The following is a 72,089-nucleotide window of genomic DNA, read 5'->3' as shown; positions in this document are numbered from 1 at the left end:
GTCTCTGAATTAGTTGTGTTTAATCTCAGATGTGGTGGGATAGCTTCCTGCAAAACGTCATCATCTTCTTTCTCAGACTGAGTCCATTCTAGGTGTGCATCGCCAAAAGGTACAAACCGGGGGACTCTCTCTCCTTCACAATCACCTATACCTTCGCTGACCCACTGATCAAAAGGCAAAGGCAAGGGCACCTTTTTGCAGTGCACACTATGGATCCAGTTTTTCTGTCTGACCACCTTCACAGCTGTGCGTGTTGTCAACAACACCTGACGTTGCTCTCTCCAGTGAGGTTCCAAGTTCTTTGACCTCTGAAAATTTTTAGTACAAACCCAGTCACCGGGTTGTATGGTGTGACCAGGATCCGTAGAAGCCTGAGGCAAAGCGTCTCGTACCTTTTGATGGAGAACACGCAATTTAGTGGTGAGGTCATGCAAATAGTCAATCAACATTGGGTATTCTATGTCAGAGTACTTCTTGGGTCTAGGGACACCCCAGACATTAGCCGGGCGTCCGAACACAATCTCATATGTGCTAAGTCCCACACGAGAATGAACAGCTGTTCGAGTTGACAAGAGGGCCAAAGGTAAAGCATCGGGCCAGGCAAGACCTGTGCTAGCTTGTATCTTCGCAAGTTTAAGCTTGAGAGTGCCATTATAGCACTCTACCAAACCCGCTGACTGAGGAGGGTTTACCGCTTGAAATTTCTGCTTAATACCAAGACCAGCACATACTTTCTGCATAATTTGACCCACAAATTCACTTCCGTTGTCACTCCAGACAATTCAAGGTAAACCAAACCTCGGGAAGTATTCTTTCAAAAGGACCTTGGCTGTAGACAAGGCAGTATTATCCTTTAGGGGGTAGGCCTCTATCCATCTAGAAAAGGCGCACACCACCACAAGGACAAACTTCAAGTTATTGGATCTCTCCATGTTAATGTAGTCTATTTGCAATACCTCAAAAGGATACATTGGGGGAGCAGCAAAATGGCCTGCTGGGGTTGGTGTCCCTCTTCCTGGGTTGTGCATCAAACAAACAATGCAATGTTTAACAAGATTGTCTGCACATTTAGGAATCCCTGCATTCTGCTGTACCGGAGTCTAAAGCTTGCATATTCCTTTCGCACTGATGTGGGCTGGATCATGCAAAATAGTTACTAGTGGAAGTACATAGGCGTCTGGTAACAGCCAAAGTTAGTGTTTCGACAATTCTATCCAACACCCGGTCACATCCAACATTCCCGTACTATCTCTCCACTTACTCAATTCTTTTTCTGTAGCCTCTTCCTGAATCATTTTCACAATTTCTATTGTGTCCTCACACATTCCTTCTTGACTGACCCATCTGGCAGGTCCAGCAACATACATATGACTCGTCACATCTCTCGCTGTCTCTTTCGCTATCTGATCCGCAAAAGCGTTTCCTTCACCCACATCATCAGTGATCCTCTTATGCGCACTACACTTCACAATTGCTATCTGAGTGGGTAAAGCAAGTGATTCCAAAAGGTCATTCACTAACTGACCATGCTCTATTTTAGTACCATGTGAGGTAATGAATCCTTTTTCCCTCCAAAGGCGGCCAAAACTGTGGGCCACCCCAAATGCAAATTGGCTGTCGGTGAACACATTCACTCTCTTCCCTTTAGCCACTACACAAGCTTTAGTCAGAGCTATCAATTCAGCTGCTTGGGCTGAATTCTGCCTAATGCGTGCTGTCTCCACAATTGTATGCAAAGTGGTAACAGCATAGGCTGCAGTCGTTTCACCATTGGGGAGCTTAAAACGCGAACCATCCACCCATAGGATCCCATCCGGGTCCAGGAGCGGCGTATCCTTCAAATCGATTCTACCTTTCGTTTCTTCCTCTGTACGGAGAAAACAATCATGTTGCTCTTGAATGCCTTTCTCTACTGGGATCGGTAACAGTGTGGCTGGATTTAGGGTATTACATCGTTTGATGTGCACGTGACTAGCCAAGAGCGACAGCTCATACCCCGATAAGCGGGCGCTCGTAAGGTGCTGAGTTTTTGTCCTGTTTAGGAGAGTATCCACTGCATCTGGCACCATGACAATAAGCGTATTGCCTAGCACCAATCCAGCAGATTGGTGAATAGAAACTGCTGCTGCTGCTGTAGCTTCCAGACAACTAGGTAATGCTTTAGCCACGGGATCTAATGTAGCCGGAAAATAAGCACATGGACGTTGCTTGTCCCCAAATTGCTGTGTCAAGACTGACAATGCACAACCTTCTCTCTCGTGCACATAAAGTATGAAAGGTTTACTGTAATCCGGAGTACCCAACACAGGAGCAGAACATAAGGAAGTGCGCAAATCAGTAAAACTTTTCTGGCATTCCTCTGTCCAAGGGAGAGGTTGGGGTGTATCTTTAAGGGTAAGTGCTAAGAAAGGTTTTGCTAACAAAGAAAAATTTGGAATCCACTGTCTGCAATAGGAGGTAATGCCCAAAAAGGCACGCACCTCTCTCTGTGTGCATGGTACAGACATTTGTGCAATTGCTTGGATTCTTTCTGGGGTCAATCGCCGTCCCTCCTTCGACAAGAGATGACCTAAGTAGGTAACCTCCTGGCGACAATATTGTAATTTAGAGGGCGAAACCTTATGATGAAGGTCAGACAAGTGATGCAACACTGAAACAGTAACTTGTTTACAAACGTCCTCAGAATCAGCAGCAACCAACAGATCATCTACGTACTGAATAAGGGTGGTACCTGGAGGCAAAGTGAAAGCATCAAGCTGAGTTTTCAAAGTCTGACTATAAATGGAGGGACTTTCACAATAGCCTTGAGGTGCGCGCTTGAACCGGAAACTTCGGCCTCCCATAGAGAAACCAAAAATATCCCTACTTTCCTCAGCAATGGGAAAGCTAAAAAAAGCATTCTTAAGGTCAATGACCGAAAACCAGGCAGCCGAAGCAGGTATCATTGTCAATAAAGCAGTGATATCTGGGACGACAGGAAACTGGGGTACAACAATCTTGTTGACCTCCCGGAGATCGATCACAAAACGATAAACAGGTGGCTGGGAAGAGTCAGTACGTTTAAGAACAGGCAAGACAGGACTATTACATACATTTCCTCTAGTCTCTTCAACCACACATTTCTCAACCAGATCATAAATGATAGCCATCAGTGCTCTCTCACCATCACTCGAAATCTTATACTGAGGAATGCGAGGTAACTTAACATTAGACTTGAGGGTGACAACATAGGGTGGAATCTGCAAGAGGCCAACATCATTGGGGCCCGTAGCCCAAAGAGTGGCAGGCAGGGAGCGTAATTTAGAAGGTAGTTGGTCTCTAGACAAATATGTTGGGGAAATCAAACTTTTATCTAAAGTAAGGTGTACACCAGAAGGAGAACAATGCAGTGTTGCATACAGTCTTTTCAACAAATTCAAACTCAACATATTTTCACCACAACCAGTCGTCAAAATAAGCGGAGCCTCTAAATCATAAGGACCTATCAAAATGGGCAGAGGACAAGAAACTGGGTTACGAACTGGGGCGCCAGAAAATCCTACAGAAACATTTGTTAAGCCAGACAAAGGTGCCCCAGGGAGTTTAGAGTGGATGATAGAACTCTTTGTTGCACCAGTATCCAAGAGAAATGGCTCTGACACACCAAGCGCAACGACTTCAAAATAAGGCCCATTTTGGTCCACAGGAACTGATATGACTCCCTCACTTTGTCCATGGCTGTCCTATCTGGAGAAACCATGATTCTCATCTTCCATATAATAATCGTCATTATAATAATGGGCAGACTGAGTATTTTGCTGATCAAAATAATTAATGGAATTTTTAGGCAGAAAGGAAGGTTGATCCTGGGACATTGTACTTCGCCCCCTCCCCCTAGGTGTTGACTAGAAGCCACCTCGGCCTCGCGGCCCAGGCGTACCACCAGTACGCTGCAATAAAACCGGGCAAGTATTCTTAAAGTGACCTTCCTCTTTGCAATAGGCGCAGTGATTCGGACCCAGTGGAGGCCGTGGGACAAAGGCCTCAGGTTTCTGAAACAACTTCTGAAATTGGGGAGTCGGCTAAAACTGACGCTGAGCAGGGCGAGGGGGATAAGCCTGTTGCAAAAGAACTTTCATCTTTAATTCTTTGGTCTTATTAGCAAGTTTAACCTTCTCCTCCTTATCCCTATTTTCATAATACTGAGCAGTAGCCAATATCTGGGCTGAAGAGGAAACAGCCCATGAACTTTCGGAATCTTTTAATTTATTAGAGAGTTCGGGAAGCAAATTAAATACAAATTTATCTACGAACAATCGATGTCCCCCCTCTGTGCTCATATCTGTGCTCATATCCTGACCACTGTGATCAAGGAACGTTTCCTCAAAATGAGTAAAGAAGTCGTAGACACTCTCAACTTTCTTCTGCTTACAGGCAGCTAACTTATCCCAATTAACTCGCAGAGCGGGCATCATAGTTTTCATTAAGGTAATTATTCTACCAGGAAGTTGTGCAATTAAATCATCAGGTTTAGCACCACCCACCTGGAGTCTATCAGCAGCCAGTATAGCATTCCAATCACCTCCTAATTCTTGGACGTGGTCCTCTTTCCGAATCCTGGCCACAGTGGTTGTGGGACAACATTTCCCATCAACATATCTATGTCAGCCAAATTCATAATGCAAGCATCAACAGTCTGAGATAATTCTTTGTAGTAACCAGCAGGGTTTTTACGGGGGCCAGGTAAAGACTGTTTAAGGGCCAGCACCTCAGATCTCTTCCAAGGTACATGTACCCATATACGTTGGAAGTGAGCTGGTATAGGCTGATTACCATCCTGGGCTGGAACCGCTTCTCTCCACACTGGGGGAACCTCTCGCATAGGGTAGTGTTTCAGAAGGATCAGGTTCAGACAAAGACCGGGAAGTGTCTGTATATCATCCTCAACCTCAGGACCCACAATAATTCCCTTATCAAAATCATTCCTAATATCCAGCAAACCCTTGGGAGCTAAACCCAATCCCGCAGCCTCCCATTCCTGACCTAAAATGCCACACATGGTGTCAAGAACAAATCTTTGTATAGGGGCATCCCACTGCTCAAAAGTATCCATAATATCTCGTACAGTATACTCGGGACTATTGGTAATCCACTTGCGGGCAAGAAGATCTAACACATCTCGTTCTTGGGAACCTGGGAGTAAACTACGGGTCTACCTACGGGGAAGAACAGGAGTCAGACTTACAGAGCCAAAAAGAGGAGAAAAGAGACCAGAAACAGTCTCAACCATCCACTGACGGACAGAAGGGGAAGTTGGCAGAAAAACAGGAGATAAGGTATGAGGCGGAGCAGGAGAAGAGGCAACAGGTAGAACGGAGGTCGAGGGCAGAGAAGGCTGAGGCAAAGAAGCCGGAGGCAAGGGAGCCGAAGGCAGAGGAGCTGGAGGCAGAGAAGCTGGCGGTAGTGGTAGTGCCACAAAGGGCTGTAGTGGAGGTGCAGGAGCTGGTGTTAGAATAACAGGTTGCTGGACGGGTAAACAAAGAGGGGGTGCATTAGCACCTTGTACCTAGGGTGGGGGCGATCTTACCACGTGGGACATTAAAGGATCCTTCTCAAGATCAGCATCAGTATGTGGGGGAGAAGTTGGCAGCACCGGGTAACATTTATCAATTGCCATGCGATGTTGTCTATCTGAGACCTCGATTGCATAATCTATTTCATCATCCTTAAACTGCTGGGCAGCCTGTATAACAGTCATGCCTCTTTCTTTCCTATCTCTTTTTGCCTGTTTAATTTCTGTCTGTCTGGCTTTCTTGTGCCAAAGGCGAAAAGAGTCAAGCATAGCCGGCGGGGCTTTTCTTTTAAGCAAAGTAGCTTCTAAATTATCTAGAATGTCAGGCTCAAAACTACCATTATGTGGCCACTGTAAAACACCATCTTTCTTTGTATAGCGAACCCACACTTCATTAAAGGTGATGAGGCCCACACCATGTTTAGAATAGAGCTCATAAGGAGGAGTTCCAGCCGGAGGAATTGGACAAGAGTCCTCCAGTCGGGAGTCCCTATTGCAACCAAAACAACACAATTTCCTAAACTTACTGAAACCAGGCATCGTTATTTCACTGGCTCCTGTACAAACAACAAGGGTCTAATCAAAACAGCACAAACGTACTCACCCCTTGGCTTCGGTTATTGCAATAATCGAATCAAAGAACCCAAAAACAAAGAAGTGGGCGCTACCCACGAATACTTAACAAAATGTCTTCTCACGCCAACAGAGGTCCGTCTAACGTCTCGCAATACCAGTCATCACCAAAACGGGCCAAGGCAGGACGGCAGTCAGGGCAACAGTCACCAGCAGCCGTTGGAAAGGAGAAGCCACACTTCAAAAGACCCTCGGTCCACTTTTCGACATACAGGGGTCGCTGGTGTGGGGGCGCCTCCTCTGGAATTTTCCTGCGGGGCTCCTCACGATCCTTGGGCTCAACCGCTACCTCTGAAGCCGCCCCACGCTGGGCGCCAATTGAAGAACAGGGCCTTTGGGCCTGGTGGCGCAGGGCATGCCTGAAATCTTCGAGTTCACCTGACTTGTTGCACAGAGACACGGAATACTCTGTTGGCGTAAAAAAAAGACCAAGTTTTATTAGCTGCAGCTTTACTCCTTGGCTCACAAACTTTTATATCCAAATACATCTGTACAAACATACACCCAATGCACAAAGTTTTATCCAATCAGAAGAGTTTGAAAACAAGGTGTTGTGCAACCAGAATGCTCTATGCTTACATGTTTGTGTGTTATCCAGCCTCCAGAGTTAATCAATACTGGTACCCATAGTTCAGTGTTGCAATGGCAGGACATGTCTGTATGCTTCAAAAGAAAGGTTGTAAAATAGGAAAACACAAGGAAAGAATGGCGAAGGCCAAAAGATAAGATACGGCAAGAGAAGAATACTAAAGGCTAACAGATAGTTGATATAGAGATTAGGTAGTCCAGACAAGGATTAGTTAGGCTGGCTGGTGTCTGAGATGGGATTCAAGACAAGGACGGAGGGGGTTTTTGACACATTGCAGTCCAAGGGGCAGAGACACTTCGTGAATCGAGCAGCCTGTGTAAAGGCAACACAAAATGGTGACAAATGTAAAATGGAGTCGAAATTAAAGAACCTCAATCCTGATTATCCCCTTTTTGCGGCTCCAGCACGATAAATCTATTTGTAGTGAGGATTGGCGGATACGTGGACGTTCTAGAGCTGTTGGATTCTACTGTAGTCACTATATGGGAGGTTACCCTAGGTATCTCCCACGGCTGGCTCACCTCCATCCTAGAGCACCCAACAGTCCTGAAATCACGTTCCTGAGCAGGGATTGAGGCTGGCTCAGCGAGAACTTCATAATAGGATTTTAGTAAAGGTGTAATCTTCAATCTCGGTACAGAAACCTTTTCCCCTCTACCCCTGCCCCTGCTCCCAGGACCCTTAACTACTGTAGGGACCACAACTCTTTCCCCCTTCTCCCGCCTCCTTTTCTCTTTTTTCTTTTTGACCCTCGGGTAACCTAGATACGCTGATGTTACCCATACTATTTGTGGTGGGGGTGGGCTCCTGGATTGTTAACTCTGGGAAAGAGATAGATTGTGCCCCCCTTGTGCAAAGCGTATACCTGCACACTTTTCCTGCAGAGGGGTAAATCTTGTTGGCTGGTTTCTGCCCCTCTCCATAGAATATTGGCCCTCTTCCCCACCTAACTCCACCACTCGTTGGGTGCCTCCCAGGTGTTTCAGGGAGGCCACTGGAGGTGGATAGAACAAAGTACCATTAAGTAGGGCCGGCAAATACAACAACCCCCCGTGGCTCCAGCCGGCTCCAAGATCGTCTTACCACCATCTGTTCTGCTGAGACCCTTGGACCTGTCCTTGCTGCACCTCCTTCTGACGAAAAGGTCTCCTGTTTAGAGCTAAAATCTCGAGCCTGCCTCCGCACGCCCTCTCCACCGTCTCTAGTGCTGTCTCTGCCTCTCTCAACCAGGGCATGGAAGTTTGCAGCATGGTAGTGGCACCACTCCCGAGCCACGCCCTCCCACAGCGGGGCTTAGAGTGCACCAGATCGCTCCGGCAGAACTGGAACCTGGAGAGTAGAGCAGGACAACAAGCCAAAACACACAACCAGAACAATAGGGAAGATATTACTGGAGGAGGTGGTAATGGGAAGCAGAGAGGGAGCGAGAGGCCTAGCGAAGCCCCATTACTTGAGTTTACCGGGCCAGGGGGACTTCTGACCCGCGGCTGCTTAACTGGCAGCTGCCATGTTCCAATATATCTTTATTTGTAATTTTTTGCACTAAATAAACAAAGGGGAAAGTAACATCAAACTTAGGTGAAAATTTGTTGTGACAACATAACATTTTAAATTGAAAAGAAACATTGAAATTCACCAGATATAGTTATCTCTACTAACTATAATTGCTGCCCTAAAGTAATTATAAATGGGTATTACTCTGGCCGCATCACAGTTCATTGTTATTTTACACACCATGCCATCGCATCTTGGACCTAGCCTTTTGCAAATCTGTCTTGACCCCGCTCCAATTGGAACTGTCTAGCTCAAACTGCTAGGCCAGGTTCTCCTGAAAACTGAAGAGAGGCAACCCAAGACCAGTTTTGCCCTTATTAGGGGTCATCAGTTGGTTATAGCTTAGATCTGGAAAAAATAAAAACTGTGCACAGGATCCACTTCTGGGCATACCCTCCCCACCTAAGTAGTCACATGTATACGTACAAAACATGATGGATCAGGATGCTTGAATTATTTCCAGCCGCTGGGACTTACTAGGGTTGCATCCCAGTCCATCTTTTTTTTCACACACCATGCAACCGCAGCTTGGACCCAGACATATGTAAGTCGGTCTTGACACCTCTTAAATAGGAACAGTCTAGGAATAACTGCCTGGTCACGTCCATCATAATCCGATAGACCAGTTTGATCCTGATTAGCTATCAGCTATCCATTATAACTGGGGTGGGGTAGCATGCTATTTCTATTGCTTACTCGTTCCCCCTTCAGTTTTCAAGAGGGGACCCCGAGAAGCTTCCTTATCTATCTCCAACAACTAAATTTGTGCGACTTTGCAAGGCAGCCTGCTTCGTTTTGACCATTCTGTAGTAAATGAAAAAAAAGGAAAAGATTAAGGGGAGATGGGGAGGGCATGACTATGATAACTAAGGAGAATGTAACAGTGCACAAACAACCGGAGCCATTCAAAACAGTAAAACAATTGAAGTGGCAGGAGGAGGAGGAGGCAAATCTTGAAGCTGACCAAGATGGCTGCTCCCTGTTAGAGCTCCATGCAGGCGCCGGCACAGAACCTCTGGCTGGACCGCTTGGAGCGCCTCTCCGCACTGACACCAGTGTGGTGGCCTGACACTGCAACACCCTCTCTTGTGGTCTGAAGGGGGTTCTGAGGGGATCAGCCCGTGGATGACTGAGTCAGCCAAGCAGACCAAAGCCTTTTCCCTCACTGGAGAGCTTGACCAATGATGGGGAAGATGGAGAAGTGTGGCTCACTGGTTAAAGCAGGCAGACCCTGAAGCAGAGGTCAGACCCGGGACCAGGGTTCAATTCCCGACGCGGCAGGGTCTTGAGCTCAAATGTCCATGGACTCGATAATTCTCGCTTCGGTGCCTGACCTAATCATGGGTTCACACTCTGCAACTCTGGGCATTAAGCTTGCTTAATCTCCACAACGTTCAGACGAACCCACGGGAATACAATTTTGCCGCCGAAGTTACTTCAGAATATAGGATCGAACATTTCTACGACTGGACTGCATAGCCAGTTTTCTTGGACCAACAGAAGTTGTTCAATTGAATCTTCTTTCAAGAATTTTAATGTGGCCCGCCTATATCAACTGAAGCGGTCCTCCAGTAATTATAAAGGGAGTCCTATACAGCATTCGAATAAACATCGTCCTGATGATGGTCTTATTGATGAATACAGCAAAGACCGAAACGTCGACATCTTGTCATCATCTCCTTTAATGTTGTCTTTAGACACCAACCTACAACCACGTTTTATTGTATAATTTGGGTTGTCTGTTTGATTGAGCCGGAGTTGATGTATAATGTTATAAACTATAGCAAAAAACATTGTCTATCTTTGTTCATGACTATTTATGCTTTAATTGATTTGTGTACATACATCCCCCAAAACTTTTTTCAAGTAAAGAATTAATTTGAAATATAACCTTTTTTGCTCTGTTTTTCTTCTGACCTTCCAGAAATTCATATTGTGTCAAATAAGATTGATATCCCTTGGATACTACGGAGTGTGATATTATGATACCACTCAATAATTCATAGAAAAGATCTTTAAAATAAGTCCCTTGTAGCACCCTGTGTCTTGAACTATATGTTGCCCAAGCCTACAAGGGTTGATTGGGTTTCCCTTGACAAAAATACTAATCTCCACAACGGCCCCCCCGCGGCGGGATGCCTGGCTTTCACCTTGGGGATGCCATGTAGGGGCTATCTCACAGGGAAAAGCCAGGACAGGTTCCCAAGGCAAGCGCGGAGATACCCCTTCGGGGGTCGATTCAGGTGCTATATAAGAAACATAATAATAATAATAATATTAATGGGAACTGCCTTGCTCCACAGCCCCGATTGACAGGGAGACGAGCAGCCAGCGCCCTCTATGGGACTCAGTCCCCCACTGCCATTCATGTGGTAACATGACTAGCGCTTTTATGACTACAGGAGCCTCTAGATGGCCCCCTGGTGCACCTCTTGCTGCTGAGAAGATTGCTCAGGGAGTGCAGAGCCCTGACTGCTAGAGCCACAGCTGTCAAACAGACTGCAGCCTTCTTCCTCTGCTCTGCCTGCAGCCGCCGCTGTCAGACAGACTGGAGCCTACTTCCTTTGTTCTGCCTGCATCTGAGAGGTTGCCTGATGGCTGGTGGAGCTGCCCAAGGAGTGAGGCTCTCTGCCTGCCACAGCTGTAGCAGTTGGCCAGACTGCTCCCTCCTTCTTCTTGCCTCATTCCCCCAGGGAAAGCCAGACTGCACATGAAGCCGACATATTACTTGTGGGTGGTGTCTGCCCACCCTTCCTGTGCTATTCATGTGATGCTAGTGATGGGCTCCCCTGTAACGACCATTCACTACATCACCTCACATCAGGACGACCCCATTGGGGTGATAGAGCTAGGAGACCTTCAGCATCAGGAACCATTGCTGCCTCAGGGAGCTTGGGCCCGCTGGGACCCCCATCTATTCAACTGCAACTACATCCCACCTCAGGATTATGTAATTGGTAGACGCTGTTCCTCCCTGTCCATATGCCTGGACACTGAAATCTAAAACCCAGGAGGCTAATGCAGGGATAGGCTACTGGCTACATCAGGAGGCATTCAGCACAAATGGTCATCCACAACAACCTTCCTCTTCTGCGCCTATGATGGCCTATGGACTCTGATGATTCCTACCATGTGTCAGCATTTTCAGGGGGCATCTCCTTGGCAGTGGGTGTTATGGCCTGACCCCACTGGCCCTTGCCTGCCCCACATATCGACATGAAGATGGCCAGCCTGCCAGTGTTAACACTTTGAACTGGTGCACCCCTGATGGCCATCAACAACCCCCCCCCCCCCAAACGTATCTGGAGCCAATATGAAAGTCGTTTTGAAGAAAATCTTGGCCATTGGCTTCACTTTCTCCACCATAGCTGCAAAGATGATGGACCTGACATCTGATGTGAAATCCATCAGGCAGGGAGTGTCCTCTCTTCACACACACCTGCCCAAAGTAGATTGTCAGCTGGAGTAGATGGAGAGCCATTGCGACTTCTTGCCGAACTGGAAGTGGGAGTTCGAATTTCTGCATCTCAAGATGATGGACCTGGAGGACATGGAATGGAGAGATAATATCAGTATTTATTGTGTATGGGTTAGGCTGAGAAGTCTGATATTATGGGCTAACTCGTGGCTCTGTTGCTGGAACTTCTACATCTTAAACTGCATGAACACCTGAAGCTCCAGCTCTCCGTTGACTTCTCACAGCTACCAATATATAACGCAAGTGGTTCTTGACCCTCTGTTACCAGATGAGGTACAAAGACATTAAATATGGCCTCATGGAGCCCATATAGATGGTGGTGACAAGAAATGGGTCCACAGGAGACTTCACTGCTCAGCGGAAACTCAAACTGTTTTTGGACTCTTTGGGAGAGTCTCCTATGGACACAACAGCATGCGTTGCTTCAGCATCTGTTTCCCGGGAGGATCGCCTACTACTTGGAAACCAAGGTACCAACCCAAACACATATGTATGAAGGGACTGCTGCGGAGGGAGTCAGACTGAGAGGGCCTTCCTCAGATTGTGGAAGAGTTGCACAAGGATAGAGAAAGGGACAAATCCAGATCACCCCTGAAAAAGGGGGCAGATAACATTGATATCGGAGGAGAGACCTTATTATATCCTTTGTATTAAACAGTGCTTTAATGCTTTGGTATCCCCCATTCCTCCCTCTCACTCCTCTTCTGAGTCTGAAGTTGTCCTTACTGTTCCACTAGCTCCCCCCACTTAGAACATTATAACCCTTTCCCCCATTTCAGGAAAGGAGGGAAATTCAGGCCCCCCTCCCCTGGATAACCTATCCCAGGCCCTATGACCAGGATTTGACCTAGAGGGTCTGCCATGAGTTGTGCGGCATGATCTGGGAATCCTTCCTCCTGCCTGTATGTCCACCTTGAGACCACTCTTGCCTAGTCTTAGGCCCCTCCTTGACGGTGGTTTCCTACAATATCAGATATAGGCCTCACCCATATTCACTCTCAATCAATCAATCAATCAAGACATTTATAGAGCGCACTACTTACCCGTAGGGTCTCAAGGCGCTTAGGGGGGGGGTGTCGTTACTGCTCGAACAGCCAGGTCCTGAGCTTCTTCCTGAAGGAGAGGTGGTCTTGGGTCAGGCGCAGGTCGGTCGGGAGGGAGTTCCAGGTCTGGGCGGCCAGGTAGGAGAAGGACCTTCCTCCTGTTGTCGCTCTGCGGATGCGTGGGACGGCGGCGAGGGCGTGGCTGGCTGAACGGAGGTGGCGTTTGGGAGCGTAGAAGTTGATTCGGTTGTTGAGGTAGCTCGGGCCTTGATCGTGTAGGGCTTTGTGGGTGAGGAGATGGAAGGTGATTCTTTTGTTGACGGGGAGCCAGTGCAGGTCTCTCAGGTGTCCGAAGATGTGGCTGTTTCGTGGGATGTCGAGGATGAGTCTGGCTGAGGCGTTCTAGATCCGCTGAAGTCTCTTCTGGAGCTTGGCGGTGGTTCCGGCGTAGAGGGCGTTGCCGTAGTCCAGTCGGCTGGTGACGAGGGCCTGGGTGACGGTCTTCCTGGTCTCCGTGGGGATCCACCAGAAGATCTTCCGTAGCATGCGCAGGATGTTGAAGCACGCCGAGGAGACGGCGTTGACTTGTCTGGTCATGGAGAGGGAGGAGTCCAGGATGAAGCCCAGGTTGCGTGCGTGGTTCGTCGGTTTGGGTGCGGTGCCCAGGGCGGGGGGCCACCAGGAGTCGTCCCAGGCGGTGGGCGTGGAGCCCAGGATGAGGACCTCCGTCTTGTCTGAGTTCAGTTTCAGGCGGCTGGTCGTCATCCACTCGGCTACCTCCTTCATCCCTTCGTGCAGGTTGGCTCTGGCGGCGGCGGGGTCGTTGGTCAGGGAGAGGATCAGCTGGGTGTCGTCGGCGTAGGAGATTATGTTGAGGTTGTGTTGGCGTGCGATGGCCGCGAGGGGGCTCATGTAGACGTTGAAGAGGGTAGGGCTCAGCGAGGATCCTTGAGGGACGCCGCAGATGACTTTGGTGGCCTCTGACTTGTACGGCGGTAGGCGGACTCTCTGTGTTCTTCCGTCGAGGAAGGAGACGATCCATTCCAGTGCCTTCTCCTGGATTCCGACGTTGCTGAGGCGTTGCACTAGGGTGCGGTGGCAGACAGTGTCGAAGGCCGCGGAGAGGTCTAGGAGGATGAGGGCCGCTGTTTCTCCGTTGTCCATCAGGGCTCGGATGTCGTCGGTGGCGGCGATGAGGGCGGTCTCGGTGCTGTGGTTGGCTCGGAAGCCGGACTGCGAGGGGTCGAGGGATCCGTTCGTCTCGAGGAAGGCGGCCAGCTGCTTGTTGACGGTCTTCTCGATGACTTTGGCTGGAAACGGGAGTAGCGAGATAGGGCGGTAGTTCTTGAGTTCGGTGGGGTCTGCTGTAGGTTTCTTGAGAAAAGCGCTGAGTTCGGCGTGCTTCCAGCTCTCAGGGAAGGTGGCGGTGTCGAAGGAGGTATTGACAATGTCCCGCAGGTGGGGTGCGATGACAGCATCGGCCTTGTTGAAGACGTGGTGAGGGCAGGGGTCGGTCGGAGATCCGGAGTGGACGGAGTTCATCATGCGGACGGTGTCTTCGGTGCTGATCGGAGTCCAGGCTCGGAGGGTGGTGGTGGGCGGTGTTGCTGTGGTCCTGGCGTGCGTCGGTTGGGTGCTGAAGCTGTTGTGTATGTCCGCGATCTTGTTGTGGAAGTAGGAGGCGAGGGATAATCTTGGATAATCTTTTCTTGCTGGCTGGACGTGAGTGCTATGTGGGTGCCGCTGGTGCAGGTCCAAGTCCAGCTCCTAAGTTTAGACCCTAGTGCCTTTGGGTTTCACTAGGCTAGTTCTCCCCCTCTCAGTTAGATCCCTCACCACAGCCATTTCCTTCCAAAGCCCGTTCCCCTGTTCTCCCTGGTCCACCTTTTCCTGGGTATGGCCAGTCAACACTCCTACAGACTCCTTTGCAACCTCCTCTTGCCCTCTTCCTCGTCGACCCTTCACAACCTGTGTCCATCCACATCTCTGCAGACTACGCATTCCCACTAATATTTCAATTTGACTCACACACCTTTCACCCTGCTCTCTATGAACTTCATGTCCCGCTACATCAAACAAAAGAAAATACTTCATTACTTATGCACCAAACAGGTAGACACGACTAAGTATGGGCGTAAAATCCATTCCGCTCGCGCATTTTGCGGATTTTCGACAAATTCGCAATCCGCGACATTCGCGAATTTCCCGCAAAATCCGCGAGCGGAACTGATTGGGTCAAAAGTTGAAGCTGACTTTTGTAACTATTTTAGAATGGCGCCGGCAAGCTGCCAGCAAGTTGCCAAAGCCATTCTAAAATAGTTACAAAAGTCAGCTTCAACAGGAAGCACTAATAGATAAAGTAAAGCAGGTGCTCGAGTTGAAGCTCAAATTCAGTTACACAATCATTAATCAACCCAAACTTGGGGTGATTAATGATTGTGTAACTTAATTTGACCTTCAACTCGAGCACCTGCTTTACTTTATCTATTAGTGCTTCCTGTTGAAGCTGACTTTGTAGCTATTTTAGAATGGCGCTGGCAGCTTGCCGGCGCCATTCTAAGTGGGGCTGAGGGCAGAAGGGCACAAAGTGGGACAGAGGGCAGAAGGGGACAAAAAACTAGTGGGGCAGAGGGCAGAAGGGCACAGAAACGATTGGGGTAGAGGGCAGAACGGGACAAAAACGAGTGGGGCAGAGGGCAGAAGAGCACAAAAACAAGTGGGACAGGGGGCAGAAACGAGTGGGGCAGAGGGCAGAAGACCACAAAAACGAGTTGGGCAGAGGGCAGAAGAGCACAAAAACGAGTGGGGCAGAGGGCAAAAGGGCACAAACACAAGTGGGGCAGAGGGCAGAAAGGCACAGAAACGAGTGGTACAGAGGGCAGAAGGGCATAAAAAATGAAAGGGTGGCAGTGATGAACCAGCGGCCGCATTACGGGCTCGCCCAAAAAAAATACCCGCGAACACGCAAAGCGCCCTGCGAACATGCCAAAACGCCCCGCGAACATGCAAAGCGCCTCGCGAACACGCAAAAACAAAAAAATCCACAAATTCGTGAATTTTGCGGATCGCGAATTCGCAAATCCGCAAATTTGCGAATCGCAAATTCGCAGAATTCGCCCATGCTTAGACACGACCCTGTTACAGAAGACTCATCTTTCCCAGGGTGAATCAGCTAAGCTCAAACAGGCAGACTCTTCTGTCGCAAACATAGCAACCGCTCTGATCCCAGCCTCTTGGAGATGGAAGTGCAAACCCACATGGCACAATATACATTTTCCCTCTCCCAGCCCCCTCTTGAGTGAATATAACTCGCCAAAATTCATTTGAATTCATATTTCACTAGGGATGCCAAGAAAGCCCTAGTCAAACTACAATGGCAATGACACAAACACAGGAAAAGAACTAGTAGACTCCTAGCAGCCCAGTTGAACCAAAGGGAATCATGGCTGGCCACATGCACAATACAAGATCAGATGTGGCTGCTGCTTGTGCACCCCTGTGACTTTCCATTCTTCTTTTCCTCCTACTATTCTTTCCTCTATGCCGTGGAATATGGGGCTCCACCCAAAGAGATAACTGACTTTCTGACCCCATTGCATCTACCGGTCCTCTTGGACGAGAGGCAGGTGCTCTTATTGGGAAATGTAAACTGAGGACGAAGTGGCCAAGGTCAGGGCAGTCCTCCCAGCATGTAAATCTCCAGGAAAAGATGGGTTCCTAGGTGAGTGGGGAAGGATTATTAATCCTCCACCTAACACGGGCATACCAGGAGGCTGAAGTGACTAGTGACCATTTCTAACAAGGTCACTACCACTCTCCTTCCAAAGATGGGAAAAGACCCTCTGGAATGTGCTAGTTACCACCCACTATCCTTACTTAATGTGGGTTTATTGATCATGGCCAAGGTGCTGGCTATGCACCTAGGTAAAGTGATACCTCTTCCTAATTCATGAATCCCAAATGGGTTTTGTTCCGGACCATAGCTCTTGAGATCATTTTCAGGTGTTGATGCACCTTCTGTGGCAGACGAAAGATGACTCATCTAACCTTGCATTTTCTGTGGGCAGCTAGAAGGCATTTGATTGAGTGGATTGGTGTTACCTTCTCCACATTATGTCCCACACAGGCCTTGGAGATTACTCTATTTGCAAGGTGCACCTTCTGTACAATTCCCTGGTGGCAAAGGTTTCCTGCAGTGGGTTTTTATTGGGCCTGTTTGCAATCAAGCGGAGTACCTGCCATGGTTGCCTTCTGTCCCTCTTCTTGTTCCTTCTTTCCCTGGAGCCCCTCACAGCAGCATTCAACCAAATGCCAGCGGTATTGGGCATCCCAACTGCGGTTAGGGAGGGTAAGGCCCTAGTCAATGTGGATGACATCCTGCCCCTCTCATCCCATTCTTGTGCCTTGATAGAAGCCACAATGTCCGGCATTGATGACTTATCCCGGCTCTTGGGCTATAAGATTAATTGGTCAAAGAGCAAGGCACTCCTTCTGTCCTGCTCCACCACCGAAGGTTGTATCCAATGCTACCACATGTGGTGGGTCTCAGCTATTTGGGCATCAAGGTCAACATGGGACTCCTCCATACGGTGGAAGATGACTTTTCCCTGTGCTAGAGACCCTGAATGGGATTTCCAGAGGTGGTCTCTCCTCAACCTCTCTCTATGGGAAGAGTGCAGCCATTAAGTTGATGGTGGCTCCTCCGTTTAACTACCTTTCCAGTATGCTACCCTTGCCGGTCTGAAGTACCTTTCTAGCATGCATAAATGGGGATGTCCATGCCTTCATCTGGAGTGAGTGCAGACCCCAGCTCTGGGTGACTCACCTGTGGGCAGGTATGACAGCTGAGAGCCTGCAAATGTCTGACATAAAATTCTATTATCATCCATGTCAGCTCTCTCAACTAGTGGCCCATCTCCCCCCACCCAAGATGCCCCAATATAGGCCCAACTGGAATACTATTTACTCTGTGACGTGCTCCCTTCTCTGCTTTCCTACCTTCCCCCTTTCTGTCAATCGATGGCCTCTAATCCTATCCTGATGGCAACAGTAACGGCCTGGAAGGTGGTGCACAGGCTTGTGGTTATATCCTCACTGCCACCAGTTCTTTTTCCCGGATCGGAGCAGACCGATGTAGAGATACCAGAACAGACTGCCAGGACGAAGGAGCAGGGAGGCCGATTGCTAATTAAAAGCCACGAACTCTGATATCCACAAAAGGGACAGAGAATCAGAACGCACAAGGAACTGTAACAAGCAGAAACACTTCTTTGGGTCATTGAAGAAACCCAAATACGAAAAATACGGTGGCTCCTCCTGGTAGTCAAAGACAAAGCATGTCAAGTGTAAATGAAAGGTGAAATATCAAAACAGAAACTGTCTTTTAGCCTATAAGTAAGACGGCAACAAGACTCTGAACAGAAAACGTTGTCCGGTGGGGAATTTATTCCACTGGTTTTAAGAATCTGTCCTGAAGAAGGTACTAATTCAAGAAACCGAAACGCCGCGTCGACCTGTGATTCTTTGTTTTTAACTGTGTTGATCCAAATGTATTTAATGATGTTCTTTTGAAAATTTTTATACTATGCAATAATGAAATTTTAACAATGTATATATACAATAAATGTTTGACAGAGTAACTCATGGTGTGGTTAAATTTTTAATTTTAATTTTATTTTGATCTTCTGCTGTGTTGGCATTGTGTCATGTTTATGCTTTTTTGTGCAAAAATCAAATATTGTGTTCATGGTGGGAAGTACTAAATAACTACAGTTCGAACAAGGGTGTATAATAGTTATCTCCTTAGGAATTTGGCATCTTTAGGGATATAAGCAAGTAATTGGTCTTACCATACACTGATAGAAGTAGAGTATAAATCATTGTAACTTTACCTCTCCCGCCATATTAATGGCATGCCTCATAAATGTCTTTCTTCTAGAATGAAATGTTCACCCTAGAACTTAAGAACCAGGTGTGAAATTCAGTCGAAGCCTGTTCTCTCGTGCGGACATCCCTGTTTTTTAAGATACTATATCCTCACTGCTACACCACAGGTGCCAATATGACACAACATGGCTCTCTGCTTTGGCGGAATGTTATTATTTAGGGAGTTTTGGCACGCAAGGGGGCTGCAGCAAGTGGACCAAATGTATGATGGTAGCCTGCTCAAGTATTTCCCAGTGCTACGAACAGAATTCCAGCTTCAAAATTCAGATCATTGGTGCTAGGGGCAGCTGCCCCATGACCTATGAGCGGTGCTTGGACTTCCACCAGTGGAGCCCCCCTACTTCTCCTCTTCTTCAATATCTACTTGTCCTGGGATTGTACAGGCGAATTGGTTTCTGGCATCTATGGCATGCTCATTAACACCTTGCATGCTTCGAATGTTCTGCGCCAGTGCGGAACGTTCAATAAACGGGTGGGGCTGCATCGGCCAAGGGTCGTTCGCAGCATCAGCCAGGTAGTGCTCCCATCGGCCGTTGGCCGACGGGAGCACGGAACGGGTTAAATCTTCTCACTCTGGACCCTCAAGTAATGTGACCAGACTGGTGTAGCAACTAACAGTGGGCAAAAAGTTTTCCCTGAAGAGTGGGCACATCTCTTGGCTGGACATGACAGAGCCCTTAGAGAATCCTGACTTACGATTTCTTACTACACAATTTTCCATGTCTGGTTGCCCTGGAGGCTCAAGCGGGCAAAGCACCTGCCCCATAACTGCTGCTGGAACTGTGCTGCAGACCACTGTGATGTATTCCTCCACATTCTTAGTTTATGTCGATGTTTCTGAACTATAGGATGGATGGGTAGTCCCTGTTTGATCACCACAGTCCCTTCCCACTCCCCTGCACCCCACAGCTCACCATCCTACATGACATTTTCAACATTAGGCTAGTCAAATTAGTTCCAAAAATGGGCTAACCTAGAACTAATTGCAATACAATTTCTGTGAGTGGATTCTTATTGAATATTTTCTGTAGAAAACGATGGTGAAATGTCTACCACTCTATCATGACGCGGTAATCGAATATGGTGGATTTTTCAAAATGGCTGTCCATTATTTGAGATATAGGGTATAACTGTTTATATGCCCATGTGTGGTATCATTTTATATGTTTTTAGGGACGGGAAAGTAGAAAATAACATCAAAAATTTCAATAACAATCCACTCACAGAAATTGTATTGCAATTAGTTCTAGGTTCCGCAACAAATTGACTAGTCTACATTCCAGACTTGAGAATCCCTGAAGGTGGATAGCTGTCTCCCTTGCTGTGGCCAGACTGTGCATCCTCTGGCATTGAAGGCAAACTGCTGTGCTTACCTTCAATGAATAGAGGGTTGAATTTCACACAGTGGCTAGTCACTGTGGCACAACATATAAACCAAACAACAAATTGGACTCCAAGGCAGTTTAGGGCTCCTTTCTAATGACTGATGAGACTATGCCCATGTGTGTGGATCTGTCCTGTGCTCCAGATCCTCTCCTTGCCCCTCTCTACACTTCTGCCATCCTGCTCTTTTGTTGTCCGTACCATGGCCTTGCTATTACTATCACTATTGCATGCCGACCAAGCTATGATATTGCTGCCCTGCACTGGAACCCCATCCCTGGGGCCCTAATGTGGGCGCCCCAGTGCCCACCCTGGGCACTAACAACAAGCAACATCCTGGGTGCAGCAGGAGCCAGTCTTACTCCTGCTTAGTGGGAGCAATTATTATTCACTGATCCCACTAGGAAGGAGCAATCTGAGTTACTCTGCTGTCAAGAGTGCAGACAGAGAAACAATGTTCTGCTCCCACCCAGCAATAGCATTTTTGCCACTCCTTCAGGGTGGGTGCAGACATGTCATCCCTGCTAGCACTCTTGCAGACAGAGAAACAGTGTTTGGAGGGTGGGCTCCCTCGGACATATTGAGTGAGCCGGGCCTGGGCCTTTTTAGGCTCAGGGAGGGGGGCACACTGCCTCCCCTTTGGAAAGAGAATCCCTGGGGATGGGTTCCCAGGACCTTTCGAGACTTAGAGTGGGGGGATCATTCCCCACTCCCCTGATTTTAAAATATTGGTCCCAACTGATGAGATCCTCAGGGTCTGAAGAGGCTCACAGAGGGAGTGAACGTTTTTTTAAATATAGCAGTAGCTAGAGGTATGAACATTGATGTGATGAAAGCCCATTGCAGTGCCAGTATAACCTCAACCTCATACTCACATGAACATAAATCATGCAATTAAATAATTAAATAAATAATAATAGACTTTCTTGTTTTTCTGTATAAAACTGCCTCTTTGCAAGCTTTCGATCTTTAATGAGGACAAACCGATCCCTTTTAATTAACTATAAATTGAATTTCTATCATGAGCAAATTTCACCAAAGATGAGACCTTCTTTAAGCCTGTCTAAGGACAGCTTCAGTTGTTTGTCATTAAAAAGTAAATATAATCAGATTTTGAATAAGATCCCATCAACTGTTGCATGGTTTGGATAATTTCCCTTAAGTCATTGCTAGATGAAAATGTCATTCAGCCCATGGAAGTATTTCCTCTTTACAGGCCTCCATCAATTCCAATGGTGAGCAATAAAACAATTAAGCCTAAGTAGTGTTTCCATTGGAATTCATAAATATCACAAGAACTATGCATTTCAATGGACTATGCATTGACAACTTTCATAAATTTGTTCCTGCTCTAATGGGTGCCAAAGTGGACTACCATCAATGTCTTTTAACCCAGAAAAGCATCCCTAGTAACTCCCGCAGGTGGTGGACATTTATTTATTTTATTTATTTAAGAATTTTTATGTAGAGCTAGCCTAACCTGAAGGTATCGAAGCGCTTCACAACAAGTACAGAGCAGTGCAAAGGAAAGCCAACATAATACAGTCAGCAAGACATTCAGGGTACGAGTCATAGTAGAGAGGGTGCTGACGAGTTCCAAAAACAAGGTCTTGACAAACCGCATCGGAGAGGAGAGCAGTGGCGTTTTAAATACTCTGAGCTGTTCCTATCTGTTCGATAGGGAGCGGCCGAGGAAAAGGATTTGAAGCTGGCTTTTAAATTTAGGGAAGAAAGGAATAGTTCTGATGTGGGGGGAGGATAGAGTTCCATATTTTGGGAGCATTTCCGGCAAGGGACCTGACTGCAGTTTTTTGTTTTCGTGATTTTAGCGGGATAAAAAGTAGGGTGTTAGAGCTTCTTAGAGTCCTGTTCTGACCCGCTTTTCTGAGTTTGGACGCCAGATATTCGGGTTTGCCTGTGTGAAGGGCTTTGTGTGTGAGGCAGGCTGTTCTAGAGTTCGCCCGCATTTCTATTGGTAGCCACTTTTAGTGCCGGAGAGATCTGATCAAATTTCTTTATTCCAGTGACCATTCTGGTGGCCACGTTGAGGGTTGTTTTCAGAGGATCAAGGTGAGTTTTGGCGATTCCCGAGAGGATTGCATTTCCATAGTCCAGCGTGACAACACCAATGCTTGGGTGGCTTGTTTGAGATCTTTAGATGGAATGAAAGGTTTAATTTTGTTTAGTAGTTTCAAGTTAAGGAAGGTACTCTTTGCCGAGATCTTGATGTGTTTGGTCAAGTCAAGTTTGGAGTCTAGTGTGATGCCTAATGATTTAACGGAGTCAGCCAAGGTGAGGTTGAGCGCATCAATATCTTTTAACCATTCGATCATTTGTGGGTTCTCTTCTTTGTTCGAGATGAGGAGTAGTTTGGTTTTGTCCGCATTAAGCTTTAAATGGTTGCTTGTCAGCCAACGTTGGACATCCTTTAGTGTTTCATTTAGTCTATGGATGTCTTTAGAAGAGGAGATTTCTAAGTGGAGTTGTGTATCATCAGCGTAGAGGTGAAAGGGCATGTTAGCTTTTCTGAGTAGGGTGGTGAGGGGTTCCATGTATATGTTGAAGAGTTGGGGGGAGAGCACTGAACCTTGGGGTACTCTCCTCTTGACTGGGTGGAGGTCGGATTCAAAGCTTCTGATTTTGATTCTATGGGAGCTGTTGTGCAAGAATGAGGAGAACCAGTTGAGGACCACGTCGTCGAGTCCGGCCCTTTCTTCCAGAGTTTGAGGAGAAGATTGTGATCAACCGTGTCAAATGCCGCCGATAGGTCTAGGAGAATGAGGAGGCAACAATGGTCTGAGTCCAGTGATTTGTGTAAGTCATCAATTACGTTGAGGATTGCAGTTTCTGTGCTGCACCCTTTCCTGAATCCCGATTGATGTGAGTCGAGTAGGCTGGTATTGTCCAAGTGCCGAGTTATACATCTTTCTAGGATTTTGGAGAGAAGAGGAAGGTTAGAGACAGGTCTGAAGTTATTTAAGTCATTTCGGTCCAGGCCTGGTTTTTTTAGTAGTAGGGTGACTTGTCCCACTTTCAGAGAGTCTGGAACTACTGCAGTTTTTAGGGAGCTGTTGATAATCCTGCACCACAGTGGGGCAAGGGAGAGTTTCAGTTTTTTGGTGAGTTGAGCCGGAAGGGGGTCAAGAGTGTGAGGTGAAGGCTTAGAGGTGGCGATAAGTTTGACTATCTCTTCTTCTAGAATGGGCTGACAGAGTGACCAGGGTTTAGTAGTCGGGGGTGGTGCTACCAAGCACCCTACCGTGTCTGCTGTGGGGAGGGGGGAGCAGTTGGTGACCAGAGAGGGCTCGATCTTGGAGATCTTTTCATCAAACAAGTTGGCGAAGTTGTCGCATCGTTCTTTGGAGGTCTGCTCCAGGGAAGTATCTTGTTTGGAGGTTTGCTGTCTAATAATACTGAAGAGTTCCTTAGGTCTGTTTTTTTGCGCTCTCCAGAGCACAGCGGAAGAATATGGATTTTTTGTTCTTGATGCGATTTTTGTATTTCTTCTGGATAGATCTGAGTTTGTCGCGATGCAAGGTAGTGGGCAAGCTTCTCCAGCATCTTTCTGCGGCTCCTAGTTGTCTCCTTTCTTCATTAGTGTCAGAGTCGAACCAGGATCTGGACGGAATGGGCCGCTTTTTTCTTAGTTTCAAGGGTGCTAGTTGGTCAAGAAGGGATCCCGTATTCGTGTTATAGAGCGAGGTGAGGTCATTTGTGGAGAGATTTTTGTCACTGGGTATGAGCAACTTGAATCTATCCTCCATGATGTCCTGGGGGATCTGGTTGAGTCAGGACCCATTCAAGAGAGTCAGCACAAAGCCAGGCATCAAAGTCTGCTGAAAGTGATTATGGCTCATGCACTGCTCTTCCCACCAAAAGGGGATAAATGTGTGCAGCATGACTCTGTCTGCTTATGTCGGTTAGCCCAGCAACCCACTTTCACACATGCTTGGCAATTGGAGGTTGAGCCCTGGAAAATTAGGTCACAGTTGGTCTGTACACAACCTGCTGTCTAGTACAGAGGTAATGAGTCAATTGTACCAAAATGTTGGGACAGATATGTACCCAAAGGCCAGTTGCAGGTATCAGACAGTCATGAAGTGGAGTAATAATATAAGGTGCTCAAATGCATTTTGCAACATGCAGGTTTTACGCTAACACACTCTATAGAGCACCATGAAAATGTCTCTCATTGTCTCCCGTGACCGCTTAGCTAAATTAATGGCTTGAGGCAGAGGATCTTCATTTCGTGGTGGTTTCTGTGTACAAAGCTACCACTCTGGTACCTATCCCAACATCCAGAGGTATTCAAGAATCTCAACTTGATGTGTTGATCCACATAGTTCAATTTATGCTGAAGCCACCATGTGGACAAAGGTTTCACCCTGTATCAGTTTGTTTCGGCATTTTTATATTTTTTTCTTTTCAGAGCCTCTGGATGTGTCCGCAGTGTAGAAAACTGATACAAATGCTCTTACAGGCTGCATGACAGTATCTGATATTGAAAGTAAGACTTGGGAACAATACTTAGAAGAAGCCGTAAATATACAGAATTTTCAGGCTACAGTCATTAGAGCTAAACAAGGAGACAAAGGAGGAAAGGCGGCGTAGGTGAAGACAAGAGTTGCCCCCTGTGTCATCAGAGGGTTGAACCTCTCCAACACGTTATATGCATCTGTCCCGTTCTGGTAAGTCAGTAAAGAAGTTTATTAAGACGATACTTTAACGGCTAAGGAATCAGGTCCTACAGGAATGCAGTGATGGAGTCATTGGACCCAAGAAACCCAATGCTGAACATCAGATTAATGCTGTTTCTGGCTATATTGAAAACCATGACAGGAGCATAGGTTTGGTTATGGGATGAGCTGGGTGTTGTTTCACTTTTAAAGTGATCTGATGAGCTATTATCGGGGTCTTTAACATGTTTGGAATGGGCTGCTAGGAGAGAAAAAGTCATAAGCTTTCCCTATCCCGTCAAGCCACATAAATATTTGGCAAACACACAGTTACACTTGGTTCGCCTCCCCAATCTGCCTACTGGTACTCCAACCACATCATATCTTTCACAATGGCACTTTATTGATAAATTGACAACCTGTTGTATTATTTGCACGTAATGATCGGCTGCTTCGGAAATTTTCATGATCTGCTTCCATTCCCTTCAAGCAACGTAAACATTGGTTTAATACTTAGTTATTCTATGTTCTCCCTCCCAATTTGCACATCGGCTCTTTAACCACATTTTATTTTAATCATTGGTATTTTATTTGAATATACATGCTCATTAAGCTAGACATAAAAAAAGTTGGTTTACGATAGATACATATTTTTAGATTGTAGGTAGGTCTTGTGGCTCATGTGACTTTCTGGGCCATTTGAAACTGTGCATATTGGTATTCTGATTAGAATTATGATGGGCCGCAAATAATGAAATTGTTTTTCAATCAAGATATGAAATGGTTTACTGCTGATGGATGATACGTTTTTAAATGGTTTAGGAAAATATTTGTATACAATATGGATTTTGTAATGTTTATGGTATAAATAGGCTAATAAACTACCTTCTTCATTCTTTCAAGTAGATAACGATGTAGATATTTAGACTGTGTGAGAAAAAGATGTAATTGCCTCCCTGCTAGTAATACTGCGTGTTCTTCATCGGTGTGCAGTAATACACCCAACATGTTGAGAGCTCAGAAAAGTGAGAGAAGGTATTCATTCACCCATGTCAGGATTGATATAAAAAGAGGGATTACATTCTCTTGTGGCCACACTCCCACAAACAAGGCTCAATTACTTATTAGGTGTGTACCTTGGCCTTGGTAACACTTTCTCTGTTTCTCATCTCCCATTGTGCACTGGCCTACGTAACCATATTTTACAATTAATCTAACGCAGAACAATTACAGATTTCCAAAACCCAGAGCCTCATATTCCACCAGGGAAGAAGTCATCAATCACAAAAAGCTCTTAATGATCAGATACTGAAGCATTATGATCCAAATATGTAATAGCTTTCATAGGTCTATAATCCTCTGTTGAGCTTTAGAGAGAGTGAAATATGTATCAGAGGCTGTAGCGAAGAACAATATAAGGAAATGTATTACCGCATGATTAGCTACTAAGATCATAATGTACTGGCAATTGGGTTTTTAGGAGATCTGGGCAACGCACTGTGGGGCATATTTACAAGGGCTTTATCTCCGCTTTTTTGGCTTACAAAGCCAAAAAAGCAGAGATAATACCAGCGCCCTATTTACAAGAGAATGCTAACATGCATAATCGCATGTTAGCACACTTTTTCCCAACGCCTCCCTTTGCATCTCCAATGAGATGCAAAGTGGGCGTTACTGGGTGTACTCAAGGTGGACTACCTTGCAAATAACGCTGATGTTTACATCGCGATAATTACAAGGCAGCCCACATGATTTTAGTACACATTATATTTTGGTGAAAACTGCAGTTTTCGTCAAAACCTAACGTCTCCTAAAATCCTGACTTAGCCATCCCTTACATAGGGAGTGGATTATGCTGATACGACTCTGTGGGTCGTATCAGCAAGGTTATCGCCCTTTTGCAGGGAACATCACTGGAAAACCAGCGGTGTTCCCTGCAATAGGGCGATAACCTCGCTATCTCTGGAATTTTTATCGACCTGACGAACGCATTGTTAATCACTTGCTACCAGGGCGTTAAATATCAGAGATAGCCTGCGATAATATAATTATCGCTAAGCATGGCCAGCGATAATTATCGCTGGCTGTTGTTAATATGCCCATGTGTGCAGTTGTGATGCACTGCAAAATATACCTATTTAGAATCTAAAGCCCCATTAAGACCAGAAAGAGTGAAAAAAAAAAAAAACACAACAAAAAATATTACAGGCTGACTATCACATAATATTTCATGTATTTAGATCAGTCATGCTGCTCAAATATTTTGTGACACCTCATTTTCGTCAATTTTAAGTTTGGAGCTACGTGTTTTAGTAGTCTTGATATTTATAGTTATCACTGCACCAAAAATCACTTAATAGAAATAGCAATGCACTGGTGCCTGTTAGTAATGCGAACGGTTGCCGTAACTAGGTAGCAAATACATCAACGTCTGGGTTTGCCTCTATCAGTTGACTACTGACATCGGAAAATGACAAGCTGTGCCATGTTCTGACAGTTACAGTGTTGTCAGATTGCTTCACTTCTGCACAACACCATGTATCAAGAAGGATTTCTTGTTGCAAGTCATTGTCATCGCATGGATGTGTGTAATTCCTTCAATTGATTCAACCAACATTTCAAAACCTGTAATAAAGTAACGTCTAAATGGAGGTTTAGAAAAGTGTATTACTATATCAAGTGGATGGTCGTCCACATCAAGGAATCACTAGCCTGTCAGAGGGCACCTGATTAACTTGACCCTAACCCCTTGCTAGCTATGCCATGGAGCAGACAGGCTTAACTGAGGGCAATGTGTGAAGTGTTTATGCAGTACCATAACAGTATTGAAGTGTAAACATCATGAAATATAAATACAAAATCAGATTAGAAAAATAGACAATATTTTAATGAACACAATTATACAAAAACAAAAAAACCAAGAAGGAAAACGGGAAATATGATTTTTTAAAATGTTAATAAAAAAAGTACTAAGCACTAAACAGTCTATAAAAGTGGTTGACTGGGCCCTAGCTACACATTTATGCTGACCACAATGGAGTCCAAATCGTATACATCAAGTGGTTTTGTCCAAGTAAAAGATTTTACCTTCTGACTTACTCTTTTTATTATTATTATTAAATCGGTTTTGTATAGCGCCCGGTTACCCTAGAGCATCCCAGCGCTTTGCCACCAGCAAGTGTCAGAAATAGCAGGACCAAAGAAGATTAGCAGAAGAGGAGAGTTTTAAGTTGTTTTTGGAAGCGCAGAAGACATGGTTCCGCGCGTAAACCGAGGGGGAGGGCATTCCAGAGGGTGGCAACGTTGACTGAAACTCGCCTTCCTCCTGATCGGGCCTTTTTTACCCTAGGGACAACAGTCAAGTGTTGCTGGTCTGAACGTAAGGTTCTGCTCGCTTTATACGGGATCACCATCTTCTGAAGGACGGGGGGGCCTTTGCCTTGCAAGATTTTGTGTGCAAGGCATAGGGATTTAAATTTCACTCTTTCCCGTATTGGCAGCCAGTGTAATGCCCTCAGTGCTGGTTTAGCAGAGCGAGACATGGGGATGTTGTAGAGCATTCGTGCTGCAGCATTTTGAACTTGTTGGAGTCTGTTCAGAGTGCTCTCAGGAGCCCCAAGGTAGATCGCATTGCTGAAGTCCAACCTGGACATAATCAGGCCCTGGATCAGGAGCTTTCTAGATAGAAAAGGGATGAGTGGTAGTACCTTACGTACTGATCTGAGGAGACCAAAACAGACACCCGCTAGTTTGGAGGCCTGGGTTCTAAGGGAGAGATCTCGTTCCATCCAAATGCCCAGGCTCTTGATCTCATCCTTGGGTTCAGGAAAAGACCCTAGACAACTGGGCCAGGCCACACAGGAAAGGGAGGGATTTTTAGGTCCCATCACCATAATCTCCGTCTTGGACCCATTCAGTTTGAGTGCTGAGTCCCCCATCCAGGAATGGACCTGTGAGAGGCAGGTATGGAGTATCTGGGAGTTTTCCGAGGATTGGGAGAGGGCGAACACCAGTTGGGTGTCGTCGGCATAGCTTTATGGCACTCCTCCAGCGGGTTATGCCTAAAGAAGCTCCAAGGAAAGTGGCACCTTTGGTTCAAGGTACCTCTGATTGCTACAGAGGTGTTGGAAGTCCTAAAATGTTTTAACTCCCAAATTTCCAGGGTTTCTGAAGCAGATCCTCTTAGTCACTCTGGGATAGTACTCAAGGGGCAGGACTTACTCGAACAGAGGCCACAAGCACAGTCCAGTCCAGAACCAGTTTGTACTGGTCACCTGGTCGCTTCAGGAAAAGTCCTCTTGCAGCTTGTTTTCTCCATGTAGTCACATAGGAGGCCAACAAACTGACCTTTGGAGTCCATTTATTTGTCCGGTGTACAAGGACTCCTACCAGCTCTCAGACAGCAGGGTCAGTCCCACTCTGATCTTCCGCAAGTTAAATAAGTGTTCTGGGCAGCGACGGCTCGTGGAGGGAGTTACGATGGGGCAGGAGGGTGGGGAGGGGGAGGGGCAGGGCGGAGGTTGCTAAAAACCGGCATATGGATAATTGCAGGTAAGTAAACAATTTAATTAATAAAACGAATTTCGTAGTGCGCCTTGCATCGCAAAATGCAATGCAGTGCGAGCTACGAAATTCGTTTTATTAATTAAATTGTTTACTTACCTGCAATTATCCATATGCCGGTTTTTAGCAACCTCCGCCCTGCCCCTCCCCCTCCCCACCCTCCTGCCCCACCGTAACTCCCTCCACGAGCCGTCGCTGGTTCTGGGGAAAGTGACTTGAGGTGCAACAGTTATTGCTAGTAGTTGCTAGTGAATGGGCTGCTCATGGCACCTCTCTAACCAGTCAGGTTAAAGTTCCCTGGCCAGTTCCTGTTTGACCTACAGCAAACAAGCCCACATTGCATATTTCTCCTATAGTTCAAGATGAAGAAATTCTTCTCTTTTGCAGAACCTGTGGGTCCATTCAGAGATTTGGCCCAGAAACAAGCAGTCCTCTCCTCTTTGGTCACCCAAAATCGGTTTGGTGCTAGCCTGCTGGATGAACAATGTTTTACCTTCTCCAGGTCTAACCTTACATGCACTTGTGAAGGGGCAGGCCCCTTTTCAAATAAATTGAGTCCATGGGTCCACCCTAACTGGTTTTCCTGCAAGTGTACGGGAAACACTTTCCGACACCCAGTCCAATGTCCTTGCTATGAGACCTGTGTTCACATCTTATTAAGGCCAAATACTGGCTGGGGAGCTGCTGGAGAGCTAATGCACATTTCCCTTCAGGAGCTCGAGGTAGCGAAAATGTAACTTTCTAAAAGTTAGTTTTCCTAACAATTCATTAGATCTCCAACTTCACTAAAGTACCGGATATTAAATAAATATACAACATAGCTTTTTGGTCTAGTAACTGAAGGAGCATTTACATTTTAATTCCTTTTGTGTTCCACTTTTAAATAGCAGGCACCATACCTTATGGGCAACAAGGTGTACTTAGGGGTGACTCAATAATATTTAAAAGTAGGGTGCCTGCTGGTAAAAAAAAAGAGTTATTTTGGCAGGTGTGACAGCAGTTTTTTAAACTGCAGCAGCTAGGATACATATGATAGGCCTGAAGCCATGTTTTCCAGACCACTCTGTAGATGACACAATAGGTACTGGAGTACACAAATGGCATTTAACTTCCAGGCCCTGGAGGTAGACCATATCTCATGTTGCATAGGCTCAAGAGGACCTAGTCTAGCAATTCTGTATAGACTAGTGGAGCAGGACAAAGCCTGATTTTCATATGGGTGGTCTTTGTTTAGAGTGGTACAGTAGGTAGAAATATGGATTAGAATACAGGTCAATTAATTGCTAATGCCTGAAAGTAATTCAAGAAGGCCTCCAACTTCCCCCACTAATGAGGGTGATGTAACAGTTTCATGTGTTCCCATATGGAGGGGATCTGGCCTTGCAGTGCGGGCTGGACTGTTCCTATCAGAAGTTTCAAGACTCATTTGCACATGTCAGATCTTTGTCTGCTGTAACACTCTGAAATAAACGAAGGACTGGAATGCAACCCAAGTGGTTGCTAATGGAAGAGATTAATTCAAACATTTCTTTCCCCCACTTTCTTCATTTGTTGCAAAAGTGAAAAGGGTATGCCCAAATGTGGGTCCTGTGCTAACACTGCTGTTAGTTTTACCTCTATGATTAGTCCAAAGTAGGCAGACACTGGAATTGTTAGTGTTTCTGTGTGGAGAACACATGGCCTGAAGGCTTGGGCCAGACTGGTTCAGTAGGAGCATGGCTAAGGCTGACTTACATATATCTGGATTCAGTTTAGAGTGGCAAACTAAGGGAAAAAGATGGACTAGCCTACAGTGATGTCAAATCATCTGCTGGACAGCAGCCATCTGAGTTCATGAGCAAATTTACTCACAATAGCTTGTGTTTTATGAATAACACATTGTATGCCCAATATTTCTCCATGTCTCCTCCCTCTGCTTCTTTTGCATAGCAAACATAGCGGCTATAGTGTACGTAGCCTCCAACTCTGCTTGGGGGTCACCCTAGGGGGGATATTGATAGCAGCAGTACCCCAGCCATGTGCACAATTAAGTTCTCTAATCTAATGTGCTGATAAATTGCAGAGGTTATCCCAGCACTGTGTATACACCCGGATCTGAACTCTGCTTGCTTTTTAACCATTGAATGTAATACTACTGATCTTCCTTCTCCCCTCTCTCTCTTTGAAATAAAGAGAACATGCAGTCCTTACAGGCTGATTTGAATAGGTGATGGGTCAGGTGTGCTATTTATCATTGAGACTATACATGTCACTTAACATTTTTCACTCAGTTGAGTGAAGTCTGCTTAATTGCCCACCCAGCCCTTGTTCAGTATTTATGTAGTTAACAGACTTGAAGGTCAGAAACTGAGCTTTGACCAGGTCTTTTACCACAAATGTGCCTTTTTCTATCTAAGGTCAGAAAGGGAAAGCCTTATTTTCTTTTTGCACATCCGAGTCACTAACTACCATGCAAGCAGAGAGACTTAAAGTTTTTCTTCTCACTGGTTGTGACTGAGGGTTATTTGCATGAATTGGGCCCAGCAGTTTGACTTTAGCATGTGAGATGGGGGTATATATGCACAAAGCAAACACGAGGAGCAGATGGATGGAGTGCTGAAACTTTTCAAACACTCACCTCCAGTCACAGATCTGGGTTGAATCCATCATCGTTCTTTAACTCACTTTGCCACCCAGGTTTAGAGTCAGTCAAATGCAAATCACTCTTGACCCTGTTCCTCATGGGAACAGTCCAGCCCGAACTGCCAAGCCAGGTCTTACCTGGAATGAGAACAAGCATCCCGGAACTGGTTTTGGGGTAACACCCCTCATTAGCCAAGCTAGCTTGAATCCCAGTCAAGTTTATTTATGCCCACCTGAAAATATTTGTAAGAGTCAATATATTTACAAGTGTAAAATTATCATATATTATATAGTGATGACACATGCTGATAGTGGGAAAGAAAAGAGCAATACAAATATACTTAACAATACACAGGACATGGAAGGCACAGATGCAGGAACCCTGAAGGGAATACCTCAAACAGACTGACAATAATTCAGGAGAGTAAATCACGCTGGGTGTCAATCTACAGGAACAGCAGAGAAACCCTCAACACAACATAGGACAGACCAAGGAAGGCCTCATTCAGCTTCTCAGGAGAGACATAATGAACCCGGAAGTACTCAAGAGCAAGCTGGATGCCAGGAGAATGAGTAGAGCACTTGCAGACTCACCCTGCACTACATGATTGTACAGCCACAGCCGCGGACGAACGTGGCATTTCCAGGTGCATGCACAAAACACAAAAGGGTAAAGTTTTGGGGACGCCTCCCAAGAAGGGAACCATATAAGCCTTTGACCTAAAACGGGGACCAGGATAGGGGTGTATGGAGTTGCTGGCCCGATAAATGGAACCCTAAACATAAAGGAGTGGAGAAAGGATGAGCTCATGGTTTACAACAGGATATCCAAAAGCTTTGAAAAACACTGAGACAAGGGAAACAGAAGATTCTAGTGTTCCAAACAAAGAAAGAGTAGACTCTCAGATAGTTACGTGGATATCAACATCTACATGGACCCCCTCGCCACCATCGTCAAACAGCACAGATTCAGCATATTATCCTGCGAAAATTACACCCAGCTCATCCTCTCCCTCACCGAGTGAGGTTCCGTGACGATCGTAAGTGGTGTTTTCGACTCGCACAAATATGGTCGAGTCTGGTATCTATGAACCGCAAATGACGAGTTTAGTGGGTGTACGCAGTTTCGCTGTGCTAGCCTAAACCGTTCGCTTGTTTCGTGGGTTTCTACATCCGAGCCCACGGGTTCCATCTTAGATGCGGCATCCATTTTGTCTCTTGCCCTCAAGTAGCCAGCGAACGGACGCTGTCCGCTTCGCGACCCTGGGATTTCCAAGACTCTTGCGGAAGACATGTTTCCTTTGAAAGTGTCTTTATGATGAGGGGGATGATACTGTAAGGCAGATGGCCTCGCTCGAGGCTCATCTTGCCGTGCCGGTCTATTGTCTTAGCCGTGCATCTCATTAGGCACGTCCCTTTGATGCTTACAGCTCGTGTTTCCCGATACCACCCCTTTTACACCCTTTCCGATCTCCCCACTGTTTCTGCCTTCCTCTGCACCTGTTTCTGTTCCTCCTTCGATCTGTTTACTGCTGATTGGAATGTACTAATGGTGGGAAGATGGGTTTTTACAGTTGGGAACCACCAAATGTTTCCGTACTTATGTTCCGGGCCCTGAATACATGAAAGCAACCTCTTCTGGTGTTTATGATGGGAACCAAGTTGTAAACCTTTGTGTATCATGTTAACCTATGAGAGAAATGTGTATAAAAGGAGCGACCCACAGTAGCAATTCGAATCAGGCTCCGTGAACCTACATGGATGTACTTCTCGTGACTTCTGTGTTCCTTGCAGTAATAAACCTCAAATCTTTGACGCCGAAGGAAGTGTCCCGTGTCTCTGTCATTTGTACGCCGGAACAGGTTACCCACGAAGGTTTCAGGTGTTGTCCCCTGGCACCGCTGGGTCCTAGAAAAACCCAGTCCTTCAGTTGGCGCCCATCGTGGGGCTGCATCAGTGGTACCGGTCCAAGCCCGACGATCGTGAGGAACTTCGTGTGAAATCTCCGAGGGAAGGTGCACCCCGCTTCATCGATCCTGTTGTCGAAACAAGTGGCCCGACGACTTTTCCCGCGAAGATTCCCGCCTCCTGACGGCTGCGACGGACTGCTGCCCTGACTGTAGACCTGTTTTGGCACCTGGCGTAGACCTTGGTACAGCGAGACGATTGACGGGCCTTCCTGGTGACGCCATTGATCTTTGAGTTAAGTATTTGTGGGTCGCTCCCAGAGTCCTTAGTTGTGGGTGCTTAGTTGTTGCATGGTTCCATTGCATTTGTGGTTCTTAGTACTTGGTTCTTTGTTGTGATATTTAACGTCTGCAGTCGCCAAAAACCGAGGGTTTTTGCTCTTTGCGGGGACTTGGTAAATCCCGTAACCCTTGAAGTTTGTGAAACTCGGCTAGTGTGCAAGATGCCTGGCCGTAGTACTTTGTTCAGTTGCTTTGGTCGTTGTGGTGCGGATTCCCGACTAGAGGACTCGTGTCCGATACCTCCGGTTGGAACTCCAACTTATGAATTATATAGCAAGCATGGGTTAGGTCCGATTACCTTTAATGAATATTGGATTCGCTATACTGCCAAGGACGGTGTCCTTAGTTGGCCACCTCATGGTAGTTTCGAGACCACGATTTTAGATAACCTCGAGGCTAAATTGTTTAAGAAAAAATCAAGGCCGGCCATGTTTGATGCCTTTCGGTTGTGGCGCAAAGAAGCCAAACAGAAAGAAATCAGACAGACAAAACGTAATCAGAGAGATGGAGTTGCTACCATAGTAAAGAAAGCAGAACAGTTTCAGCGAGATAAGGAGGAAAAGGAAAAGGAAGTTTTTGATAGGCTTCAGCGTATGTCTATAGATAAATGTTACCCCGCTTTGCCAACGGAGTCGGATAAGAAAGAGGAATCAGTTGAGGACCCTTTACTGTCCTATCTTCTGAAGTCCCCACCTCCGTACGCACAGGGTACCGCAGCTCCTGTGGTTCCCCCTGTACCTGTTCCTCAACCTGTTCCTCAACCTGTACCCGTTCTTCCAACTGTTCCTGCTCCCTTGCCTACTGCTGTTCCTACTGCTCCACCGCTTGTACTTCCTCATACTCCTACTCCCGCTGCTGCTCCTGTTCGCCTTACTCCTGCTGTTTCGTCTGTTTCCGACTCTTCTCTTGTTAATCCCCTATGTTATACTTCTCCATCTACCCGACGTCGTACTCCTTCAGTTGCTGCTAACTTTTTCAATTCTCTTGGACCTATTCTTGAGTCCGCTGGTTCGGACGGTCCTCAAAGACGTAGTCAGCTTCCCGGTAATCGGGAACGTGCTGCACTGTATAATATGGCGATGGCTTGGATGAAATACCCCCTTAGAAATCCTCCACGTGCGGTGCTTGATACGTTTTGTCAATTCAATATACCGACACAAAGATATGTTTTCGAGGAAATGTGTAAGGTTTTACGTGATCAAATATCGGCCGATGCATCGGACGATGTATTGACTGCTTTGACTAATCTGCAGCTCCAGTTTTCGAGCGGAATGATAGTCGATTCAAATGTTCGACGCGCTGTTGAGCAGTTGTTATCTTTTCGTCCCTCTATAATGCCTCGAGCGTTGTTCGTGGAAGACATTGAGGGACCACTAGACGCGCCTGGTCAGTATCCCATGCGCGAAGTTCCACCAGTATGGATGCCAGGTGATGCTACTCGAGCACCGCCGATCTTGCCGCATTTCCAGAGAGTATGGATCCATCTTCCGTGGAAACGATCAGAAGTTTTGCAGGTGAAGCAATCTTTGCCTGACCCTCGTAAAAATCCTGCAGGGTATTATAAAGAATTATCGCAGCTCGTAGACGCTACGATAATGAATCTTGCCGATATCGATATGCTGTTTGGCAATGTCGTACCGCAACCGGTGTGGGCAAAGATTCGTCAAGAAAACCATGCGGCAGAATTAGGTGGTGATTGGGCTGCTCTTATCGCGGCAGACACACGACAAATTGGTGGGGCTAAACCTGAACAGCTCATTACGGATCTCCCTCAGAGAATAATTACCCTAATGAAAACGCTTATGCCAGCCATGAAGGTAAATTGGGACAAGTTGTCCGCTTGCAAACAAAAGAAGGATGAGAGCGTCTCTGATTTCTTTACGAGATTTGAGGAGGCTTTCATTGACCATAGTGGTCAAGACATGGGTACTGAAGGAGGTCAGCGATTGTTTGTGGACAAGTTTGTTTCCAATTTACTGCCTGACTTAAGCAACAAATTGCGTAATTCAGAAAGTGCGTGGGCTGTTTCTACTTCTGCTCAAATATTGGCTACGGCCCAATATTATGAGAATAGGGAGAAAGAGGAGAATGATCGTGCTGACAAGAAAATGAAAGAGCTAAAAACTAAAGTGTTGTTGCAACAGGCGTATCCTCCGCGTTCGAATCAGAATGACTTGCAACAGCGTAATCGATCGCAGTCTCAGTCAAATAGGTCGCAGTCACGAAATGATTCCTCTTCGCAGAGATCCTTGTTAGGGTATAATCAGTGTGCCTATTGTAGACATGAGGGTCATTTAAAATTCGATTGTCCAGTCCTCAATGAGCGTAATAGTGGTAATTCGTCTAGAGGAGGTCGTGGTGGTTCTCAACAGACATCACGTGGTAGAGGTCGCGGTGCTCAAAACGATCGTTCCACTAACACTTCTGACTCCAATAATTGTTTTGATCAGCGTGGATCGTCGCAAGGGCGATCTGCTCAGTACAATGTGGATGATTATTACGTCGATCAGGATGCTGACGACGGTAATTACTAGGACAGACATAGACAAGGAGAGGGAGTAGTATCAGTTCCGGTTGATCAGAGAGGGCCTTACGTCGCAGTTGCCACCTCGGGCGTCGTTGAGCCTTTTCTGTTGGACACTGGTGCAGCGAAAAGTTCCATAATGCATTCGAAACTCCCTGGCGCACCTTTGTCTGGCTTAACAAATGTTTCCGTTGGATTCTCTGGCGCCCCTGTTAGCAATCCGGTTTCGTGCCCTTTGCCACTTACAATTGGGCCTCGTGAGCTGAAAGCTCCGTTGATTTTGACCACTGGTTGTGGTGACAATCTCTTGGGTCTGGATTTGCTAAAACGTCTATATGCGACTTTGTATTGTTCTCCTGCGGGAGTAAAGCTTACTTTGGGTGAGAGAGTGATCTCTCCAATGTACTTGTCTCTCGATAAGCTTCCACCGGAATTGAGTTCTCTTCCTGCATCTTTGTGAGCAACAGGTCCCAATGACGTGGGCCTGCTTGACATCTCCCCTTATGTTGTTCACTTGAAATCTAATGTGCGATTGCCACGTATCCCCCAGTATCGTATCTCCCTTGATGGTGAACGAGCATTGTTAGCGATCATCTATGACCTAATCGAGAAAGATGTTATTGAGGAGACTCGGGGAAACGTGTGCAACAGCCCTGTACTGCCCATTCTGAAACGTACTGACCCTTCGAAACTGCCTGTTTATCGTTTTGTTATCGATTTACGGGAGGTAGATAAAATTGTGATTCCTCAGTTCCCTGTTGTGCCTGACATCACGGCGCTACTGACTCTGATTCCAGCCTCTGCATCTTGGTTTTCAGTGATCGATCTGAAGAATGCGTTCTTCAGCATTCCGATTGCTGAAGAGAGTAGAGACCTTTTCGGTTTCTCTCTTGGTGGCCGCAGCTTCCGGTTTAAACGTGCTCCTCAGGGCTACTGTGAGAGTCCATCGATATACAGTCAAGCCTTGAAGGGCCAACTAGATGCGTTTGTGTTGCCGGCTGGTGCAGCCTTGATCCAATACGTCGACGACTTATTGGTGGCTGCAGATACTCAGGACATTTGCAAAATTGCTACGGTATCGTTGTTGCAGCATCTCTGTGACTTACATCACAAGGTGTCTCCTTCTAAGCTTCAATATTGTTGTCAAGAAGTAACCTATCTAGGTCACTTATTGTCAAAGGAGGGAAGAAGGTTGACCCCAGAGAGAATTGCAGCTATTGCCCGAATGACTGTGCCAACAACTCAGAGAGATGTGCGTGCCTTTTTAGGTATCACGTCATACTGCAGGCAATGGATTCCAAATTTTTCATTGCTAGCAAAACCATTGGTGGCTCTTACGTGCAAGGATGTTCCAACTCCTTTACCATGGACGGAAGAATGTCAGAAAAGTTTTCTGAACTACGTGACGCGTTGTGTTCGGCTCCTGTGTTAGGTACCCCTGACTACAGCAAGCCGTTTACACTATACGTTCACGAGAGAGAAGGTTGTGCGTTGAGTGTTTTGACGCAACCTTTTGGTGGTAAGCAGCGTCCATGTGCATATTTTTCCTCGACCTTGACCCGGTAGCTAGAGCATTGCCGAGTTGTTTGAGAGCAACAGCGGCAGCTGCGGTGTCCATCCGACAATCTGCAGGATTGGTCATGGATAATATGCTTACGGTGATGGTTCGGCACGCAGTTGATACTCTGTTGAATCGTACAAAAACTCAGCACTTGACGAGTGCAAGGTTGTCTGGGTACGAGTTGACGCTGTTGGCAAGTCACATTCAAATAAGACGTTGTAATGCCCTGAACCCGGCGACTTTGTTGCCAATTAGCATGGAGTCAGATGAAGTAACACCTCACAACTGTTACTTACGGACTGAGGAGGAAACAAAAGGTTGTGTGGACCTTAAAAACACTCCTCTGGAAGATCCCGATGGGACCTTGTATGTGGATGGTTCATGTTTTAAATTGCCGAATGGTGATGTGATGACTGCGTATGCTGTGGTAACTTTGAATACTGTTGTGGAAACTGCGAGATTGAATCAGAACTCTGCCCAAGCTGCAGAACTGATTGCTTTGACTAGAGCGTGTGTGTTGTCAAAAGGGAAACGGGTGAATGTGTTTACCGACAGCCAATATGCTTTTGGCGTCGCCCATAGTTTTGGACGATTGTGGAGAGAGAGAGGTTTTATGACATCGCATGGTACTAAGATTCAGCATGGACAACTTGTGAACGATCTTTTGGATGCACTTACGTTACCTAAGCAGGTGGCGATTGTCAAATGTAGTGTGCATCGTAAGGTAACGGATGATGTTGGTCGTGGTAATGCGTTTGCGGATGAGACTGCTAAGGAGACTGCCCGGAACCTTAGCACTAGAATGTATGTGACGAGCTCGGTTAGGTGGCCTACAGAGACTGATATGTGTGAGGATACTATCGAGAGTGTGAAAATGATACAGAACGAGGCCACCGAGACTGAAAAGACGAAGTGGAAAGAGAGTACGGGAAAATTGGATGCGAATGGGTGTTGGATTGATTTGTCGGAGCATAAGAGATGGATGTTGCCAGATGCGTATGTGCTAGCTGTTGTGACGATGGCACACGGGTTAGCACATATTAGTGCGAAAGGTATCTGCAAGTTGTTGTCCCCTGTGTGGAAGAATGATGGTATCACTAAATGTGCTGAAAGATTGGTGAAGAATTGCATGATATGTATGATGTACAATCCTGGTAAGGGAACCCCTACACCTCCTGGCCATTTTGCTCCCCCTTCATGTCCTTTTGAGGTGATTCAACTAGACTTCATCCATATGGAGCGATGCAATAATCTTAAATACGTTTTAGTTGTGGTTTGCGCATTCTCCTGATGGATTGAAGCCTACCCTCTCAAAGACAACACGGCTCTGTCCACTGCGAAAATCTTACTGACGGAATACTTTCCTCGGTATGGAATGCCACGGATTGTATGGTCTGATAACGGAAGTGAGTTTGTGGGGAGTGTGATGAAGAGTGTGTGTAAGGGCCTTGGAATTAATTAAAAATTCCATAGCGCCAATCATCCCCAGTCAGCAGGTTTAGTTGAAGGGTACAATGGCAGCCTCAAACTAAAATTAGCGAAGATTCAGGCTACGACTGGTCTTTCGTGGCCTGACGCCTTGCCTTTATCTTTGTTGTCAACAAGGGCGACTGTACACTCCCGAGTAGGGCTCAGTCCCTATGAAATAGTGTTCGCCCGTCCTGCGAATGTTTGGGGGGTCCCTAGACCGAGTGTGTTTTCTGATCTTGAGTACCCAATGTTGATTGATTATCTTCATGATCTGACTGCTAAACTGAGGTTAATTCACCAACAGGTCTTTGAAGCACTGCCGACGCAGACGGAGGGTCCAGGCCACCAGCTCCAGCCCAGAGACTGGGTGGTGACGAGGAACTTTGGAAGAAAACGAAATCTCGAACCTCGCTTTACTGGACCCTACCAAGTCCTCCTTGCCACGAGAACTGCTGTCCGTCTGGAAGGCCGGAAGAACTGGGTGCATGCCACCCACACCAAAAAGGTACCTATACCTTTAGCAGCAGACTCGTGGGTGAGGAAAGGCATTGCTTCGTCTGAAACTGAAAGATTGCAGACCTTCGTACCTTTTAGCGATGCCCAACCTGTCGGAGAATCCTCAGTGCAGCAGAACGACATTGTTGAACATTTGTCACCACAAAGCTCAAGATCTGAAAAATTGACTGATCAACAGAACTCTGTTCCCTCATCAGATCCATTGTTTGACGAACAGACACGTCCTGGAAAGAGCCGATACTTTTTGCGATCTAATACCAAGGACAAATAAAATTTGCTTTTGTTCCTCGACATTTACGTTACCCCATTGCCACGATCAGTCTCAACACTCGTACAACTGTGATTTTGTAAATATTGAGTTTTTTCCACATCTGTGTTCTTGCTTCCACAGCTGAGAGACTTTGTACATATTTGTGAATTAAGATACCTTGCATCCAGGTGTACCGTAGGGCCGCGCGTGTACTTCCTTCTGGTTAGTAGGTCTTGACACTAGGTCGAAGACCGTCGGTTCCTGGGAACTCCTAGGGATTGACTACTGCTACACAGAACGAAGTGCGTCAAGAAACGTTGCGGACGGTTTTAGAGGATGGCGTTTTCAAAGCCTGTGGATTTGGAAAAAGCTCAGGCGCAAAGATTCAAACTACAACAAATTATTCGTACAAAATGCTTTATGTTTCAGGTGTTCCTTCTGTTTCTAACTGTTTCCTCGTTATTGGCGGGTGGGGTGTATTATATGATACAGTACTTCCTACCTTCTGCCATACCTACTCCCACTTCTGAACCTAAACTTATCACCACTGTGTCCCCTCATTCCTTCCATATTCTACCCCAAAACGAGCAGGCCAGACGTGCGGAATTCAGAAATAATTCCTTCATTCAGCTCCTTCATCAGCATCAGTTAGTGGTTAATACTACTAATTGTTGGGTGTGTGGGTTAATGCTACATACCACGGATAAGGGAATTCCATACCTGGTCCTTCCTTATAGTTCCCAGGGTTCAGCTCGAGCATTTCAAACAATGTTTTGAAGTGCACTAGATTCCTACCCCAATCGAGAGCCACGTCCTTCCCACTTTGGTCCTGGTCCGTATCACAAGCCTTTGGCTATAGCGATCGCTGATTTAGATAGGGATATCTATGAGCCGTCGCTCATCCCAGAGGAAGAGGTGCGAGCCTATAGGGACCTGAGTGAGGCTGAGTATAGTGCGCTCGTGGGTGAAAGACAGCTTAGAAGCTCGTCTCCGATATGGATTGTACCCCACCTTGGTAATTTCTGTCTAAAAGGTCGTGGCCGAAGACCGAGAGCTCATCTTGGAGAGAGTGCTTGCTTCGAGACGTATGTCTTGCCGATGCTCTCGTCCCCTGTGTTTCTGACTGCCAAGGGTACATACTTCGTCTGTCATGATCGTGCATATACCTGGTTGCCCTCCGACTTTGCGGGCACATGTTACATTGCAAATTTGTTGCCTCCGACGTTCACCGTAGATGCAGATTACCACAAGACTAGAGTTGTGAGGGGCGTGATTAGCGAAGAGGACACTGCCAGTCAAGAGGCAGGAGACTTTTTCAAGGGTTTCTTTCCGTTTTGGGGGCCTATGGTCAATAGTAGGAACCTGAGACAGTTGACTCGAGTGGTGAAATCGACAGCTAATATCACTGCCAGTGCCCTTGGTAATATCACCACAGAACTTCAGGCGGATAGGCTCATGACGTTACAAAACCGTATGGTTTTAGACGTTGTTTTAGCAGATCGAGGTGGAGTATGTAAGGTGATCCATTCGAGCTGCTGTATTTTCATTCCAGATAATGCTCCGACTGTCTATCAAGCCATCTCAAAGTTGCATAAGATCTCTGAGTCCATACACGTGGACGTAGGGGATTGGACGCTACTTGGGTAGTTTTGGGGCCTAATGTCGACTTGGGGTTGGAAGATTCTGATGATCATCGGAGTCGTTGTAGCATTTCTGTTCACGTGTTGCCTTTGTGTGCAGTGTGGTCCTGCCTTATGTGGCCTCTGTGCTACGACGTGTATAAGACAGCCGCCTGTGACCAAAGGAGCTCAGATGGATAGAATTATGTTGCAGCAACATCTAGATGGTCTGATGAATATCGAATATGATTCTGACTAGTGCTTGCCTACATGAGGGCAAAAGGAGCGTCTGAGGTTCCGTGACGATCGTAAGTGGTGTTTTCGACTCGCACGAATATGGTCGAGTCTGGTATCTATGAACCGCAAATGACGAGTTTAGTGGGTGTACGCAGTTTCGCTGTGCTAACCTAAACCGTTTGCTTGTTTCGTGGGTTTCTACATCCGAGCCCACGGGTTCCATCTTAGATGCGGCATCCATTTTGTCTCTTGCCCTCAAGTAGCCAGCGAACGGACGCTGTCCGCTTCGAGACCCTGGGATTCCCAAGACTCTTGCGGAAGACACGTTTCCTTTGAAAGTGTCTTTATGATGAGGGGGATGATACTGTAAGGCAGATGGCCTCGCTCGAGGCTCATCTTGCCGTGCCGGTCTATTGTCTTAGCCGTGCATCTCATTAGGCACGTCCCTTTGATGCTTACAGCTCGTGTTTCCCGATACCACCCCTTTTACACCCTTTCCGATCTCCCCACTGTTTCTGCCTTCCTCTGCACCTGTTTCTGTTCCTCCTTCGATCTGTTTACTGCTGATTGGAATGTACTAATGGTGGGAAGATGGGTTTTTACAGTTGGGAACCACCAAATGTTTCCGTACTTATGTTCCGGGCCCTGAATACATGAAAGCAACCTCTTCTGGTGTTTATGATGGGAACCAAGTTGTAAACCTTTGTGTATCATGTTACCCTATGAGAGAAATGTGTATAAAAGGAGCGACCCACAGTAGCAATTCGAATCAGGCTCCGTGAACCTACATGTGACGTACTTCTCGTGACTTCTGTGTTCCCTGCAGTAATAAACCTCGAATCTTTGACGCCGAAGGAAGTGTCCCGTGTCTCTGTCATTTGTACGCCGGAACAGGTTACCCACGAAGGTTTCAGGTGTTGTCCCCTGGCACCGCTGGGTCCTAGAAAAACCCAGTCCTTCACGAGGACCCCTTCACCACCAGACTCAGCTTCCAGGAAGGAATGAAGGACGTTGCATCCTGGATGAGCAGGAGCTGCCTGAAGCTCAACGTGGAGAAGGCAGAAGTCCTCCTGCTCGAAACCACTCCCTCGTCATGGGAAAAAACCTCGTGGCCCATCATCCTCGGCAGCCCCCAACGGACCATGCCCGAAACCTCGGGACCGTACTCAACTCCTTCCTTCTATGACCCGACAGGTCAACACCGTCGCCTCCACCTGCTTCAAAACCCTTCAAAAGACCTTCAAATGGATCCCCCTGAGTCATGGAAGACCGTTACCCATGCACTCATAGCCAGAATACTGGACTACGGAAATATTCTCTACGCCCGGATCAACAAGTCTCTGCTCCCCAAACTCCAGACCATACAGCACACCACTGCAAGACTTGTCCTCTGCATTCCTCGACACAAACATATCACCCAACACCTGCGTGACCTACACTGGGTCCCTGTTGAGAAAATGTTCAAGATACTCACCCATGCCTACAAATACATCCATAACACCGGACCCCAATACCTCAACGACAGAGTCTCCTTCCACGCACCCAGTAGGAACCTCTGATCTGCTGACCTCAACCTAGCAAAAACATTGCGAATCTGCAGAGCAAGAACAGGGGGAAGAACCTTCTCCTACATCATGGCCATGATCTGGAACCGGCTGCCGATCAACCTCAGACTCACCCCCACTCAGCACATCTTCAAGAAAACCCTCAAGACCTGGCTCTTCGACTGACCGGAGCTGCTATCCCCTCCCCCCAGCACTTTGTGACCCTCACATGTGAGTTGCGTGCTTAAAAATCCCCTGATTGATTGATAGGAAGGGATTAGAGCTAGGGGAATCACTAATGATGGTCAGTGCGTGAAAGGCACTTGTGTGAAAGACAAATTTCCTAGCACAGAGATGATTAAGACTGGGAAAACGTTTAGTAAGCCCCAGGTTGGTTTTATTTGGAGGAGCATGGTGCTAGGCCTGTCTTGTGATGATGAACTTGTGTAGTCCGCTCAGTGACAGAATCTAAAAAGACACAAGACAAGAACCTATTGTGTGAGTATGACAGAGTATGACAGAGTACCTTCGGGAAATGCAGCCCCCTTGGATGGATCATCACCAATTAACTAAGGGGCATATTTATGAGGGCCTTGTGTCATGTTTTCACCACGCAATGTGGTACATGCACAACTCAAAGCTCCAAGTCATATTTATAAAGCCACACAAAGCCACTTTGCTTGGCTTCACAATTACAGAGTAATGCAATGTACTGAAAATTGCTGCGTTGTCTTACTCTGTGTAAGGAAGACGTTCCATGGATGTTGCGGAAGTGTTTTCATGCGCAACCATAGTTTTTGATACATTTACCGATTTACAAGGACCTGTAAACCTGAAAATGTATCAAATTCTTACAGCTACCTAGGGGAGGTGTAATGAGGAGAAATATCTTTATTTTTTCTGATGTGTTCCTCTTTCACACATAGAAAGAGGAAGACACCTCTATGGATTGTTTTTGTGCAGGAAGGTGCCCCTTCCTGAATAAAAACAATCCTTCCTACAACACAGGCACCCTTGCACCATGATGCATGGGTGCCTGCCTTGGCGCTAGGCTCCCAAAACGTCACCAGTGCAGGGGGAAAGGACAGGAATGCACTAAACTGGATACATGATGTAAATTCTTGCCCTTTCCCGGTGGTGCAGCGCAGCAAGGTTACTTGCTGTGTTGCCCTGCACCAGCATTCTGTCAATATTCCCCAGGTATATTTCCAGAGGACATGGACCCTAATTACCTGGAGGTGCTCCAGGAACTGGTTGATTGTAATTATTAGAAGGGCATTAAGGCTATTAGAGAATCTAATTGTGAATATTAGGAGCAGCAAAAATACCTTGAAGATTCAAATTATCATCCAGAAGAACCTTGAGGAGTTTAACAAAACTGTTTCCAAATTTAAGAACTTCCTAACCAATACATAGACAAATAAATTCCAAAAAGACCAGGAGAATCATTTGAGAAGGTATAATATAACTCTAAAGATGACTATGATTATAGGGAAAATGACCAATCATAATTGTCCTCCTGGATTAGCGTGTCCTTGGAAACCAACAAATATAAACCATGAGGAAGTCCAAGAACAGGGGTTCCACCCTAAAGAAAATACAGCCCTGGTGCTCCTCAGGACCCAGATTACAGCTATCCCACAACTTTCTGAGGATACTGCGCCCGATTCACAAAAGTAATCTGAGACAAAATCCTAACTTATGGCTTTCAGTATTCAAAAAGGGCAATTAGAGTAGTAAAGTAAGGATTTTGTCTCAGTTAGCCTTAGGTTTTGGTCTTAAGTTAAACTTAAGACCAAAGCTTAAGTTTAACTAAGGCAAAATCCTAACTTTATGACCTTCGGAATTTACAAAGCACATTTAGGACTAGCAAAGGTGATGGAGCAAGGATTCGCACGTGAAACGACTTGCTTGAATTCATGAACCTCGAAATAATGTTAATCAAGTAATCAACCTGTTTTGTCTTATTAATTTGCCCCTCGTCCGACATTTTTGGGTGTCCGAGAGACGTTTGCTTATGTGTCTATTAATATTAATACGCTTGCAACTTAAAATGGCTGCTGCTAAGCGGGAATTTAGACTGCGCATGCGTCGGTCATACCCATGTGACTTAACTTATTCGATGTCTTGGTGGGAAAATGTTTGCACGCGCGCAAGAGAGCTAAGATGGCTGCTCTGTGTTCTCACATGCTTGAAGCTTGCATTGCTGCTTTCGCTAAGCTGTTCGTTCTGCTTAATCCTAATGCTATAGTTTATTATAAAGTAATGGGAGTAGTGTAGTGGTTCATGGTATACAGTGAAATCATTTATTCTGTGTTCTAAAACAGTTTCTTTTCCATTTAATGTTACACTTCAAAACTTGGCCTGTCCTAATACGCTGTACTCCATCTTGAATGAGACTGCGTCTGCGCGAGATCTGCGAGTCTCCAGAGCAGTGACCTTTGAATCTCAGCCAAGGAGCTGACTGACTGAGAAGAGGCTCCTGGAAACCTGAACTGCGACCCAGCTAGAAGAAGCTGAACTGTACTGCAAATTGTAACAATAGTATACAATGTTATATTCACCATTGTCAACCAAAGGCATAAGTCATGAGAACCTAGAATTTAAGGGGCGTGTACAGAATCTGAATAAAGAGCCTGAGTAAATCTAGAAAATAGGGGATCCTTACACTTGCAACATTGGGGGATGGTACACCTACCCGAAAAACAGTATAACTAGCTTAGGTTTAGCTAGAGAAATTGTCTGACTTATCTGAATAGCTGACCTGTCACTGACCCCATGCACTCAATGGGTGACTGAAAACAGAGAGCTGCGGAGCCCTCTGTTGGGAGGTTCGAGAAACCCAATCGGAGTTTTGGCAGATTCCTTGCAGAGAGGGAGTAGCGCAGGCGTTGCAACCAAAGCTGCAGGTGTTGGTCTTAACCTTTGGTGAACCGGTCCTGATCCAAATTCTGGGGTTATCCTGTCCTGACTGTCCATGAGCTGCACCTGCTCGCCTACTGGCACTTAAGACTTGGGGTTCTTCCAGTCTTTTCCAACTGACCCGTGGCCAGGGTTGGTCTTCACTCTATCCTATGTAAATATAAAGTCTGTGTGGGTAGTTGTCTTTTCTAAATTGCGTCCTTCTCTTTACCCTCCCTGAAATTTGCAAAGCTTTGATTACATATGTTCCTTTTTCTTCCCCTTCCTTGGGTAAATGATATTTACATGTATTACTGTCTATTAGCGTGTTCCACTTTTCTACCCACCTTTAGCCAAATGCTAAATCATTTCTAAATAGTATATGTTCCTTTTTCTCACCCTCCCTTTTAGGAGATAAGCTGAATTTAATCGTATGTTCCATATCTCACCTTCCCTCTAGTATTGAGCTAAATTAAATCTCGAATTGCAATAAGTTCTTCTCTAAACTGTTATCTGAATTGCGAAAGTCTTTGGAATTAGTATGTTCCTTTTCTTTACCCTCCTTTAATCAAAGTGCAAAAGTCTGTGATCTAAATTAGCATGTTCCTTGTTTTACCTTCCCTTTATTTCAGGTTCCTAAATGATTAGCATACTCTGTCTTTTGCATAGCTATACGCTTTTTATGATTTTGATTATAGATAGTCTCATTGCTTTCAATTTCCTGCTCATGACATATGATGATGATAAAGATTAGATAAAAGTTTAAACCTACTCAGAGTCTGTGGTTATTTCATATTTTTCAATGTTATAAATGTTGTGAGTACCTCACTTTAAACTCAACTCCCTGATCCAATGTGTTTAGGTTCCTAGTATCTACATTGCTAGGTTATAGATATAGGAATTAGAGATATAATCGCAAATTATACTGATAGTAGAGCGTGACTTACCTAAATAAGGTTAAGGTGTGCAGTTTGTAGAAATTATGGGTTCAGGTGAGTATTAGTAAAAATATTTCCTAGCTGGGTAACCTGCGCCTTCTATCAGTATACTTTTCTGGTAGCAGAGCTATGGTTAGGGATTAGTTAAAGTTAGGTAGTTAGTTAGCTAGTTAGTAGGGTAAAATTCATATTTTTGTGATCGATCAAATTTGCTATTATTGAAATGTTTATTTGATGCTACTATATTGAAGTTTATGTATTAACCAAACTTGTTCGTACCTGTTATATGTTTTGTCTGGAATCCCCGGGGACAGAATAGCGGGTGGTAAATAGAAGCCACATCGCAGTGAGGTCAGTGGCTCGAGGAAAATTAGTGCATGGTTGGGCAGAACCGGAAGCACCAATTAGGGTTTTTCTCTGTGAATGATGGAATAAGTGATAGCAAAGAGTCTGCTGGCAAAACTTCTAATGTGATATAACCTAGTAAGAGTCACACAGAAGGAGTGGCAGGTTCTTCGGAGCTTGATTGATAGCAAAAGGGTTCGCTGTTGAAACTTTAGACTTAGTATATATCCCTGAGTCGATGAGTCAAGGGAGTAGCAGGTTCTCTAATGCTTGTGTGAAGGGTAGGCAGAAGGGATCTATCCGCATTATATGAAAAGTAAACAGAAGAGGTTTACTTGCAGTGAAATAAATCTTTCCTTTCTAGACACTCGAGTACAGTGGCAAATGTTTTGCGTTGTAAATTAAACAAAGCACTTGCACTTTAAAGGAAGAATTGAGTTTCAGTTACCTTGTGAAGGAGGGAGTCAGTTGCGGACCTGCGCTGACGTCACTCAGTGCCGCGCTGGTATTGGTCGAAACAGCGAGTGTGTAGCTGAGATAGGATTGTAAAGGAGGGGTGAGTGCAGGAGCGTGAGAACTTGACTCACGGGAAAGGCCGCGCACCCATTGGCTGAAAATTACTGCAACCACAGTGTGGATTGGTTGTCGAGGAAAATAAGACGCGCTATTATTGGAAGTGATTTTGTAAACAAAGGAACTTTGTGGAAAGTATATGTGTTATCCAACTTTTCCAGAAATTAGACCTGATCCCACATACCAGGGGCTTGCTAGAGAGCAGGCGATACGAGGTATACCTCGCAAAATGTACAGAAGCAAGAAAAAAATGACTTTCGTAGACAAAGTTAAAAATTACTTCAAGAAGACAAGCCCATTAAAACTAGAGAAGGAGTTATTATTCCCCCACCAAAAACTCCCGCATCCTTTATGATGTTTGACAGAGGTTACCATTCTTGTGTATGGTTAGAGAATTGGATGAAATATACTAAAGATGATGGAATTTTAGCATTTCCCTTAGAAGGTACCTTTAATGGAAGAATTTTGTTCAACCTGAGGACCTGAATGAATGATTGACATCCCAGACCTAGATTGACACAATATGAGGCATTAGAGGAATGGGAAATAGAAGCTTTTGAGCGGGACAGACCAAGAATTGATAAAGGGTTAAGCAAGTTTTACCCAAAAGTTAAAAGAAATACCAAGGAAAAAAGAATGAAAGAATGGAGTCAGAATATGCTAGTGGAAGGACTTTACCCAGTACTAACGGTAGAGAAGCCTGTGGGAGGTAAAAGGACTGAGAAAACTAACATTTAATGACTAGAGGTGATTCCGATGATGACTACATGGAGGATTTATTAATGAGAAATCCACCACCCTATAATGAAGAAACGAGAATAGTAAATCCAAATGACCCGTTCTTTAGGCCTCCTTGTAATGAGGGGTAAAGTACCATAAACCTGACTGCCCCGTTTTTTAAGCCACCTTTAATTCTGCAAGTGCTACATGAGACCTCCATCGAAAGGGTATTACAAGAAAGAGAAAGAGAAGCTTTAAATAAACAGAGAAGTATATTAATTCAAAAGATTTCCCAATTAAATACAAGTCCTGAGGCTTTGACAATTCCAGTAACTATTGGCCCAGTTGTTCCGTTGTACAGAGATAAACAAGCTAGTCCAAAGGCTCCAGTTATAACTACATCAGTAGTACAGCCAAGAAAAGAACCCCTGATAATAGATGATCAGGCAAGTGAATGTGAATCAGTGATTTCCTTAATGGATTTACCAATACGAGAGCCTGAAGGTGGTTCCATGAGGAAAACCACTCCTGTACCCGTAATGGAAGTACAGATAGAAACTTCATCAGGTACGAGAAGTGCCACTGTAGTAACTCCTAAAGAAATAGAGAGATGGACCCGAGAAATAGAGAGACCAAAAACACAGCCCAAGCCAATAGACATATATAAATTAAGAATTAAAATAGAAGAATTGATGACTGGAAATGTGGGATTGGAAGGATTGAATACCCTTAGTGAAGACAAATTGCTGTTTGTCTGCAAAAGCATCACTAGAAATACAAAGGTGTTTCACAAAAAATTAATGGATACTTCAGCTAGCATGGGAATCGACATTGGTAAATCTATAGTATTGCAGAAACCCTATCGAGTAGAATTCTATGACAAAGATTTAGAAAACATGAATGTGTCTGGGAAAAAGGTCCAGATCAGAGAGCTGATGAATTTGATGCAGAAGTGGGGTGAACTAGAGAAATGGAAAGCAAGATGGGCAAAGAAAAAGGAGGAAGCGCGGTCAAGGCAATAGGCTTCAGAATATGTCCTATAAGAGACAGAAAAGGTAGAGAAATTATGTCCCATGCGAGAAGTACCAGGTGGATGATATGTACATGTGCCATGGTCCCGATGAGATATTGTATCATTTACAAATGATTTCCCAAAATTGCGAGAGAAACCTGTAGAATGGTACAGACAGGTCGAAAGATTTGTGAAAGTTTCAAAATGCCTTCTGAAAGATCTAGATGGTTTCTTTGACATTGTAGTTCCTGTAGATCTGTGGACAGAATGTAAAATTGCTGTTGATTGGCCAAGTGAGGAACACCCTAGAGACCCAAAGACAGGGGCTCCTTCCGAAGATGTCATGAGAAAGTACAATCAGGTAATGTTGTACCTGAAAGGAAAGGTGCCTGCAAAAGAGACAGACTGGACCCGAATAGAGAGAACTACTCAGAATGGAGATGAAACTGTACATTCATATTATGAGCGTCTGTTACAAGTGTTCAAAACGTATAGTGGCCGTGACAATATTGAAATGAAAGACATGATTCCCACTTCATTTAACGATTTGTGTTAGGGTTAAGGCCTGAGATCTCATGGTGGATCAAGGACAATAAAATCTGCTGGCAGGCTAACCCAATTGATGAAGTCCTAAAATATGGTAAATACTGTGAAGATGAGCTGGAAAATAAGCAAAAAGAATTAAAAGAAAAAGTCATGTGGGCACAGGTAAAATTAGCAGAGCACCTGGAACAGCAGTTAAGCAAAATGACAAATACTCAGAATCAGGGCCCTGGGAGTGGGGGAAAGCCGAGGGTAAAAATGAGCAGAGAAGAGGCCAGAAAAGAGTTTCCCTGCCTTGGGTGCGGAAAGATGGGGCACTGGAGAGACTACTGTAAGGCTGTACAGAATGATAATGTGCAAATTAATGATTTAAGTCCACGAACGCAGAATGAGGTACCACGGAGGACCCAGCAACAGGTAAAACAAAATCAGTGCCTTGTGCACCTAGGCCAAATTATAGGAGCAAAGCACAACAGGGTGAAGACACCGAAATTTGGGAAGGAAGGGAGGATAGAAATACAGCAACTTTGCAATTCCTGTTAAATGATACATTCCTCTGTGACGAACCTTACTGACGGTGCCTGAGGGGGGGGGGACGAGGAGTGCATGCTTGGCGCCTCCTTTCCAGTAGACCAGTCAGGGCCATACATTAAAGGAAAGGTTGAAGGAAATGATGTCACCTTTCTGTTGGACACTGGTGCTACCCGTTCTACTGTGAGAACAGCAGAAGTTCCAAACCTACCCCTCTCGGGAGACGCGATCGAAGTAGTGGGCGTTTCTAATAAATTAATTAGTACCCCAGTTACAGAACCTATGGAAATTAAAATAGGGAATTTCAAAGAGATGCATAGATTTGTTGTCTGTGATTCAAGTCCTGTGAACCTACTAGGACGAGATTTGCTGTGCAAAATGAATTGTACCATCTTTTGCACTCCAAATGGCGTAGAAATTCAGACCCCAGATGAAGACGGAATCTACAAATTAATGTTAATAAGACCTGACTCAGAAATTTAAAGAATGACAATACAAGACTTACCTGAAGAGCTCCAACAGACAGTGAAACCAGAGGTATGGGAGTTTACTGGAAAAGATGTAGGATTAATGGCAAATGTTGACCCAATTAAAATAACCATAAAAGAAGATGCAGTTTACCCGAATACTCGACAGTATAAAATGAGGGCAGAAGTAAAGGCAGGGGTTGCTATTGAAATAAAAAAGTTAATGGAAGCAGGCATTTTGCAAGAGGTGTTGAGCAGTCCTTGTAACTCACCCATAATCAGACTAAAGAAACCAAGTGGTAAGTACAGGGTTGTACAGGACCTGCGCAAGGTTAATAAAATTGTTGTTCCTTGCTGTCCTGTTGTGCCAAACCCTGCAGTGATCTTGTACCAAATACCATGGAATGCTGGATGGTTTACTGTTATTGATTTATTCCATGCATTCTTTTCAATTCCATTGCATCCAGACAGCAAATTTATTTTCTCATTTGAATTTGTCAGTCATGTTTACGTCTGGAATCGTGTTCCTCAGGGGTACACAGAGAGTCCTTTGATTTTTAATCAAATTCGAAAAAATGCCTTGAATCCCTGGTATTGCCTGGAGGATCAGTCCTGGTGCAATATATGGACGACCTCTTGGTGGCATCAAAAAAATAGGAAAGACTGTGTTGTTGACACCATTGCCTTACTGAACCATTTAGGTGAAGGAGGACATAAAGTGTCGCCAGACAAATTACAGTTCTGTACCACTTCAGTGAAATATCTGGGGCACCAGATAGAGAGAGGTGTCAGGAAGATTATCACAGAAAGAATTAGAATAATTCGAAATATGGAACTGCCCAATACCCAGAAAGTAATAAGAATGTTTCTTGGGGTTGTAGGATACTGTAAGCAATGGATTGTGGGTTTTGCAGTCCTAGCAAAACCATTGATAAAATTGACAAAGAAAGGAGCTAAGGACCCAGCGGAGTGGGATGACGAAAGCATGTCAGCTTTTGTGAAATTACGAGAATGTCTGTGTACAGCTCCTGCATTAGGAATGCTAGACTACTCGAAGGAGTTTGCACTGTTTTGTGACACACAAGACAATTGTGCACTTTCAGTCCTGACCCAAATTCATGGTTTAACCAGACGTCCAGTAGCATATTTTTCCTCTACTTTGGATCCAGTGGCTGCTGGATTACCTGGATGTCTGAAAGCAGTAGCTGCAACTTACATGAGTCTTGAACAGAGTGAATCCATTATTATGGGACACCCTGTAACTGTGTATGTTCCACATGCAGTTGTAATTTTGCTGACCAGAACAAAAACCCAGTATCTCACACCTAGTCGGCTGACTAACTATGAAAGAATCCTTGTAGGTGCAGGAAATGTAACCATTGCCCAATGTAATATTCTGAATCCAGCTACCCTACTACCAAATTCACTCACTGCAGAGATGAAGGGAGAAGTTGAGCATCACTGCCTTGATCTGACTGAATACAGCACAAAACCGCGCCCAGACATAAAAGAAGAGCCCTTAACTGACAAAGATTATGAGCTGTTTGTAGATAGCTCATGCATGAGACATGAGGAAGGAGGCCTAAGCGCTGCTTATTCAGTATGTACATTGGGAGGTCCAGTGGAAGCATCCTATTTGCATGGAGTCAAGTCTGCACAAATAGCTGAATTGTTTGCATTGGCAAGAGACTGTAAATTTGGAAAGAACATGAAAATAACCATATACACTGATAGCCAGTATGGTTATGGCGTTGTGCATGATTTTGGCCAATTATGGATGCAGAGGGAGTTTCTGACTTCATCAGGTACTCCTATCAGAAATTTAAATTATGTGCAAGACTTACTGGAAGGAATCCAGTTACCAAAAGAATTGGCTGTGGTCAAGTGTGCTGCTCACAAATCTGGCAATGACAAAGTGACAGCAGGTAATCGATATGCTTACCAATTGGCCCCACATTGTGCAAAATACAAGATGGCTATTAATAAAAAGATTGGGGTAAATGGAAACAGCTGCCAACTTATGATGCTAGAAGGAATAAAAGCATGGGAAGAAGTGAGAGAACTGCAGAATGCAGCAGAGCCAAAAGAAATGGAAAATTAGAGAAAATTTGGTTGTCAGAGAAGGGATGAAGATGGTGTAATTGTTTACCTTGATGGTATGCCTATGTTGCCGGACTGTCTGCTTTCTCCTATGGTTAGATTGATACATGGAGACACAAATTTGGGCAGAGATGCTATGAAACGCATCTTTAGGCAGACATGGTTCAACTCGAAATTCAGAAACATAGCAGAAGCACTCTGCCAAAGGTGCCTGGTTTGTCAACAATTCAATCCCGGAAAGAAAACTGTAGTTTTGCCAGGAAAGATTGGAAAGGCAGAAGGCCCTTTCATGCGATTACAACTCGACTTTATTCAGTTTTCCCCTTGTCGAGGAATGAAGTACGTCCTTGTCATTGTCTGTCTGTTTTCAAAGTGGGTGGAAGCTTACCCTGCTCGCAGAAATGATAGCATCACTGTAGCCAAACTGTTACTTAGGGAACTGATACCTCAGTACGGATTTCCAGTCACAATTGAATCAGACAGAGAAGGGCCTTTCCAGAGCGAAATAATAAGACAAATTTGTGAAGCATTCAAAATTACGCAAAAACTGCACTGTGCATATCGCCCAGAGGCTTCTGGAGTGGTAGAACAACTGAATGGTACTATCAAATCAAGATTGGGAAAAATGTGTGAATCTACTCAAATGGAATGGCCAGATGCTTTGCCACTTGTTTTGATGGGACTTAGAAGTATTCCAGACCGGTACACTGGCTTGAGTCCCCATGAGGTACTGATGGGAAGAGCAATGCGGCAAGCATGGGTGCCAGGATACAAACTGATAAACATATCTGATGATTCAGTACTAGAATACTGCAAAGAACTGGCTGACCAAGTGCGTTCTATCTCTCACCAGATTGGGGAAGACGCTGCCGCCAGACCAACAACTCCAGCACATGACTTGAACCCAGGTGATTGGGTCGTAATAAAGAAACATACTCGGAAGAGTTGCCTTGCACCGAAGTGGGGAAAACCAAGACAAGTAATACTGGTTACCCCCACAGCTGTGAAGTGTGCAGGTGTGCCACAGTGAATCCATGCCAGCCATACGCAGAAAGTGACAGAACCTGAAGAAACTGAGGCTGAAGGTTGTGCAGCTGATGGGTCTCAAGAGATTGGTCCTGAAGTAGCTGAAGAAGAACAACCGAGCTCCAGTCAAGATGATTGGGTCCCAATAATTGACCTGACTATAGATCTAATAAGAACAAGACAAACCTATTTAGATAGAGAGTGGGAGAGTGGGGATGAGACAGAAATAGAAGGAGATAATCAGATCATCGAAATCCAAATCAAGCCTGATGATGAGGAAAACCAGATAGGGAAAGAAATGGTTATCAACACACCTCCAAGAACTCCTGAGCCTGAAAAGGGACAGATTGTAATTAGGGAGGAAGTTCAAGCGGAAGAAAATCAAAATTTCGAAGTGCTTGAACAGGATCAGATAGGACTAGACAAATGTGTTCAGGAAGAAGAAATTGAAACAAACCAAAACCAGAACCAGCCTACACCTGAACAAGGCCAGTTTAGTAACCAGGCAAAAGATACTGAAATAAGACCTGGAACTAGTCAGACAGAAAGGGAAGAAGAAGACACTGAAGTAGATGTGCCACAACTGAGCGAGAATAAAAGAGCATTTGAAAAAGGCCAAAGCACAGTGCCAGTTAAAAGACTCAGAAAAGGAGACAAGGTACCTAGATTTGTCAAAAGACTGAGACTAAGACTAAAGACTATCAACAAAGAACTTGAGCCGGAAAACCAAGACTCCAGTAAAACTGATCCGTCTGTGAAAAAAAATAGGAGAAGAAGTGCCCAAATAAAGAGACTGAATAACAAGTATCAGAGTCCTGAATGGACTTATCTTGTGTTGGATGACTTTGAAAACTTGGAAATAGGTGACGAAAGTGATGAAGAATTGATTACTGACCAGACTGATGAAGAAGTAAAACCAACCTGAAAGTTGCCCTTAGTAAGCAGCTTGTGCAAAGTTACAAAGAGGGGCTTAAGCTTCTTTGGAGTCAAAATGTCTGATTCCTCTGTGAATGGAAGACCGAGACGAAGTTGTTTCAAAACATGCTGCAAAGTATGTTTATGTAGTGTAGCATTAGTACTTATACTATGGATAGGAATAACTATTCCTTACATGATGAGTAAAGGTACTAATTTATACCTTATCAAGCCAGTAACAATGGACACAGAAAAGCTGCAAATGAAAGATACACCACAAAGAGTAGATACACCGGAGAAATCACTCAGCCTTAGACAAACTAGAATGGACTTAGACGCACCAGATGAGGAAGGACTGCACTATAATAGATTCAAAAACAGAACTCATTTAAATGTATTTGCAAACCTATTAGTGCATTACGTAGAAGCAATGGAGACAGAAGACTGTTATGTCTGCATGAAGCTGCCAACTTCAGTAGCTGAGGGTGTGACATACCATCACTTGCCACTAACATATGGAATTTCTTGTAGTAGTTTAGCTAGTTTATTCTATAAGGGAGGACCTTTACAGTATTATTATTTTAACTCAGATGTGATATTTTCTGAACTTCCTATAAGTAGTAACCTAAATCCTGTACATACTAAGAGTGATGTAACACGTTATATGGGTGAATACTTTCTAATTATAGGTACAATAGATGTAGGTGAGGCACACAGAGATAACTTAACATGTTCATTACACAAAGAAGAGAACATTTTTCTAAATATGGCAGAGAAAAGAAGAGAAAGTTTCCAAAAGAAAGCAAAGGATAAGAATCAGAAAATCCCTAAATGGGCTGAAAGAATAGAAAGCACTTCAAATGGTGGAGCTAATGCTGCTATGTTGCTGGATTTCAAAAAGAAGGGGAAACTTTGTCTTCACAGAGAGAAGACTACTTATTATAATAACATATTCATTGGTTCCAGTGAATGTGAACACAATTACAAGGTAATTGGGGGTTGGGGTTTCAAAAATGGGTCAGAACCTGTGTTTCCCGGAATCTACTATATATGTGGGAACAAGGCTTATTTCAAATTACCAGACCATTGGTATGGAAGCTGTTATGTTGGTATTGTCTTCCCAAAGATATATTGTGTAAATGAAGTCACTGGAAGCAATGAAGGAACTAACAGATTAATACGTAGTAAAAGAGAAAGTGTTGGAGAAATAATAGGTGATATATTTAGTGCATTGATACCTACAGCGGGAGTGGCTCTGAATACACACAGAATCTGCAAATTGTCAACAGTAGTAGATCGGTTATCAAATGACACTGCTGAAGGTTTCCTGATGGTCAATACCGAATTGGTTATGATCAGATCTATGGTTTTGCAAAATCGACTTGCTCTTGATACCCTATTAGCAAAAGAGGGCGGAGTCTGTAGAATGTTGAAAGCGCAACCTTGTTGCACTTACATTCCAGACAAAAGTGTTGAAATCAAGAAGTACGTGAAAAACATCACTGATTTGGAAAGAGCTCAAACCACTAGAGGTTGATAGTGCCTGGAAGAAACTAACTGATGGTCTCTCCTCTGTAGGTAGTTGGTTTTCTAATTTAGGTAAGGGTCTTGTGAGTAAAATACTGATGTCAATAGCGGGAATAGGTTTACTAGTGTTCATTATAATAATTTGCTGCAAATGTCGAAAGCACAAAAAGAAATATGCTGTGAATAAGCGAGGAGTGAAATTAGAAGAAATTAATAATCAGATTTATAAAAAAATGAAAAATTCTCATCCTAAAAAAGGTGCTGAGAAAAAGCTAAATAAAAAGTTTAAAGAGATTGAAATGGGTGAAATGTGAATGTTGGCATCTGGTTCCATTAATTGTGATGATAGTCAATATCATCAAAGAGGGGATTGATGGAGCAAGGATTCACACGTGAAGCGACTTGCTTGAGTTCATGAACCTCGAAATAATGTTAATCAAGTAATCAACCTGTTCTGTCTTATTAATTTGCCCCTCGTCCGACATTTTTGGGTGTCCGAGAGACGCTTGCTTATGTGTCTATTAATATTAATACGCTTGCAACTTAAAATGGCTGCTGATACGCTGGAATTCAGACTGCGCATTCGTCGGTCATACCCTTGTGACATGACGTATTCGATGTCTTGGTGGGAAAATGTTTGCACACGCGCAATAGAGCTAAGATGGCTGCTCTGTGTTCTCACATGCTTGAAGCTTGCATTGCTGCTTTCGCTAAGCTGTTCGTTCTGCTTAATCCTAATGCTATAGTTTATTATAAAGTAATGGGAGTAGTGTAGTGGTTCATGGTATACAGTGAAATCATTTATTCTGTGTTCTAGAACTGTTTCTTTTCCATTTCATGTTACACTTCGAAACTTGGCCTGTCCTAATACGCTGTACTCCATCTTGAATGAGACTGCGTCTGCGCGAGATCTGCAAGTCTCCAGAGCTGTGATCTTTGAATCTCAGCCAAGGAGCTGACTGACTGAGAAGATGCTCCTGGGAGCCTGAACTGCGACCCAGCTAGAAGAAGCTGAACTGTACTGCAAATGGTAACAATTGTATACAATGTTATATTCACCATTGTTAACCAAAGGCATATGTCATGAGAACCTGGAATTTAAGGGGCGTGTATGGAAGCTGAATAAAGAGCCTGAGAAAGTCTAGAAAATAGGTGGTGTGATGACCTGTCCTCCTCCTTTCTCCAATCAAAATTGGGGATCCTTACACTTGCAACATTGGGGGGTGGTACACTGACCCGAAAAACAGTATAAGTAGCTTAAGTTTAGCTAGAGGAATTGTCCGGCTTGTCTGAATAGCTGACCTGTCACTGAGCCAATGCACTTAATGGGTGACTGAAAACAGAGAGCTGCGGAGCACTCTGTTCTGAGGTTCGAGAAACCCAATTGGGGTTTTGGCAGAATCCTTGCAGAGAGGGAGTAGCGCAGGCATTGCAACCGAAGCTGCAGGTGTTGGTCTTAACCTTTGGTGAACCGGTCCTGATCCAAGTTCTGGGCATATCCTGTCCTGACTGTCCATGAGATGCACCTGCTCGCCTACTGGCACTTAAGTCCTTGGGGTTCTTCCCGTCTTTTCCAATTGACCCGTGGCCAGGGTTGGTCTTCACTCTATCCTAGGTAAATATAAAGTCTGTGTGGGTAGTTGTCGTTTCTAAATTGCATCCTTCTCTTTACCCTTCTCTGAAATTTGCAAAGCTTTGATTACATATGTTCCTTTTTCTTCCCCTTCCTTGGGTAAATGAGATTTACATGTATTACTGTCTATTAGCGTGTTCCACTTTTCTTCCCACCTTTAACCAAATTCTAAATCATTTCTAAATAGTATATGTTCCTTTTTCTCACCCTCCCTTTTAGGAGATAAGCTGAACTTAATAGTATGTTCCATATCTCAACTTCCCTATAGTATTGAGCTAAATTAAATCTCGAATTGCAATAAGTTCTTCTTTAAACTGTTATCTGAATTGCAAAAGTCTTTGGGATTAGTATGTTCCTTTTCATTACCCTCCTTTAATCAAAGTGCGAAAGTCTGTGATCTAAATTAGCATGTTCCTTGTTTTACCTTCCCTTTATTTCAAGTTCCTAAATGATTACCATACTCTATCTTTTGCATAGCTATACGCTTTTTATGATTTTGATTATAGATAGTCTCATTGTTTCCAATATCCTGCTCATGACATATGATGATGATGAAGATTAGATAAAAGTTTAAACCTACTCAGAGTCTGTGGTTATTTCATATTTTTCAATGTTATAAATGTTGTGAGTACCTCACTTTAAACTCAACTCCCTGATCCAATGTGTTTAGGTTCATAGTATCTACATTGCTAGGTTATAGATATAGGAATTAGAGATATAATCGCAAATTATACTGATAGTAGAGCGTGAGTTACCTAAATAAGGTTAAGGTGTGCAGTTTGTAGAAATGAATGGCCCAGGTGAGTATTAGTAAAAATATTTTCTAGCTGGGTGACCTGCGCGCTCTATCAAAGGTAGGATTTTGTCTCAGTTAAAATTAAGTTTTACTTAAGTTAAACTTAAGACCAAAACTTAAGTTTAACTGAGACAAGATCCTACCTTTACTACTCCTAAATGCACTTTGTAAATACCGAAAGTAGTAAAGTTAGTATTTTGTCTCAGATTACTTTTGTGAATCTCACCCACTGACATTGACATAAAACATGCTAATAAAGGCAGAGTCATTGTGGTTCTTCCCATGAATATTTATAGAAATTAGCGCCAGAAATTACTTGTGGTTTAGAGGTACTATAGGAAATTTCTGAAAGATCCAAAAGGGAGAAGCTTGAAGAGGTGAAGATTCGGGTGAGTACTGTTCTGGAGAAAAATTTGATCATGAAAAAAAACAACATTCCTCCAAAATAAACAACAATGTACTTCTTACTTTGATCTCCTGACAAAGGTTCACATGTGTTCCTTCTAGCCGGGAGGCATATTGTTACAGGCATCATCCCTGCGATTGAACCACTCTCAAAATGATAGATTCTTAAGACCAATAGTAAAAAAACACCTGCATATCTGAAAGACACAGAAGAGATGCTATATGTTTTGGCTGATCTGTGCTTTGACGCAACCCAAGAACTGCTGATAAGTATGTCATTGAAGCTCTGAACATGAGAATTCCATAAGATGAAACCCTAAAGGTTATTGACTCTCTGTTATCGGAACATCTGTGAGATTTTATTGCACCTAAAGAATTTGTCATGGACTGCACACATTTATACCTAACTTGGAACTATTTTGAATCTGAAGGTGAACTTTTCTTACCAAAGGACCTTTAATGGGTAGTACTTTTGCATCAAGTTTAGCATGTCTCTATGTACATGAATTTAAAACTAAGATCAAGTTCATTCATTCAATTTTGTTTTGGAAGTGATATACCGATGACATCCTTTTCATATGACTCATAATAAGACAGACATCATGACATGGTTTCTTTTATCCACCCTGTATTAGGGATGTGAGAGAATATGGTCTTTGAAACATCGAAGAAATTCAAGGTTACTCCTATAATGTTCCAACCCTTAATAGGTACAATATGCTATCTGGTTTGGAAGAAACAGCCTATGACCAGGGTCCTTGAAGCCACCATCACAGTAACAGCTGGTGCCCTCTCCAACATCACTGCAGAGCTGCAGGTGGACCGCCTCATAACGCTTCAGAACAGAATGGTCTTAGATATCATCCTTGCAGATAGTGGTGGTGTGTGTAAATTGATCGGCTCCAGCTGCTGCGTGTACATCCCAGACAACGCACCTACAGTGTACGATGCCATCCAATGTCTGCATCATCTTTCTTCCAAAATTCATCTGGATGAAGGCAACTGGGCTTCAGAAGGGCCTTGAAGACTTGGCTGTTTAAGCAAGCATACTAACCGCCTAGGGCCCTTATTGCTTACCTTAGTCTGACACACCAGCACTACTCTCAGCCGGGGAGGATTACAGCCTTACAGCCTATAGGTACTAGGCGAAATCAAGGGCAAGCCTTCCCTCGGGGCGCAAGTTGTATCGGTCGGAAGTAGGGACAGTATGGTCAGGAAACAATTGTTCTTGGTGTTGTGCAGAGTTAAGGGAGGGTTCCATCCTTCCTTTCAGTATGCTGTCACTCTCTGCTTCCGTAGATGTAGAATGCAGTCTGGCATCGCTGAATGGGACAAACGTCGGGACTGTTTCTGTTTCTGAGTCTCCTAGTCTTTCCCTCACCCACTGATCATAGGGGAGGGGCAGAGGCACACACCTGCAGTGCGATGAATGCACCCAATTCTTCCAACCATCTACTTTCACGGCGGTGCGGGTGGCTAGTAACACCTGACGGGGTTGTGTCCAGTGAGGCTCGAGGCTCTTAGTCCGTTGAAAATTCCGGTTCAGGGCCCAGTCACCAGGTTGGATAACGTGTCCTGGGCCCTCGCTTTTGTCAGGTATGGCTCCATGCACCTGGTGATAAAGAGTATGAAAGGTATTAGTCAGACTGTACAGATAATCAGTTGATACAAGGTATTCGACATCAGACAGTTTCTTAGGCCGCCGGACACCCCATACATTGGCAGGTCTCCCGAACACAATTTCATGGGGAGATAGCCCTATCCTGGTGTGGGCCGTTGTTCTTGTGGACTAAGGGCAGCGCATCAACCCAAGTGACACCTGTCTCGGCTACTATTTTGGCCATTTTAGTTTTTAGGATGCCATTGTACACCTCCACTAGAACTGCTGACTGGGGGTGGTTAGCTGCATGAAATTTTTGTTTTATACCCAATGCTCTACAGACATATTCCATAACTTGGGCTGTAAAGTGTGTCCCATTGTCACTCCAGACTAAGCAGGGCAAACCGAATTGTGGGAGGTACTCCTTTAATAGTACTTTGGCAGTAGTGATAGCGGTGCAGTCTTTGACGGGGTAGGCCTCCACCCATCAGCTGAATGTACAGACCAACACTAGGACATATTTCAAATTGATACATCGGTCCTTCTGGATGTAATCCATTTGGAGGAGTTCAAAAGGGAGGGTAGGAGGAGAGAATCCACCCTTAGGAGTAACTGTGCCTTTTCCTGGGTTATACATTAGGCAAATCATGCATGTTTTAACCAGATGGTCAGCATATGCTGGTATCTTAGAGTTGTACCATGTGGGTTCCAACAGTTTACATATCCCTTTTGCACTGATGTGAGCAGGACCATGGGCCATCATAACTACTGTTAGCACATGACTGTCAGGTAACATCCATTGTCTATCCATAGTCGTATGGACCCAACAACCATCAATTCCCTCCTTTGCTAATAGCTCCTTCCACACACTTGGTTCCTCAGGAGTAGTATGGGACTGAATATCAATCACACTTTGTACTGTGTTTTCAACCATGCCCTTGTCTACTACCCACCTAGCGGGACCTCCTACATAAATGTCTTCCCTTTTTCTAAGAGCTGTTTGTCTGGTCAGCCAGGGCATTGCCTTTCCCAACATCATCTGGCACTTTTTTGTGGGCCTTACATTTTATAATGGCCACCTTTCTGGGGAGTGTCAGGGAGTCTAACAGTCGGTGAATTAGGGGGCCATGTTGAATTTTGGTCCCATGGAAAGTAAGGAAATTCCTTTCTTTCCACAACCTCCCAAAGTTGTGGGCCACCCCGAAGGAATATTGGCTGTCAGTATAAATATTTACCGTCATCCCTTTGCTTAACTCACAAGCTCTAGTGAGGGCCACAAATTCTGCTGCTTGAGCAGAGCACTGCGGAATCTGAGCTGTTTATACTACTCGCCCTAATGTCCTTAGGGCGTAGGCAACTGAGGTGTTACCACCTACCCTCTGAGATATTTTCCGTCCTCATACAGTGTACCTTCTGGTTCTGCTATCGGGGTATCCTGAAAGTCAACCCATCCCTTCCTCTCTTCCTCTGTCCTTAATATGCAGTCATGTTGGTCTAAGCGTGCATCCTGAGTATCCAGTGGGAGTAATGTGGCGGGGTTTAGTACAGTGCATCTTTTGATGTTAATGTGGCTGGAAAAGAGTGTCAGTTCATATCCTGTGAGTCGTGCGCTAGTGAGGTTCTGTGTCTTGGTGTTATTAAGGAGGGTATCTACAGAATGGGGGACCATCAGAGTCAGGGGGGAGTTCATGACGATCCCCGAACTCTGACGGACCATGAGGGCAACTGCAGCAGTCGCCCGTAGGCATCCTGGTAGAGCTCTTGCAACAAGATCTAAGGTGGCTGAAAAATAGGCACATGGCTGATGGTGACCTACGAACATCTGGGTCAAGACAGCGTATGCACAGCCATCTGTCTCATGTACAAAAAGAAAAAATTGTTTTTTATAATCAGGAGTACCGAGGACTGGAGCAGTACACAGAGCCTTTTTTAAATCTTGGAAGGCCTGCGCATGCTCTCTAGTCCAAGGAAAGAAACTGTCTGATATGTCTTTAGTGGTGAGGGCAAGAAGAGATTTGACCACGGCCGAAAAATTGGAAATCCACTGTCAACAGTATGAGGTTAGGCCTATGAAGGCTCGCACCTGCTTTTGTGTTCGTGGGGCCTTCATAGCATTGATAATAGCTACACGATCAGCGGTGAACTGGCGTCCCTCCTTCGAGAGGAGATGACCTAAATAGGTCACCTTCTCTTGACAAAACTGAAGCTTTTTCAAAGACAGTTTGTGATTATGGAGGGAGAGTAGCTTCTTTAGATGCTGGGTCAGAATTTGCAGCATTGAGGAGGTCATCTACATATTGTAATTGTGTGGAATTATCAGGGAGTTCCAAGGAATCTAGTTGACTTTTTAGGGCTTGACTATAGATACTGGGGTTCTCGGTGAAACCTTGAGGGGGGCGGCAGAATCTAAAGCCCCGCCCACCAAGGGAGAAACCAAAAAAATCTCTGCTGTCAGGATGTATAGGAATGCTGAAAAAAGCATTCTTCAGGTCCATGACTGAAAAGTGCGTGGCGTCAGAAGGGACAATCGTCAAGAGGGCTGTAATGTCGGGGACAACAGGATATTTGGAGATTGTTATTTTGTTGAGGGCTCTCAGGTCAATCACAAATCTGTATATTTTAGGGGAGAGAGCTTCTCCATTGGTCTTTTTAAGAACGGAAATAATGGGACTGTTACAGATATTGCCACGTGTCTCCTCCACTACGCCCTTGTCCATTAATTCAGATATTATTGTTAAAAGGGCCATTTCTCCTTCCGCAGGCAGTCGATACTGCCGGAGGCGGGGGAGAAATGCACCTGGCTGGATGCGCACCACATGAGAGGATATGTTGAGACATCCTACCTCAGTGTCTGATGATGCCCAGAGGGAGGAAGGTAAAGACTGCAATTCTGGTGGGAGGGGACCGGACAGGTAGGTATAGGAAGCTGTGGTGGGAGAAATTGTTAGGGATACACCTTGGGGACTACATGATATGGTCGCATACAGAGCTTTCAGTAAATCCATGCCTAACAAGTTTTCCCTGCAACCTGTAGTAAGGACCAAGGGAGTTTCAACATGCGCAGGGCCAATATCGAGAGGCAGGGGTTCAGAGAAAGAGCTTGTCACTGGTGTTCCTGCAAAACCCACAGAGACATTCATATTGCCAGAAAGGGGTGCCTCCGGAATTGACAGACATACAATAGAAGACCTGGTGCCCCCAGTATCCAAAAGGAAATTCTGATCATTCCCCAGAATTGACATTTAAACATACGGGCCCCTTTGATCCACTGGAATTTGCACTCTGGTAATACCCCTTTCCTGGCTGTCCTATGTTTGGTAGGACCCTGTCTCATCAACTTCATCATAATCATCATTGTAATAAGTGCGAGTTGCTTTGTAGCCATTAAACCTATTAACCGGGTGCAGCCGGATGGGAGCGTCATCCCTGGGCATACGCTCTTTATCCTGTGGATGGGGCGGGCCATGGTCCCTAGTCGGCCTCCCCTCCCAGGGAGCACAAGGCAGAGTCTTCCCTGTTCAGATGTTTTCAGCTAACACAGGACACTCATCTATCCAGTGGCCGTACCCCTTACAATAAGCACACTGAAATGTTTGGATGGCTCCGATACATTGAGGGCTACAGGGGGTAGACTGGCGAACCCTCGGAGGGAGTTGGGGTTGAGGTCTGAAATTCCTGCAGGAATCGGGACCTCGGGGAGGGTAAGCCTGCTGCAGAAGTGCCTTAGTCTTAAGATCCCTAACCTTCCTACTTTCCTTGTCTCTATCCTCATTCTCCCTATTCTGGTGATATTGTGCCATAGTCAAGATACCAGTCATAGTTTGGGCAGACCACACACTTTCAACTTTCTTAAGCCTGGCGGAGATCTCAGGAAGCAAGTTGCTGATAATCTTATCGACAAACACTGGGCCAGAACCTGGGGTCCGGGGATCCAAACCACTATGTCCCTTGTATTCTGTCTCAAAACGGGTAAAGAAGTCAGCCACATTCTCATCTTTTCGCAGCCTACAGGCGTTTATTTTATCCCAGTTAATGGCAGTTTCTGGCAAATGTGTTTTCATAAACGTAATTATTTTACTGGGCAAAGTCAGGATGGCAGCTTCTGATTTAGTCCCTCCTACCCTTGCTTCTTCCTAGCCTCTAGGTCAGCCCATTTACCTCCCAACGCCACATCATGGTCAGTATGCCGAATTTTGTCCCAAATTTCAGTGGGGACAACTGTACCAAAAAGTAAATCTATATCCTCAAGAACAAGAGTACCTGCAGAGATAATCTGACCATATTCTCTGTAAAAGGCAGACAGATTCTTCCGGGGATCTAGTAATTGTCCTTTTAACTGCACTACTTCTGACCTTTTCCAAGGAACATGAAACCACAGCCTGCGCCAGTGTGCCTCAACAGCCCCTCGGCCATTATTTTGGGCATTGGTAAGTGCGTTAACAAAGACAGTGGCCGCCTCTCTCATTGGCATAGCTGTTTCTAGAGGCCTTTTGGGAAAAGCGGTCATATCACGGTAAGCCATTAAAGCAGACATAGCGCCAAACATCCCCTCTCCCTGAACATCGCCTCTTTTTATTTGCGACCTAAGGTCCAATAATCCGGTGGGTATCTGCATAAGAGCATTCTCAAATCTTTGCATGACCAGTGTACACATGTATTCATCCCCAGGTGGTCTGTTCCATAATCAGCCACTGGGAAAAGGTGGACCTTATTTCTTTAAAGGCATACATATTCCCGTTATTTATCCAACATTGACACTGTTGCCTCTGTAGGTCATTTTCTCAAAGGGACAAAAAGCTGACTGCAGAGCGCAAGGAGGCCAGTCGGGGGGAATTCAACAATTTATATAAATCTTGCTTAACTGTAGACCACGGGGAAGCAGGAAAAGGGCGTGTAGGGGTAAAGCCGCAGGTGTTGAGCGGATGTAGACTTGTTGTCATTCCTGCAGCAAGGGCAGGGTTAGCGGGCGTGGTCTGTGTCATAGGAAAAATCGGGAGGGTTGGGGTGACAGGGAGAACAGTAAGAGGGGCAGTGGGGGCAGGAGTGGGCTGTTGCGGCGGGAGATGCGGGTGTCATACGTCAGGGCAGGGTACATTGGGGCATATGCAGGAGGGCTTTCTAGCATGGTATCAAGCAAGAAATCACCTTTTTCTCACCCTTCCACATGGCCCTTTCCTTTCTCATCACGAGCTGGATAACATTTTTGTACCCGGGCCCCATGCTCCCTATCGGCTATTTCGACTGACTTTGTCATTTGATTTTGAACTTGGGAATTAAAGGAGCCATAAAGTGGCCACTGTAATTCCGCATTACTTTGTTTCGTTTATTTTACCCAGAAGGAGGAAAACATTGTGGCAGAAGGGCCATGTTCAACATACATCGTATGGCCAGGGGTGCCTTCTGGAGGAAGCGGACAGGCCTCCTCCAGCTGGGAGTCCTGCATACACATACAACAACATAATCTCTTGAACTTACTACTGACTGGCATGCTTAAAAAAACAGGTAACAGACACCAGCGGGTTTTTAAAAATCACCTTGCTTGCTTGACTTTTGCAAAAGTCAATAACAGCAGAATCATACAGAACAGACACCAGCTCGTTTTTAAAAACTCACCTCGCTTGCTTGGCTTTGGCAAAAGTCAATCACAGTTTGGCTTTTGCGAAAGTCAATAACAGAATCATACAGACTTGGTGGGTGATCAGTCCACCCTTACCTTATAGGGGTAGTTCTCTTCTGCAGATGTGGGGCTGTGTCCTGCTCCAGAAATTATTTGCCAGGGGACTCCAGCGAGAATGCTGTCAAGTGGCCCAGACCGGGTGGGGAGGAACAGCGGGCGAGTCGTTCGGCTTACCGGATTGCAAGAATCCCTCAGGTAGGGTACCTCCTTTGAAGTCTCTCCGTGCACCCCCTCACATCCACCGGGCCTGACCTTCGTGCTCGTGGAATTCCTGTTCGGGCGCCATTTGAAGATCCGGAATTACCCACTTACTGGGTCTCAGGGGCGGGGGAACCACCCAAGCCTTCCATACCCTTCATACGTAGTCAAAGGAGACACAGGATTCTTCGTCTGCAGGAGGAACCCAGATTTATTCAAATAGCCCGGGCTATGGAACAGAGTCCCAAGCTCGTCAGAAACAAGACAGAGGAGGCTGCTGCTTTACTCCGCAGCTTACAAGCCTTTTATACTTTTTCATTCCAGTCTTTTGGCTGTTGGTTCATTGTTCAATCAGGGCAGTGTTTGCAGTTAAAAACCAGATCCAGACGACGTTTGTAGATGGTGACCTGGTCAAGGTTTGGTACACAAATCATTGTTCACTTGGCTTGATCAAGGCTCAATCTTTCAGGTCATTGTTCAATCACCTTGATCAAAGCCCGGTCTTTCAAGTCATTGTTTAATCACCCTAATCAAGACCCAGTAGTCAGACCATTGTCCAGATAACCTGATCACGGTGGTAAGGATATTTACCAGGCTGGGAGCAGGAGATGGAAAACAAATCATTTACTCAGGGTGTGAGTGTCTCGTGGCTTTCAGTTGAACTGCAAAGAACAGGGGGGTTGGGTGTGTGACAGTTCCTGGGCAGAAATGCAGGCTGTAAGATGGCTGTTGTCGTGTTAGGTAGTTTTTCCTCAGGCATCAACAGAAACGACCAGGTGGGTGGTGTGGAAGTGTTTGACACGAGATGGCAATGAAAAAGAAATGGTGTCCTAGTACAAATGATGCCGATCAGAAAAAACCTTTTCCTCATAACCCTCAATGTGAACAAATAGGACATTTACGTGCTGGTTAATTTTTATAATAATATGCATAAGGTCCAGCTGATTGCAACTCTAAAAGACATCCTTCTTTCCTACAGGAACTCAAAAATAAGAATACTAAAAACGCTTTTGTAATATGGGGGGGGCGATTTTAATTTGACACCATGCGGTTATAGCGGTAATCTAACTTGTGCTTTGATAGTCGAGAATAGGAATAATCTAACACATTTTCCTCACACAGTAAGTGGGGACTAATTTGGAACTTGTCCTGGCTAACAAACTAGTGGTACCACCAGTTCCACTCACTCAGACTTTTAATGGTAGAGGAGCCTCTACCATTATATATTTTATATTTGTATCAAGTAGAGTTGCGTCCCGTATATTGAATTTTAAAACTCATGACAATGCTACCAGCGACCATTTTCCAAACAGTGTTACAATATTTTATCCGCTAAAATCTGATAGAAGTAATCGAGCGAGAATATATGGGCAAAAAAGCTGACTTTGGATAGGCTGAATGGGTACTCGCTCAAGTGGGATAAAGTTGACCCACTTGAGATTACAACAGTGATAGTAAAGAACTCTCTTAAATGTATAGAGAAATTCTTAGACATTAATACCTCCTATCATGAGATTATTAAGTACAATTGCGGTAATAACAAAAGCAGTAAAATAAGCCCTGTGCATCCAACAGGAAGATAGAAAAGGTAAAAGTAAAGGATGGTTTAATAAGGCCTGTACAAAAGCATACTCTGACCTAAAATCTGCCTTACACAAGGTGGATAGGAATAAACAAGAAATTGCCCTGCTCAGAAAGGCATAAAATCGGGCTATAAAAACAAGGAAAGTTGAGTTAAAAAAAGAACTTTGGGAAGAACTCCATAATAGCTGTATGATTAAGAACAGCACTGCTTTTTGGAAAACCATCAAATCTCCATTTCTTTCGGAAGCGAGGGATAATTCAAAAATTGAAATAGCCATAGAACACTTCTCACAGATATTCGGATTAGACACCAAGGAAGATAGTGTATTAAAAGAAAAAGAGAGAATAAGTTTCCATTTTAACATTACAATTTTCCCTATAGCCCTTGACATTACCCATTCGGAAGTGGAACACACCTTAATGGCTAGTAAAGGGGGAAAGGTGCCAGGCCCCGATGGGGTCCCAGTAGACCTTTTTAAATACCACATGGATCTGTGGACCCCAATATTGACCAAGGTCCCAGAAGCCTGCTGTGCAATGGGGCTTATTGAATCGTGGTCAGACTGAATCCTGGTCCCGATATTTAAGAAAGGAGATCGCCAGAGTCCATCCTGCTACCGTCCAATATCTTTGTTAGACTCTTTGGGAAAAGTGGCGGGACATATTATCCTTAACCATCTACAGCAATGGGCAGACGATAATAAGAAATTGTCAGACTTCTAATTCGGGTTCAGGGAGTGCCTGGGAACCACGGAGCAAGCCCTTAATTTGACCCTCTTTATGGGTAAATATGTGAACGCAAAGGGGGGGAACTTGTACATGGCATATGTAGATCTAACCACAGCCTTTGACTGCGTAAGCCATTCCAAATTATGGACTATTTTAACAGAGATGGGTGTCGAGCTCTCCTTGGTAAATTTTCTGCGAGAATTGTACTCTAATGCTATGGCCAGGGTGAGGTTTGGTTTAGGAGGGGAGCTTACAGCAGCGCTCAGAGTGGAGAGGGGGGTAAGGCAGGGTTGGTTCCTGGCACCCTTTTATTTTACACTCTATACAAATGGCCTTGAACAGGCCATGTGCAAAGGGTGCCAGGACCTACCTCATCTGCAAAAATGCCCGATACCCACCTTACTCTATGCGGACAACGGCGTAATTTTTTATTTTTATTTATTTTAGGAATTTTATATAGCGCTAGTTGGACCCGAGGGTATCAGAGCGCTTAACAGCATGTACAGTTATGTACAGATATACAATACAGATATTATGATAGACCATGCAGTGTCGTGCCGGGTATAGATAAGATACGAGAGCGAACGAGCATGGGGCGGGTAGAAGTCACTCATTCAGGGCAAGCGTCTAATCGGATTCTATCTTAACCAGGAAGGGAGACCAAGAGGTTTTCTGGGTCACAGTCAGAGTCCACAGTTAAGAGAATACAGTAAGATAGAGAACCTTGAAACGAGCTTCCTTGGAACTTATCTTTTCGCTTGAGAACGGTCTAGGAAGAGGACTTTGAGCAGGTTCTTGAATTTCGGGAATGAGGGGATCGTTCAGATGTAGGGGGGATGGAGTTCCAGATTTTTGGGGCGTTTCCAGTGAAAGATTTAGTTGCGGTATTCTGCTTGCGAGCTTTCAGAGGGACGAGTAATAGGGTGTTAGAGCTCCTGAGGTTCCTGGGCTGGCCAGCTCTTTTGAGTTTGGCTGCTAAGTATTCCGGTTTGCCTGTCTGTAGGGCTTTGGGCCTGAGGCAGGCTGTTCTAAAGCTGGCTCGCAGTTCAATTGGGAGCCATTTAGGTTCCCTGAGTGCAGGAGAGATGTGGTCGAATTTCTTAGTTCCTGTGACCATTCTTGCTGCAGATTGAAGGTTGTTTTTAAGGGTGCTAGGTGAGATTTTGCTGTTCCAGTCAGGGTTGCGATCCCATAGTCAATTCTGGAGAGCACCAGTGCTTGTGTGGCTTGTTGGAGATCTTTAGGGGGAAGGAAGGGTTTTATTTTGTACAGTAATTTAAGGTTGAGAAAACACTTTTGGCAGATTTGGAAATGTGTTTTTTCATGTTCAGTTTCTGGTCTAGGGTAATACCTAGAGATTTTCCTGATTCCCTGGGGTGAGGGTCCCATTAAGGACATCAATGGCTTTCAGCCATTCTTCAATTTGGGGGTTTTCATCTCTGTTGGAGATGAGGAGTACTTCCGTTTTCTCTTGATTGAGTTTTAGGTGGTTGATTGTGAACCAAATGTTGAGCCTCTTTGAGCGTGTCATTAAGTCTCTGGATGTCGTCAATGGAGGTAGTTTCCAGATAAAGCTGCATATCATCTGCATATAGGTGGAAAGGGATGTTAGAATTCCTAAGTAGTGAGGTAAGGGGTTCCATGTAGATATTGAAAAGCTGAGGGGAAAGCACTGACCCTTGGGGGACACCTCTAGTGACTGGTTGGAGGTCAGACTCAAGTTTTTTGATTTGTATTCTTTGTGAGCAGCTGTGAAGGAAGGATGAGAACCAGTGTAGGACTGTCTCGTCAAGTCCGGCCTTTTCTTGGAGGACCTTGAGGAGCAGAGAGTGGTCGACTGTATCGAACACGGCCAAAAGGT

The sequence above is a fragment of the Lissotriton vulgaris genome, chromosome 8 (genome assembly GCF_964263255.1).
Source record: "Lissotriton vulgaris chromosome 8, aLisVul1.2, whole genome shotgun sequence".
Classification (NCBI taxonomy): Eukaryota; Metazoa; Chordata; class Amphibia; order Caudata; family Salamandridae; genus Lissotriton; species Lissotriton vulgaris.
The sequence above is the reverse complement of the archived record's forward strand: the minus strand, read 5'-3'. Positions refer to the sequence as shown.